The sequence below is a fragment of the Malania oleifera genome, chromosome 1, assembly GCF_029873635.1.
Source record: "Malania oleifera isolate guangnan ecotype guangnan chromosome 1, ASM2987363v1, whole genome shotgun sequence".
Classification (NCBI taxonomy): Eukaryota; Viridiplantae; Streptophyta; class Magnoliopsida; order Santalales; family Ximeniaceae; genus Malania; species Malania oleifera.
The window spans coordinates 118678803-118750891 of record NC_080417.1 but is presented as its reverse complement, the minus strand read 5'-3'; the positions used below and the strand labels follow the sequence as shown (position 1 = coordinate 118750891).

General features: G+C 36.5%; 1 protein-coding gene across 8 annotated transcripts; it reads left to right on the top strand.

Annotated features, from left to right (window-relative positions):
* The first annotated feature begins 30728 nt into the window (after nucleotides 1-30728).
* On the top strand, nucleotides 30729-60146 carry LOC131161101 (probable CCR4-associated factor 1 homolog 11). Of its 8 annotated transcripts, XR_009138310.1 has the most exons (4): nucleotides 30730-31763; nucleotides 57696-57985; nucleotides 58095-58164; nucleotides 59148-59639. XR_009138310.1 is itself a non-coding variant. In XM_058116891.1 (2 exons), exons 1-2 carry the CDS (start codon nucleotides 30921-30923, stop codon nucleotides 33446-33448), a joined length of 963 nt encoding a protein of 320 aa, XP_057972874.1. In that variant the 5' UTR covers nucleotides 30729-30920; the 3' UTR covers nucleotides 33449-33711. The 8 variants fall into 8 exon arrangements, 6 of the variants coding, with proteins under 6 accessions (XP_057972874.1, XP_057972876.1, XP_057972877.1 ...); XR_009138304.1 differs by having other exon boundaries at nucleotides 57696-58164; nucleotides 59148-60146; XM_058116891.1 differs by lacking the exons at nucleotides 57696-57985; nucleotides 58095-58164; nucleotides 59148-59639 and adding an exon at nucleotides 33329-33711 and having other exon boundaries at nucleotides 30729-31763.
* The last annotated feature ends 11943 nt before the right edge of the window (nucleotides 60147-72089 follow it).

The window sequence follows — 72089 nt, the reverse complement described above, 5'->3', positions numbered from 1 at the left end:
TGGCCCCAGCCAGGGTTTTTGCTTTGACGTTGGGTGATGCTGAGACAGCCGGCGACATGGCGACAAGTACAGTTAATATATTTTCATTTAAAGTTATTGCACCTTTAAACTTAAGGGCCACACATTCGTTTGTATCTGTGGGGTGTATTAAATTATGTGGTGCTGAAACACAAACACTAGATGTTGAATTATTAGTAGCTACATCAACCGGGTCAGCAGTGAGATGTAGTAGGATGTTTCGTGGTTTTTCAATTAATGTTCAGGGGAGGATTCTATTTGCTGATTTGGTAGTGCTAGACATGCATGGGTTTGATATTATTTTCGGCATGGATTGGCTAGCAGCTAATTTTACTAGTATAGACTGTCATGCAAGAGAAGTAATTTTTAAACCACTAGGAAGACCAGAATTCAGATTTACAGGGTCACGAGTGCAATCTCTACCTCAGATGGTTTCAGCTGTTTAGGCGAGGAGATTGCTCTTGAGTGGTTGTCAGGGATTTGTGGCCTTCGTGAAGGAAACAATAGGGAATGAAGTGAAGCTCTACAGTACGCCAGTAGTAATGGAATTTACTGATGTGTTTCCAAATATATTGTCGAGTTTGCCACCTGATCGTGAGATAGATTTTCCCATTGATCTACTTCCAAGTACAGCGTCGATCTCTAAAGCATCGTACCGAATGGCACCAGTAGAGTTGGCAAAACTAAAAGATCAATTGCAAGATTTGCTTGATAAGGGTTTCATACGACCTAGTGTGTCTCCGTGGGGAGCTCCAGTGCTATTTGTGAAGAAGAAAGACAGGTCTATGAGGATGTGCATAGATTATAGAGAGATTAATAAAGTGACCATCAAGAACAAGTATCCTCTACCCCGTATAGACGACTTATTTGACCAGCTCCAGGGTACACGAGTATATTCTAAGATCGACCTCAAGTCAGGCTACCATCAGGTAAAGGTGAAAGCAGAAGATGTATCGAAGACGACTTTCAGGACCAGATATGGCATTATGAGTTCCTTGTTATGTCATTTGGTCTGACGAATGCTCTTGCGATATTTATGAATTTGATGAATAGGATTTTTCATCCATATTTAGATCAGTTTGTGGTTGTTTTTATTGATGATGTACTAGTCTATTCGAGGAGCTATGAGGAGCACGAGATACATTTGAGGTAGGTTTTGCAGATGCTCAGGGAAAAGAAGCTGCATGCTAAGTTCAATAAATGTTACTGATGGCTCGAGAAAGTTGTGTTTTTGGGGCACGTTATTTTAGGAGACGGAATTTCTGTGGATCCCAGTAAAATTGAGGCAGTAGTAAATTGTTCTAGACCGAGGAACGTCCAGGAGATCAGGAGTTTCTTGGGGTTAGCTAGTTATTACCATCATTTTGTTGAGAGATTCTCAGCTTTATCAAGGCCTATGACACGACTGACTAGGAAGAATGTCAGATTTGAGTGGGATGACAGTTGTGAGTAGAGTTTTCAGGAATTGAAGTAGAGGCTAGTCACAGTACCGGTACTGATCATCCCGTCAGGGGGTGAGGGTTATACTATCTACAGTGATGCGTCCTTGAAAGGACTTGGCTGTGTATTGATGCAGTATGGCAAAGTAGTGGCGTATGCTTCCTGACAGTTGAAAGAGTTTGAGAAGAACTACCCTACCCACGACCTTGAATTGGCTGTAGTGGTACCCATATTGAAATTTTGGAGGCATTATTTGTACGACGAGCAGTGTGAGATTTTCTCTAACCACAAGAGTTTGAAGTATTTCTTCACCCAAAAAGAATTGAATATGAGGTAGAGAAGGTGGTTGGAGTTGATTAAGGATTGTGATTGTACTATCAATTACCACACAGGAAAAGCAAATGTGGTAACTGATGCACTGAGCAGGAAGTTTGGGGAATCAGTGAATGCGGCTATGGAAATCCAGCATCCGATCATGATGGATCTAGAGAGACTCGGCATTGAATTGATCGAGAGTAATCCTCCAGTATGTATCGCCAGCCTAGTGGTACAGCCTACTCTACAGGAAAGAATTAAAGCTGCTCAAAAGGAAAACCCTGAATTAGCAGAGGTGACAAATAGAGTGCAGACAGGTCAGGGAGAGGAATTTTGCATTTCAGATGATGGAACTTTACGGTTCCATTCCAGACTGTGTGTTCCTGCTAATGCTGACATTAGGAAGACTATTTTGGAGGAGGCTCATAGATCTTTGTATACGGTTCATCCCGGCAACATGAAAATGTACAGAGATCTGCAAGAGTTTTACTAGTGGAGTGGTATGAAGAGAGAAATTGCCGAGTATGTCACTCAGTGTCTGACGTGCTAGCAAGTAAAAGCTAAGCACCAAAGACCAGTGGGTCAGTTGTAGCAGCCGCTATTTATCGCAGAGTGGACATGGGATCATATATTTATAGATTTTGTCTCAGGGCTGCCATTGGCATCGCATGGCCAGAATGTGATTTAGGTGATAGTAGACCGGTTGACTAAGACCACCCATTTCCTCCCTATCAAGATCAGCTATTCCCTCAACCGTTTAGCGGAGATTTACGTTCAGGAGATAGTTCGTGCTCATGGAGTGCCCATATCTATTGTGTCAGATCGAGACCCGCGTTTTATGTCACGGTTCTGGAGAAGCTTGCAGGAAGCTCTAGGGTCTCAAGTATCATTTAGCACGACATTCCATCCTCATTCAGATGGGTAGACTAAGAGGATGATACAGATACTAGAAGATATGCTTCAAGCATGTGTTTTAGATTTTGGGGGTAGTTGGACTCAGTTCATGCCACTGGTGAAATTCGCGTATAATAACAGTTTTCAGGCCAACATTGGTATGACATCGTTTGAGGCACTGTATGGTAGGAGATCTCAATCTCCTTTGTATTGGGATGAGATGGGTGAGCGGCGAGTTGTGGGGCCAGAGTTGGTACAGCAAACGTACGATAAAGTTCGGCTCATCAGGGATAGAATCAGTGCAGCTCAAAGTTGACAGAAGAGTTATGCCGACAATCGCTGCAGGAATTTGGAGTTCGATGTGGGTGATCATGTATTTTTGAAGATAGTTCCATTAAAAGGGGTTATAAGGTTTGGTAAGAAGGGTAAACTTAGCCCTAGGTTTATTGGTCCATTTGAGATTTTAAAGAAAGTGGGGCCGATCACCTATAGGCTAGCTTTGCCACCTACACTATCCAGGATGCACAACGTATTCCACGTATCCATGTTAAGGAAATACGTCCCAAATCCTTCTCATATTATCAGTTATGGTGAGTTAGAGTTCAGTGATTCGCTAGTCTATGAGGAGGTACCAGTGCAAATTCTAGACAGAAAGGAACAGGAACTGCATAATAAGAAGATTCCTCTGGTAATGGTTCTATGGAGGAATCACGCAGTAGAAAAGGCTTCTTGGGAGCTTGAGGAACAGATCAGACAGAAATACCCGCAATTATACCAAGAAATCCATATATGATTAAGAAATATGAGTAAATATGTAATGTTTCTTTTGCAGGTACATAGTAAGTGGTATTTTAGTTTTGGGGAAAATTTTTTTTTGGTATATGTAATCTCCCGGGACTTAGAATGTAACCACGGTATTCTTCCGCCATAAGTGAGGGTAAGCAATAAAATAAGTAGACCATTTTCCCTTAAGAGATGATGAATTATATGAATAGTAAATTTCGAGGACGAAATTTTATAAGGAGGGGAGAATGTAATGACCCGAATAATAATGCTATTTAAATAATAAAGAAAGAGGGAAATGGAAACAGTAACAGAAGGAGATAGTAGACGACATTGCACTTTGGGAATAATAACCGAGGAATTTTGATCAAGGACTCGTCGACGAATACAGAGGATTCGTCGACGAGGATAACATAGGGTCTTGTCGACAAGGGTGAATTTTGTCGACGAGAGGATACCGAGAGGGGTTTTTGGGCAACTCTAAATTTCGTTGACGAAGGGGAGAGCTCATTGACGAGGAGCCTTCTAGACCTCGTCGACGAAGTGACGTGGCTCATCAACGAAAGCTAATGTATAAATAGCCTGAACTTCATTTTTAAGCATAATTTTCGGCACAGAACCCTCTCTCTCTCCTCCCTTAGGTTCTTCATCCTTCTCTCTTCAATTTCGGGCCGAATTTCTACCAGTTTGAGGATCTGAAGTCACCACGACGCTCCTGAAGAAGTTCTCTGCATATCTACTGGAGCAGATCGTCGGTAGAACCCCGTTGAAATTCATCCCTGAGTTGAACTAAGGTTTTTTATGCCAAATTTGATCTTTTTGCAGTTATAGGAAATGATACTTACGTGAAAATATTGAAGTTTAGTTTTGTGAGTTGTTGGTTTCAGGGTGTTGCTCGGGGAACCCTATGGGTGCAGAACGATTAGGTTTTTAGGGATTTTTCTTTTCAGTACCAGGTAAGGGAATAAACTAAAGTAATTATTTTTTCATGTAAATTATTATTATTTATCAGTAAATTAATTTTTAGGAAAGCATGTATTATATCAGTATATTATGAAGGAAATGCATATTTGGGAAAAATACTGCTATTATACTGAAATGTATATATATGTATGAGATGCCAGAAATTATAATTTTGGAATATAAAGTATGGTTTTATACAGTAAATGTGTGGCATGAATATTACTTTATGTGAGAAGTATTATGATATGATTATGTTATGAACGAAGCATGTTTTCAGGAATATGAAATATTACAGTACAAAATGATGCGAAAATACATGATAATTGATTTATTATTCAGAATAATATGTATGAGATATTCAGCGCAAAGCCGTAATTGATAGCCGACGCGAGGCCATATTTTAAGTATGATTTCAGCGCGAGACCATATTTATGAAATGATCGGTGTGAGGCCGTATTTATAAAATGTTTGGCGCAAGGCCGTATTTATGAAATTATAGAAAATGCTATCAATCCATTAATGTTAAATGTTATATTATCATGTATTATATATTATCAAAACCCAGATGTTAGTTTAGTTCAGTTTAGGAACACGGTACTGTAACTTATAGATCAGATATCTATGATCAGATTGGTGCTAACCACCCCACAAGGGGGTGGGAGATGGATAGTCGATGTGATTTTCAGTGTAGATAGTAGACGTCCACCTGGTAGTCCGGACCAGGGTGTGGCGGGCCCATCATACTTACAGACATTTTTCACTTGGCAGTGGTCGGTCAGCCATTGTTGGGTCTCGCCTTCAAGTTGCACAACCCGTCATGGGGGGTAATACATGATATTAGTTAGCTATTCATCTTGGGTATGTTTTTCAGTATTATCAGCTATAATAGACATTTCATGATCAGTATGAATTATTAGAAAATATGATAGTATACGATTATTCACTATGTTATGATGTATGTTTTTAGATATATGAAATGTACTGAATATGTATAACTGCATTAAATATTCATGTTGCCACACAACTGTATTTAGTTTATTTTCCCTTATTGAGAAATTTCTCATCCCCGAACATTAAATGATTTTCAGGGAACCTAGAAAGACCAACAGATCGAGGCCGCCGTTGAGGTAGAGTGGTACTACCCCGTTAGGAGGGTAAGTTCTAATCTAGGGGCAAGAAATTCATATTGTTGGCCTCTAGACATGAGTGTATTTTTGAAAATTTTTGGAGATTATATATAAATACTGTGCTTTGGGATTACAGTTAACTCTAGTATTTTGTATTTTGTGTTAATGAGGTTGATAATTTACATTTACTGCTGCCTAAGTTCCGCTGTGTATGACAGGTGTCCCCGCTACCAACGAGTTCGGGTTGACTGTTTTATTTATTTTTCTTATATTATACGAGTATATAAGTAGGTCGTTACACTTTAAGTCCAAGCACAAGTCATTGGAAGCCCCGATTTTTGTTTTCAATAGAGTCCTTTTCAAAATTAGAGTCCCGTTTTGAAGTTCAAGTTATAGAGTCCTCCTATTGCGAGTTTGAGTCCTTTTAGTCTAGGAAAATGTTGAGTCCTTTTAATTTCTATTTTAAAATGAGTTTTTTTTTTTTTTTCTAACTTTAGTTGATGTCCCGTTATTTCAAAGTCAATCTCTTTTAGGATAGGTTTTGCGAAGTAAAATCCTATGTTTTCAAAATTGAGTCCTTTTAATTTTAATTTTAATTTTAGTTATTCTTACTGAGGGTTGAATTTCAATATGTAGTACTAAATTGAGTTTTAAATTTTTAATTTGGGTCTTGGATTTTTAAATTAAGTATTTTATTTTTTAATTAAGTTTTTAAAGTGAGTTTTAAAACTGGGCAAACTTAAGATCTGATTTTATTTACCAGGTTTTCTTTGGGCAGGACTAGTCAATCTTGACATCAGGTTGATCCAAATTGAAATACACAAGGTCACGTTTTATTCACTGGGAAAGGCACGTTTCCCAATGCGGAGACTACATACAAAAAGTAACATAAAAAATACAAGGAAATAAAAAGGAAATGTTACAGGGTTGCAAAGAAAAGTCACAGGAAATGGGAGTACATCCTTTACACATAAATTACAAAAAAAAAAAGGGAAAATGCAAAATAACAAAAATACAAGCCCTCCAATCTGTGATTGCCAGTTAGAAGCATCTTCCAAAATCCTACGCGCAAAAGAAGCAACAAAAGAGGGGTGGTTAGTTGGAAATCAAGAAATAAAAATAAAATGCAAAATGCCAATTCACATGGGCAGAATGAAATCGGTTAAAAGAAATATTCCCTGCCAACGCGGGGAATAAAGAGGGGAATTCAGTTAGAGGGAACCAATTTTGGCACCAATTAGGGAGGCTCACACTGCAAAAAAGGGGGACGATGAGAGCATTAGGAAATTTCTGTAAAAATTAAGAGACCCATTCAAAGCGCATAGAAAATTTTTGAAGAAGTTGAGAGAAGTAGAAAGTAAAAGAAAATCCCGCGAGCATTAGGGAAACTCTGCCAAATTGCAGAGAGCAGAGAAGCAGAAGTAGAAGCAGAGAAGTAGAGAACCTGCAGCAGAGGTTCGGAACCTCTCATTCAGAGCCCAGGAAGCAGGACAGAGGAGCTGATTCAGACCAACTAGACACCAGACAAATACAGAGGAGAAGGAGAAAAGATCAGAGAAGGGAAAGAGAAGGGTAACTATCTGAAACCATACTTTTTAAAATTGATTTAATTCGTGAGATTATTGTAAATATGTAAGTGAATGCAGGTACCTTCTCTCAGGTTTAGGTTCGTGTTTAAACGTGAATTCTGAACTCAGACTTGGAAACCCCTCAAACTCATACACGAACCCAAATTTGGGTTCAAAGCTCCATATTTGAATCACCCCCATACCCAAACCAGATTCGAATCACCCCCCAGATCCGAACCCTGTTTGGACCTAAAACCCAGACTCATTGTCTCTAATTAACCCAACCTAACCACTTGACTAGAACTTAAGTTCGGGTTCAAATTCTTCTGGCCTGTTTCCTGATTTCACTCAAAATAACCAAAGCCCATTATTCAAAATTTTTAATCCAGCCCATTTAAAAATAACCGAAGCCCTTTGTTTTAAAATTTAACCTAGCCCATTTAGACATAACTGAAGCCCATTGCGTTTAGAGAAATCCAACCAACCCAGCTTTTCTTAAAACCAAAGCCCATACCTGCTTTTGAAAATTCCCAAACCCATTTGTTTTAAAAGAAAACCATCCCATCTATTTTTTTCTTCAAAACCCCCGCCCCATATGTTTTAAAAATGTTAAACCCCAAGCCCATCTTAAACAACTTACCCCCATACCCATTTTTGAAAGTTAAACCCAAGGCCCAAACTATTAAGTCCTAGGCCCACTTTCCAAAAAAACCCAAACCCAAAAACCTACACATTTCTAGCCCCCCGTGCCAGACCCCACTTGGGATTACTCAAGTTGGAACTCACTCTCTGGTTTGAGACACGAGTCAACCTAAGCCCTACTCACCTGGTCAGAGATGATTCAATTCGTCTTCGCCCCTAACTTGAAGCCCTAATGCAACCAGAAATCCAACAATGGTTCACCAAAACCTAAAGCAACCAAGAACCCAACCATGGATCACCAAACACGAAATCCAGTTTTCTTAAGATGGCAAGAACTAGAGTAACATCACACTTAGTCCACACACACATGTCAGACTCAAATCATAAGCCGGTCACACAAACAAAATTGCAAATAAAAAGGGGGAATATTTCTCTTGCTGACTGTAAGAGCTAAGAATGTCTTTATATCTAGGAGTTCATATTTTTCGAGATCAGAAAGACCATGGGTTTCAAGGTTCATCTTGTGCCTAGCAGAGAGACTAAAATCCGCTTGGGATCGTGGGAAGTGATGGTCAGGGACTTTGGCTTCATGTCACAGTGAAGTGAGAGGGTGAGAGGTCTCGGTTTTCTTTAGGGTTTCAGAAAGGTGAGAGCCCTCAGGGAAGAACAGAAATAGGGAGAGGAGATAAAACCAAAGTTTAGGGTTTCGAACCTTAGAAAAGAGCTCAGAGAGAGAGAGAGAAAAAGTGATTACAAAGAGGGGGAGAGAAGAAGAAAGAAAGCTCTAGAGAGGGGGTCTGCAAGTTGAAGAAGTCAAAGAGATTAGGTTTTCACAGGGAACTCAATAAGAGACAGAGGAGGAAGAGGAAAAGAGAGTAGAGCAAGAGTATTCGGGGAAGAGGGAGATGCAAAATGGGAAAAAACAAAAATTTTCAGCTTAAGTATCGTAAGTCTCACCGCCGTAGGATTTAGCCATGTGGCACGTTCATGCTCGTCCAATCAAGAAGCCACGTGGGCATCTTCTTTGCCGTGTATTTGGTGCTTCCTGGTAACGATTCAAATCACCCCCCACGTAAGTGATCAGTGTGCTACTTGTCACCCATTGTCTGATCTGGATCTCTCTAGACGGTCAAGATCGCCCCGTGTCAAAAATCAATAAAGGGTCTGCTCCTCCATTCACGCATTCCCTTTCTTCATACATTAGCCACCACGTGGGCGCCCTATCCCCCCAGCAATTAATGCGTGAAACGACTCCTTCTCAGCTGTCAGATTCCCTTTTGTATTAGCGGTCGTGATGAGGCCACATGGTTAATCTGAGCATCTCCCCAAGCTCCTCTCATAGTGTGACATGTGGCGCAATGGCCCTGACGTGGCCTTAAATTGGTTCTCTCCCAAATTGGTCAAAGTTTGATCGGTCCTCCCCTCCTTTTGAATCGATTTCACATCGATTCTTCTTATTTTATTTATTTCCTTTGTTTTAATAATTTAAATAATTCAAATAACCTCAACAAAAATCATTAAAATACAAAAAAAAAAATTAGAACAAAATTATAGAAAAATTTTTAAAAATATTTCAAGGTTAGAAAATCATTTTGGCACTTGAAAAATCCTAAAAATTCGAAAAAACTACCAAAAATTCAAAATTTTCTCTAAGTTAGAAAATAACTTTTTGTACTTAGAAAAATAAAAAAAAAATCACAAAAATTCTAAAAAATCATAAAAATTTTAGAAAACTCAAGAAAAAAATTCTAAAAATATTTTTGGGGCTTGATTTTCACTATTTTTGCTTTAATTGTCTTTTTGTTATTTCAAAGTTTAAGAAAATATGAAACAAAACTATACAAAATTTGGAAAAGTATTTTAAGACTTGAAAATCATTTTTGGCACTCTTTTCTATCCCAAATAAATTCCAAAACCTCTCAAAATATTATTTTCATACTTAGAAAAATCCTACGAAATTTCAAAATGTTGAGAGTTTATTTTGTACCCTATTTTCTCGATTTTCCTTGTCAATGATTTTAAAGGGAAACATGAGCTCTTCGAAGTACGATATGCTCTGATTCTGAGGGAATACTTATACTGTATTTATTTTGTGTATCTTCTCTGATTTTTTTGAAAGGGAGTAATTTCAAAGGCTTATTAAATTTAATTTGTGGGATAATTTTCAAATTAATTAAGTACTATTCGTAAGAACGGGCGTGTAAAGGGTGTTGTTACCTTCCCCTCATCTAACAAAACTCTCGAACCCGATTCTGTTAATGCAGACCGATTCTACCTTTAAGAGGGTAGTAATCAAGTGTTCTAACCACACTAAAAGGTTAGTGGCGACTCCATCACACCATGTTTTCCATTAAATATTTTCAAAACCACCTTTTACCCCACTCTCATCCAGTTCGCGTCCGGGAACGTCGTAACTGACCTTAAACAGCATATCACTTTTGAGGTGGTAACCTTGACGAATGGTCTAGAATAGCATGTCACCTCCAAAGGTGATAACCATAACAAATAGTTTTGAAGAGTAGGTCAAATAGGCTCACATGAAGAAACTTAGCAAAATGACTATGTGCAAAGCCAAATAGACCATTTGACAAATAACATTAAAGAGTAAGCCATCTACTGAGGTGGTTCCCCCAAAGTAGCGGTCAACTGATGTGGGACATGGGAATCAAGGGTGAATGGTGAAGGGTGAAGGTTGAGATTGGGCAATGGCTGGGCTTGGGGGTGAGGGGGGGGGGTCTATGAGAAGACACTCTTAAGACACATTCTAGGACTCTTAAGGTACTCTTTAAAAGAACTATGATTATATTTTCTTTCAAATTTTGACCTAACCTAAAATTAGAAAGGCCCTGTAGGTCACTCGAGTTGTTGACCTTATAGGTCACTCCCGATTTTGAAAATGACAAATACTCATTGTATTTAATGCATGTTTGAGGTTATGTGCAGGTATTCAAATTCGAAAATCATTATGATAGCACAAAGAGAGAGTAAAGTTGAAGACCCAATATTTAGGTGTTGTATTTTATTTCACTTTCATTCAAAGGGTCTGTAATAGTAAATAGGATTTGGTCTGTAATAATCATACGCACCACTTGCATGATACAATAAGTAAGCTCAAACTAAAAAGGATAAGCTCAAAATGAAAATGACCTTAGAAATACCTTAGGGATTCGGTCAACCGACACCGAATTTTTTCGATGTCTACAAAAAGACCTAAAAATGACCCTAGGACACTCACTCATGCATACATATGTTTGATTATTTGAAATAGGGTGATTGTTGGATAAAACAGGATCGAAATGCACAAAATGTGCACCTTTGGTCGACTGGCACATCATGTGTATTTTACCCCCGGTCAACCGAACTTGGTCCCGGTCAACAAGTTGACCACAACCCAATCGACCAAATTATGTAGTTCATTTGGCCCCAGTCGACCGAACCTCCTAGGATGTCAACATTTTGACCTCTTGGTCGACCAAAAGAAAATTGTATACCACCAACCTGGTCAACCGAGTTCCCACGTGTGGGAACCCAGTGGTCTGGTCGACCGACTAGTTTAGTTCAAAATAACCCTGGTTGATCGAACCTTGCAAATTTGGAAAAATCGCTTCGGACATACTTGTCCTGTCGACCGAACCAATAGTTCATTTTTGGCCCGGTCGACCGAACCATATGAACTTGGGTCGACCGAAAGTGTTTTGGTCAACCGGTGCTCTCGGGTTGCCTTACATTTTTACCGCAGTTAACTATTTTTTAACAGGGTTAAAATAGCTAAATATCATTAAAATCTTTCTAATAATCCCAACCTTGTCCTTAACAGTTATAATTTCAGGAGAGTCTATATATATCCCTTCATTTGGGAAAATTAGGAAGTAGATTAGCAAACCCAATTAAAAATTCTTTCTTAAGCCAAAAATTTTCTACTCCTCATTTTCTTACTCCAATCACTCATACTTACCCTCTTTGATTGCTCAAATCCTCTGTAAGTTGATTGAGTGTTTGTTTTATTAGGTTTGCTTTCCCATTCTTGTTTGGTTGATTCGGTTTTAACAAGAGCTAAGCTTAAGTGTTCTTTGGGGACTTTGCTAATAAGTCTCTCCTAAGAAGACTTGTATTAAGCTTCTGAGTATTGCATTTGTGTTGTAATATCTTAGAAAACTTGTATTTGTTTTTGGGTTGCAAAGACTTTTTCCAAAACATTCTCAAAAATCTTGAGTGATCTATTTTGACACATTTTTGAAAAGATATTTGTGTTTGTGAATAAATCTTTGTTGCAATATTCATAAATTTATATATCACTTGCTGAATACAAAGATTAAACTCGTTTTGCAAACCAACACACACACATTACTTAAGCTTTATATGACTGAGAAAATCTACTAGTAGAAATATATGAAGTTAGACTGATATCTTTGTTTGAGCATTTAGATTGAACATCTTGTGATACAAAGATCATACATATTTGCACTCTCACGCACTGATTACATTGATAGCAAATTTTTAGTTAAAAGCATATACTAAACCACATTGAGCTTACATATTAAATCATTTTGTGGTGTATGTGATTAGCATAACTGGGTACACATCTGTTTTACATGAAAGCATAATCACTGTACCATTTCGCTGATTATGAACATACTGTTGTATTTCTAGGCACGAGCCTAAAGAAGGAGACTAGCCCTTTGAAGTAGTCCCGGATTGACTTAGACCTGGTTAGGAAAGTTAGGTACACCATCCTGGTAAGGTGTAGGTTGAGGTCAGCCCTGCTAATTTACTTGGTTGTAAAGGTAGATGTCAGTCCTGTGCTAATTGACCTGATTGTAATCGATGCCACTCCACCCGTTAAGTGAGTCATTAGTGGAATCCCCAGATTTGCGAGCTAGAGGCGGGGACGTAGGCACAATTAGCTGAACCCCGATAATATATCGTGTGCCTTGTTTATATTTCTACACTTTACATTTACCGCACATGTATGTTATGGTGTGAATGATGCGCTTGATTTAAATTTCTGCATATTATATTATTAGCGTATTTGGAATTGTATAGAAAGATCCTAGGTTGTATCATACAGGTATTTCGTTTAACCTAGGAGATAAATTTTAAATTTTCAACTCACCCCCCCCCCCCTATTGGGAATACACCAATTCTAACACGAGTCTCCCAAACTATTTTATTTTTTATTACAAGTGATATTAAAGGTTTGTAAATGTGATGATAGAGAACAAGTTTTGATGTCAATAATAATAATAATAATAATAATAATAATAATAATAATAATAATAATAATAATAATAATAATAATAAAAGTGTATGATACTAATTGCAAAAATCAAGAATGAGACATATGTTATAAATGGATGATTATCATCATGTGCCTATCCCTATCTCATCCATCTTATCTCCATCTTCTCTCCATCTTCTCTTTTATCTCTTATTAAATGAAACCTTATCTGCTCCTCCACATGCCTATAAAAGGAGGAGCAGGGTGTGAGAATAAGTAACTTTGTATGTGGAAAAGAAAAGTTGAGTAGATAAAGAAAAAGAAGAAGAGAGAAAGATAGAAGTAGAAAGAAAAACGAGAGATAAAAAAGAAAATGGGAGAGATATCTTGTACAAGGCTAATTCCATATCACTTTGTAATTCCTCTCGAAATAGTGAAGTTTTGATCCAATCTGTCAGTGGAGTAGGTGTATTTAAAATTCGGTCTCGTCTCCATTTATTTTTTAGTTCATATTTTTTTATTATTATTAACTTTTGCATTATTTTATAACACGTTATCAGCACGAGGCTTCTATATATATATATCTCCAGAAGAGATAGTATGATAGTCCTTCTGAAGAGACTATACATATTTAAATCTCCAGAAGAGATAGTCCTCCTAAAGAGGCAATATATTTAAATTTCTTAACTACATATTCAATTTCCTGAAAAGATAGACCTCCTGAAGAGGCTATGTATCCAATCTCCATAAGAGATGATAGATATTTACCTCACAAAGTGGGTATATTTTTAACCTCCCGAAGAGATGTTTAAATCGACCTCCTGAAAAAGTAAAACATCATACTCATGAAGAGTATAAATTGAGAAAATAAAATAATGTTCCTGAAGAAACATATTTAAGTACCCCAAAATGATGGAAATAATATTATATTATTATCTTAATTTTATTTCAATTTTTACATTATGTTTTCTAAATTGCCTTATTATTGTTAATTTATTCAGATGTCGAACCTAAACAAAGTTGAATTTGTTCCCCTTGATATCAAAGGTAACAATTATTTATCATGGATTCTTGATGTTGATATCTATCTAAATGCAATGAACTTGGGAAACACTATTTTAGATGGAAATACCGCATCCCTGTAGGATCGCGTCAAAGTTATGATCTTCCTCCGTCATCATTTAGATGAAAAATTAAAAACTGAATACTTCACTGTTAAAGACCCACTTATCCTATAGAAAAATTTAAAAGACAGTCGGTGAATATAACTCAGCCTTGCATAAGATTAGCTCTAAGCTAAAATTATGTGGTGAAAATAATACTGATGTAGACATGTTAGAAAAAGCTTTTACTACTTTCCATCCCACTAATGTGCTCCTACAGCAATAATATAGGGAAAAGAAATTTACTAAATTTTCTGAACTAATATCATGTCTTCTTGTTATTAAGCAAAATAACGAGCTTTTGATGAAAAATCACCAAACTCGTCTAACTGGTTCGAACCCATTTTCTGAAGTGAATATGAACACGTTTCATGGTCGAGGATGAGGTCTCTTGTATGGTTATGGGCATAATTATAGCTGTGATTGAAATAATCACTAGCATTGAGACGTGACGTTATGATCCCCTAGAAGAGGTGTAGTGACCCGAAGAATAATAGCGTTTTTAATAATAAAAGGGAGAGAAAATAGAAACAGAAACAGAAGGAGGACGTAAACTTCATCGACGAACGCGGGGCGTTTTTCGACGACATTGTAATTTGGAGAAAATATTAAATAATCATAATTTTAGAATTTTTCTAGGCTTCTTCGACGAACACAGGGTCTCATCGACGAAGGTCTTCAGAATTTCGTCGACGAATACAGGGCTTCGTCGACGAGAAAATACCGAGAGATGATTCGGGGTGCTCTGAATTTCGTCAACGAACACAGGGTCTCGTCGATGAATTTTGTGAAGGGCTCGTCGACGAAGTGACATGGCTCGTCGACGAGCCTGGCCCTATAAAAGGCGGGAAACCAAGATATTTTTCATTTTCTCTCGCCGCTCTCTCTCCCTCTCTCTCTCTCTCTCTCTCTCTCTCTCTCTCTCTCTCTCTCTCCTACAACTCTCTCTCCCTTCTCTCTTCATTTTCGGCCCCACCAGTCGCCGGATCGACGATCCGAAACTACCACGACCCTCCTGACGGAGTTCTCTATGCTTCTACTGGAGCTGATCATCGGGAAATCAGAGTTGGAAATCATCCCAAATTCAAGGTAAGCTCTTTTAGCCACTTTTTGGCCTCATGGCAGTTATAGGAAATAATGTAGGTAGGAAAATACTGATGTTTAGTTCTGGTAAATATTGCTTTCAGGGTGTTTTGTAGGAGGCCCTGCAAGTATCGGGCTAGAGTACAGTAGGGGCTTTTCGAAGTTAAGGTAAGGAAAAATATGCTATCTTAGGAAATTTCTAAATATTATACAGTTTATTTATTTATGAAAAATTACGTATTTTAGTATCGTGTGGCTTGTGATTATGTATATGGTACGGGGATATGTTTTACGAATTTAGTTTCCTGATTTTATGAATTTTAGTATTATGGTTATACGAACTTCAGTATCATGATCTTATAGATTTCAGTACCATGATTTTACGATATTTCAGTACCATGATTTTATGAATCTCAATACCATGATTATACAAATTCCAGTATTACAAATATACAGTTCCATGTTATGATTATTCAGATTTCAGTACGTTATGCAGCATCATGGTTATTTCAGTATTTCAGAATCATGGTAAATCAGTTAGTTATGTATAGAAATATATTATATGATATCAGACCCTGTTGGACTTGCAGCTACAGAGCACGGTACCGTTACTACAGATACTATGTTACTTTATGAGTGCAACCACCTATTCAGATAATACGTGGTATGGTCGACCACCTAGGCCCTTGAAGAGGTTAGGCTCCCCATCCAGATATGGGTTGAGGTGGGCAGGTCGACTGACGAAGTTCAGTGATTTATTCCTGGTTGGCTAGCTAGGGTAAATCCAACCTACAGGCCGCACAACCTTGTCATAAGGGGCATGTCATGACACAAATAGCCACAGGGAACAATTTCAGTTATTATTACATATGTACAAACTTACAAAAACAGGGACTTTACTTGTGTACACTAGAAGTATTTTGAATTATAATCATAATATTGTATGTTAAGCAATAAGGAAAAAGGGGTGGTGTATTTTATTATTGGTACTGTACTTTGTATTCAGCTATTTATGTTTATATGGAAACAGATTTGATGATATATAGTAGCTCATTTGCCACACACTAGTAATAGCATATTTCTTCTTATTGAGCGTTGGCTCATCCCAGTGTGGAAATATTTTTTTCAGGTGATCCAAGTAGGCGAGCAGATCAGGCTCGCAAATAGAGGGGCGTTTGTAGTGCCCAGTCAGAGAGTGAGTATCATTTTTAGGAGCATTTTTGTGTATATCCCAGTACAGTTGAGGGAATTTTTGAAAAACAGTTATATGTGTATATTTTGGGAAACACAGTAGTACTCTGGTATTGGTTTTGTATTATATATAATGGTTATGGATATGTTTACATGATTCTGCTTCTCGCTGCTTAGGTTAACACGATGGTATCAGAGTATGTTACTTGCTATTATGGGAAAAAAAATCAATTAATTAAGCAAGTCGTTACAGTTTGGTATCAGAGCCTAGGTTTGCTAGGTTCTGTAGACTTTAGAGTGTAGTAGAAACAATACCAGAGTATAGGAAAAAGGAATTGAGGTTTGTTCAGTGTCTGGGTACAGGATTTCCGTAGTGGTTTCTGTGCTTTTCCTGGGGTGACGATTTCAGGAAAACCATAGCAAATTATTGTCGGATCATGTGTCTAGAGGGCAGAACTGGATATTGGGTAAGGTCAATAAAGGTAGTTAATTTTGAGTTGATACAGGATAGGTCTGTATAGAAGATAAAGTATTTAAGTGTGTTTCTTGTTTTCAGGATGGACCCAGGAAGTAGCGGCACGAATGCTAGGGAGGACAGACCAGGACCTTCCAGCATAGGTGGAGGAGATACTGATGCTGTGCTGTGCAGTGTCACTTAGCAAGTGATGGCTAAGATGGCCAGGAGTTCTGGGGAGCGTGGCTGTTCGATTAAGCAGTTTACGCGTATGAAGCCCCCATCCTTTGTTGGAGGAGATGACCCGACTGTAGCTGAGAATTGGGTCTAGGATATCGAGGAGATGTTGGCGGTGCTTCCATGTACGGATAAGCAGAAGGTAGCATTTGCCACTTTTAAACTGACAGGAGAGGCGAAGCATTGGTGGAGAGTAGCGCGTCTGATAGAGGAGCAGAGTCCGGTCCCAGTTCCAGTGACATGGGATAGATTCAAGGATATGTTCTTCGAGTGGTACTTCCCTGCTATCGTTCGGAGTGCAAAGGCAACAGAGTTCCTACATCTGGTACAGGGGCAGATGACTGTATCTCAGTACGTGACTCAGTTTGTCGAGTTGTCACGTTTTGCTCCACATCTAGCACTTGATGAAGAGAAGAAGGCTAGGAAGTTTGAAGAAGGGTTGAGCGGAATCTGTTTGAGCAGGTAATTGGTTTCAGGGCTCAGACATTTAAAGAGGTTGTAGACAGAGCTGCGATTATTAAGAATGGCATTCAGAGGGGTGTAGCAGCTCAGAGTCAGAGGAAGAGGCCTGCACCTCAGGGTTTTCAGGCTGGCTCTAGTAGGGGTCCATGGAGAGGTGGTCGCGATAGGGGTGACCAGAGGCAGATGGCAGGACCTTGTGGGAACCAGGGTGCACAGACTTTCCCGGTGTGTCAGACATACAGGAGACATCATTTGGGTGAGTGCCGGGCAGGCAAGGGTGTATGTTATCGTTGTGGGAGACCAGGTCACGTGATACGTGATTGCCCAAGTCAGCGAGACCAAGTCCCAGCACCCAGGCCTTATCAAGGAAGACATCAGGCAGCTCGGGGAGGATACCAGGCGCCTCGGGGTGGCCAGCAGAGGAACGTAGCTCCAGCGTGAGTTTATGCCCTGACCCCAGGTGATGCAGAGGCTGCTACGGATGTGGTGACAAGTACATTTATTGTTTTATCACACCCGGTTATTGTTCTTTTTTACTCAGGTACTACTCATTCTTTTATTTCTGCATCTTATGTTAAATTATTTGAGAGTGAGACCCAGTCATTAGATATAGCACTGTCAGTAGCTACACCATCAGGGTCAGTGATCATATGTTAGAGGATACTCAGAGGCTATCCGATAGAGATTCAGGGAAAATTACTACCAGTAGATCTTATTGTGTTTGACATGTGTGGGTTCGATATAATACTGGGTATGGACTAGTTGGCTGCCAATCACGCTAGCATTGATTGTTTCCAAAAAGAAGTAATTTTCAGACCTCCTAGGGAGCAGGAATTCAGATTTGTTGGTTCACGGGTAAGTGCTCCAACACAGCTAGTGTCAGCTGTGCAGGCGAGCAGATTACTTCAGGACGGAGGTCAGGGGTTTATAGAATTTGTGAAAAAAGCATCTGAAAATGAACTGAAGATTGATAGCACTCCAGTGGTACAAGAATTTCTGGATGTTTTTCTAGAGGAGTTACCAGGGTTACCTCCTGTGCGCGAGGTAGATTTTCCTATAGATTTACCTCCAGGTACGACGCCGATCTCTAAGGTCCCGTATCGTATGGCTCCAACTGAATTGGTAGAATTGAAAAAGCAGTTGCAGGATTTGTTGAACAAAGGGTTTATACGACCCAGTGTATCACCATGGGGAGCTCCAGTGTTGTTCGTAAAAAAGAAATACGAGTCTATGAGAATGTGCATTGATTACAGGGAGATAAACAAAGTTACTATCAAGAATAAATATCCTCTACCCCATATAGATGATTTGTTTGATCAGCTCCAGGGTACACGGGTATATTCCAAGATCGACCTTAGATTTGGGTATCATCAGGTGAAAGTAAAAGCAGAGGACGTCACGAAGACGGCCTTCAGGACCAGGTATGGACACTACGAGTTCCTCGTTATGCCGTTTGGGCTGACGAATGTCCCAGCCGTGTTCATGGACTTGATGAACAGAGTTTTTCACCAGTATCTAGATCGATTTGTAGTAGTCTTCATTGATGATATACTGATGTACTCGAGGAGTTTTGAGGAGCATGAGTTGCATTCGAGGCAGGTGTTGCAGACTCTCAGGGGAGAGGAGCTTTATGCTAAGTTTAGAAAATGTGAATTCTGGCTAGAAAAGGTGGCATTTTTAGGCCACGTGATCTCAGGGGACGGTATTGCAGTGGATCCCAGCAAGATTGACACAGTGGTAAATTGGGTTAGGCCGAGAAATGTGCATTAAATCAGGAGTTTCTTAAGACTAGCAGGTTATTACCGTCGCTTTGTTGAGAGGTTTTCAGCCTTGTCAGGTCCTCTTACACGGTTGACTAGGAAAAATGCCAGGTTTGTGTGGGATGAAGAGTGCGAGCAAAACTTTCAGGAATTAAAGTAGTGGCTTGTCACTGCACCAGTTCTTACGATTCCATCTGGTGGAGATAGTTATGTTATTTACAGTGACGCGTCCTTGAAAGGGCTCGGTTGTGTGCTGATGCAGCACGGTAGGATGGTGGCATATGCATCCAAACAAGTGAAAGAATATGAGAAGAACTACCCTACTCACAATTTAGAATTGGCTGCAGTGGTGCATGCATTGAAGATCTGGAGGCATTATCTTTATGGTGAGAGGTATGAAATATTTTCTGATTATAAAAGCCTAAAATATATCTTTACGCAGAAAGAGCTGAACATGCGACAGAGGAGGTGGTTGGAACTCATCAAGGATTACGACTGCACCATCAGTTACCACCTAGGTAAAGCAAATGTGGTAGCTGATGCACTGAGCCGTAAATCAGGAGACACGGCACAATTAGTAGCAGTAGTTCAGCATCAGATTCAGATGGACTTGGAAAGACTCAGTTTGGAGCTAGTGGAGGATGATCATCAGGCACTTATGGCCAGTTTGGTTATACAGCCCACGTTGTATGAGAAGATTAAAGCTGCTTAGAGAGATGATCCAGAGTTAGTGGAGATGATAGCCAGAGTTTAGGATGGTCAGGGGGAGGAGTTCAGTATTTCTGATGATAGAGCTCTGAGATTCCGCACCAAATTATGTGTGCCTGCAGATGACAGTATCAGGAGGACGATTTTAGAGGAGGCACACAAGTCCCTATACACTGTTCATCCTAGCAGTACGAAAATGTATAGGGATTTGCGAGATTCTTTCTGGTGGAGTGGTATGAAGAGGGAGATAGTAGAGTTTGTGCAGCAATATTTGACGTGCCAGCAGGTTAAGGCTGAGCACCAAAGGCCAGCTGGTCAGTTGTAGCCACTTTACATTCCCGAGTGGAAGTGGGACCATATATCTATGGATTTTGTTACTGGGCTACCGTCGGCGTTGCATGGTCAAAATACCATCTGGGTGATAGTTGATAGATTGACGAAGACAGCGCACTTTCTACCTATTAAGATCAACTACCCTATGAATAGGTTAGCCAAGATTTACATACAGGAGATTGTTCGATCCCATGGAGTGCCAGTATCCATAGTCTCGGATCGTGATCCACGTTTTACGTCATGGTTCAGGAGGAGTTTGCAGGAGGCACTAGGGACTCAGTTAGCATTCAGCACAGCTTTCCACCCTCAAACCAATGGTTAGACAGAGAGAACCATTTAGGTATTGGAGGATATGCTTCGTGCTTGCGTACTAGACTTTGGTGGTAGCTGGATTCAGTTTTTGTCATTAGTTGAATTTGTTTATAATAACAGTTATCAGGCAAGCATCGACATGGAACCCTATGAGGCATTATATGGTAGGAGATGTAGATCTCCTCTTTTTTGGGATGAAGTTGGTGAAAGGCGAGTTCTAGGTCCCGAGGTAGTTCAGCAGGTGTGTGATAAAGTCCGACTTATTCAAAATAGAATCAGTGCAGCACAGAGTCGGCAGAAAAGTTATACAGATACTCGCCGCCGGGAATTGGAATTCGGAGTAGGTGATCATGTCTTTCTAAAGATAGCACCACTGAAGGGAATTTTGAGATTTGGGAAGAAGGGTAAGTTGAGCCATAGGTTTATTGGCCTTTTTGAGATACTTAAGAAGATTAGGTCAGTAGTCTATCGGCTGGCTTTACCGCCATCCTTATTCCGAGTTCATGACGTATTTCATGTTTCTATGTTGAGGAAATACATCCCAGATCCTTCCCATATCATCAGCCATGCAGAACTGGAAGTCAGTGAGGCTTTAACGTATGAAGAAGTACTAGTTCAGATTTTGGACAGAAAGGTTCAGACTTTACGCACTAAAGAAATACAGTTAGTTAAAGTTTTGTGGAGAAATCACGCCATATAGGAAGCTTCTTGGGAACTTGAGGAGCAGATTAGACAGAGGTACCCACAGTTGTTCCCATAGGTATAGAGATACTCAGGTAAAGTTAATGGTTAGATAAGTTTTCTTTTGCAGGTACATGTATTGATTATGGTTAGTAGATAGTATTTTGTTCTGGGAGAAATTTTCTTTCGATGTATGTAATCTCCCAGAACCATCCATGTAACCACGGTATTCCTCCGCCATAAGTGAGGGTAGGTAATAAAATAAGTAGACCCCTTTCTTTACGGAATGATGGAAGTATAGATAAAGATTCAGATAGTAAATTTTGAGGACAAAATTTTATAAGGAGGGGAGAATGTAGTGACTCGAAGAATAATAGCATTTTTAATAATAAGAGGGAGATAAAATAGAAACAGAAACAGAAGGAGGCCGTAAACTTCATCGACAAATGCAAAGCGTTCGTCGATGACATTGTAATTTGGAGAAAATATTAAATAATCATAATTTCATAATTTTGCTAGGCTTCGTCGACGAAGGTCTTCAGAATTTCGTTGACGAACATAGGGCTTCGTCGACGAGAAAATACTGAGAGACGGTTCGGGATGCTCTGAATTTCGTCGACGAAAACAGGGTCTCGTCAACGAATTTTGTGAAGGGCTCGTCGATGAAGTAACGTGACTCGTCGACGAACCTAGCCCTATAAAAGCGAGAAACCGAGATATTTCTCATTTTCTCTCGCCGCTCTCTCTCTCCTCTCTCTCTCTCTCTCTCCTACGACTCTCTCTCCCTTCTCTCTTCATTTTTGGCCCCACAAGTCGCCGGATCGACGATCTGAAGCTACCACGATGCTCCTGGCGGAGTTCTCTACGCTTCTACCGGAGCGGCTTGTCGGGAAATCAGAGTTTATATGAAGGCAATGCTGCATGTATACCTCAACTAAGAGAAGGATACATAAAGGGTGACAGAACAAAACATATCTCTCCAAAATTCTTCTATACATATGAATTTTAGAAGAATTGTGATATAGATGTTTAACAGTTCCAATCAAGAGATAATCTAGTAGATTTGTTCACCAAAGATTTGTCTGGTACTACATTCAAGAAATTAGTTCATCATATCGGAATGAGGCATCTTAAAGATCTTAGTGATATATGAGTGACAACCAAGAGAGAGTGTTATAAATGGATGATTATCATCATGTGGTTGTCCCTATCTCATCCATCTTATCTTCATCTTCTCTCTTATCTCTTATTAAATGAAACTTTATCTGCTCCTCCATATGCCTATAAAAGGAGGAGCAGGGTGTGAGAATGAGTAACTTTATATGTGGAAAGGAAAAGTGGATTAGATAAAGAAAAATAAGAAGAGAGAAAGATAGAAGTAGAAAGAAAAATGAGAGATATAAAAGAAAGTGGAAGGGATATCTTGTACAAGAGTAGTTCCATATCACTTTGTAATTCCTCGCGAAATAGTGAACCTTTTATCAAATCCGCCCGTAGAGTAGGTATATCCGAACCACGTAAAATTCGGTCTTGTCTCTATTTATTTTCTGCTCATCTTTATTTGTTTATTATTATTATTAATTTCTGCATCATTTTATAACAATACAAAAATTATAGCAAACTAGTTAATAAATTAACCCATGCTTCATGAACCATGACACGACACCTACTAATTTAAGAGAATAAAAAACATGTATACACCATACTAATATTGAATGAAAAATTTTAGTGTAAAATTTGAGAAAAAAAAAATTTATTCTACACTTTCATTGTAAGATTTTAAAACCAATATAATATTTGAATAGCATATATTATAATAAAATCTATATGCAATTGAAGACTATTTGTGTTTGTTATATTATTTTTCAACAATTAAATAAATTTTCTGGCTAGTAAAAACTATTTGTATTTGTTTGATATTTTTGTAATTTATATTTACTAAAATATGCTAATAATAGTTTAGTTATTTGTTTTCATATATTATTAATAATAGTATGTGAATAACAATATCAATCAGGATGTTTTAATAAATCAAATATATCAGTCTATTATAATCTCTTTTTATAAATTAGGTAAAAATAACTTTAATATTCAGTATTCAAGAATACTATTTTTAAAATTTTAATATATAAATAATAGTTTAGTTAATTGTATTTATATATATTACTAATGATATTTTTAATATGAACAATTTAATAAATTAAATATGTCATTTTTATTATAATATAATATGTCTTCTCGTAAATTAGGTAAATATTTTTAATATTTGATATTCAGGTCTACTATTTTAAAATTTTAATATATAATTATTAGATAATAAACAACGTACTTTATTACTATATTTTATATTAATAATAACATATTTAAGTAAGAGAGAGAGAGAGAGGTGGAACAAAAAGAGGAGAGCAGCCAGCAAGGCCTCTGGCATGCTGACGTGCTAACCAAAAATACATTAAAAAAACATGAAGAAAAAGAAATGCTGAAATAAGCCAAAAAAATCCCTTTTCCCCAAAACGCCCTCATCCCCCTCCATAATAACAAATTTCACGTACCAATTAATCCCTTACTCTTCCATGTTTCTAACATGATGGACAAATGTTTTGTTTGTAAAATACATTAAAAAAACATGAAGAAAAAGAAATGCTGAAATAAGCCAAAAAAATCCCTTTTCCCCAAAACGCCCTCATCCCCCTCCATAATAACAAATTTCACGTACCAATTAATCCCTTACTCTTCCATGTTTCTAACATGATGGACAAATGTTTTGTTTGTAATCTCTTCGGGAGTTAATCCAACACCTTACGACACGAGCTGACGATAGCCATGCACCTATTATATCCGCATTCTTGAAGGCACCCCTCTCTTTGAAGAGGATTCAAGACATATCAAACCCTAAGGTTATTCACTCTACATCGAGTTAAACCACATGCTCCACCACTTGTGTGAGGCCCTATCAATTCCTCTGAAATCCATTCTTGCGAACGTACTCCTCAAATAGGATACTTAACGCGTCAGCTACAGCACTGCCCAGGTCGATACTCACAGTGCTTAGTATCCGTCGTTTACGATTAGGACTACTGAAATATCTAATCCCATTTGCTTCCCATGTCATTATGTTGACCAAGCTACAAAATTTGACACAAAGGATTTTTGTCTTTCTCCTTTTGACTCATTATTTTGTTATGACTTTTCAAGTTCTCTTTTATGAATGAATGGTTCATTTGAAAAAAACACAAAAACAAAACACGAGACACCAAAACAGTACTATAATTTTAATACTAATCTCATTGATTGGAGGAGCAAGATATACATTTGCTAAAATAATCTCTTACTCTATGTTTGAAATAAGATTATGATTTAATATGTATCAATTTAGATAAAATATAATATAAAATTATATTAAATTTGATTCAAACCTATTTAAATCTAAAATTTATATTTTCAAATACGAATTTATTAAAAAATTGCTTTTAGGTGAAGTGGGTGTGATTAGGGTTAGGGCATAATGTAGTCTTGTGAGGATAGGGATGGATTTGATTGTGGGGAAGAGCATGTGGGGATTGGGTCATTAGGCATTTCCCATATTTGGAAAAGGGTGTAGGGCATTAATGAATCCAAATATGGCAGCATTTGTTTTTTAGACGTCATTTTTTTTTGTACTTACTTTAAAATTAGATTTTGATGTGATAATAATCTTAATTTTTTGTAAACAAAAAAAATTTAAAAATGATGAAATTTTCATTCATTTTATTTATTAGTAATTAATTTCATAAGATTTTCATTCATATAGTCTAATATTAATTTGTAGGATTAAATTTCCCCTGTTAATTTGATTGGTCGGACTTTAATGCTCTTATAATATTGTTTGATCACACGTCATGGTTATATTTTATAATAATATTTATCCCAATAATTTAATTATAATTTGATAAAATTAAGAATAAAATTTTCATAAATTGATTTACACTATAGTGGTAATATGTTTGAACTGCATTTAAAGATTTTTGTGCCGAATCAAATACTGACATCACATCTTCTACAAACTTTTAAAAATCTTCCAACGCGGGTCAAACAAAATATTTTTGAAGGTCCTTCAAATGAATAAAACAATTAAAATATTATTTTATATTTTGATTTTGGAATATATATATATATATATATATATATATATATATATATATATACGCCACCTAAGAGTATAAATAAAAAAATTGGATAAAAGTTGTAAGCTTGTTAATTTGGTGTTCCCAATTGATGTTTCGAAATAATAAAAATGCAAATTTGTACATCACAAATTTACGCTTGAAAATTTGGAACTGTCTACAACATTAATTGCAACTTGCTTTCGTTTTTGGTAGGAAATTTAAATGCTTAGCTGGTACTTAACTCTTCATTTTCACTCATGGTTGTGTACAAACTTCCAAACAGGGTCTTAATATGAATTAGCTAGTTGCTGACTATATATAAGGATGAGCATAATTCAGTTAAAATCATATTAATCGAGTAAATTCGATCGGTTCAATTCAATTAAAAATTTATTTGGTTCGGTTTGGTTTTCATTTTCATTAAATTTTGGTTTTTGGTTCGATTTTTTGGTTCGGTTAATTCGGTAAACCCAATTAGTCGAATAGTATAAATTAATAATAAATAATTATATATATTATATGTTAAAGTATTTTATATATTATACATATACTAAAATTTTAATTATATATATATATTATATTTTATATATATTAAAAATCTATATTTTATGTATATTAAAATATTAAATCTGTTAAAATCGATTAATCGATTTAACTGAAATTCGGTTTGGTTGGTTTTGAGTTTGGTTAAATATGGAATTTTTGTCGATTCAGTTAATGAGATTATTTAACTGAATTTTTTTAGTTAATTCGTTTAATTAGCCGAATTAATTGAACCAACCGAATGCTCGCCCCTATCTATATGTAGTAAAAATGAAAATACATGAAATAAAAGGAAAATTTAATCAACCAAAATATGTTTAGTTGGTTCGTAATTTAGTTCATAATATAAATAAGTGTGAATGAAATATAAAAAGAACACATATAAGTTAGACTTTTATACGATAGAAAAAATTCCAAAAAACATTATGAAGGAAGGGCATATACTGAGACATGTGGTTTCACTAGGATGCACTAAACTCTATTGAGGAACTTAAGATTGACATCTACATCATAATTTTTTTTTAATAAAAAAATGAGGAAAAAAAGGTTAAAACATTTTTTTGAAAAATAAAAAAAAAAAAACATGTGGCAAGCCGGAATGCACCATAATTTTTTAATAAATTTTTTTTTTTTTTTAAATGAGAAGCTATTAGATGAAAAGAATGGACATGTGACAAGCTCTGAAATCCAAAATGCATCGATCTTACTTTTAATTACATCATAATTTTTTTATTAAAAATAAAAAAAAAATCATCAAAAGAGTATGTCATACCAGACTCCACGAGACTCAATTTTAGATATAGGCATTATATTAAATTTGGATTGTTGTTTATGGTGTGAGTCTTATATTTTGAGAGTTTATAAACAAATGAAAAAACATATGAATGTGGTTTTGGTGCAGGGCAGCAGCAAAAACTCGTCCACTAGGGGATACTGAGAGTCAGTAAATCTCTGAGTTCAAAGACTCGTCGATGAGTGGACAGAATCGTCGACGAGTGGCCTACTCTGGCTTGTCGGTGAGTGCTTTGTTCTCATTCACGAGTGGTCTTTGGACTGTGAGAAAAAATTTAAATTTTGAATTTGAACGTTAGAGTGGTTGGGTATTCAGAAGAAAACCTCTGAGGAGTCGACATATATGTCATTCTGGGCATATTTCAACACGTAAGAAAGTAAGAGATGATGAGTGAAAGAATGAAAATCATTGTATTGTGAGACTTTGATTTTTATAGTGAATCTCTTGCCGATTGCTCATGTAGATGCAGGTTTTGCCGAACCACGTAATTCTTGGTGTTGTTATCTTTATTATTTCTCTTTTTATATTGCTGTGGTTGTGGAATGCTTTCTGTTTATCACCATTTTGTTTGTTACAAGTATGTGTGTGTAATCTTTTATACAATGTTCATTTCGTTGTACATTATTAGGAGATGTTGTCCTTATTTTTCACAACATGGATTTTAATTGATGCAGGTTTAAATAAAAATTATATTAAGTTTCTACTCAAATTTGTACAAATCCAAATTTAAAGTCAAAAGTTAAGCTTCCAAACACAATCTTAATATTTTTACTGAACCTTGATCTCGTCATGAGACAATTTTATAGTTAAAATTTGGGCCTATTGCATTAAAAGTATTGGATCAAATCTCAAAAATGAGAAGAAAAATAAATTATCTCTTATTGAGTAGTCAATTTCAATATATATGTCTAATATGATCCAATAAATAAACAAATAAAAACACTGGACTTCATTGTGATTGTTTGAAAATTGAAAATTAGTTTTTGATAAGAAATACCATAGCAAGTTCTTTTTGGTTTAAGTGTATTCCCATTAATGTCAATTGACTTTTATCTGTTCAAAACTATATTTGGGATTTAATGTTAATTGAATTTTATCCATTCAATACTATATTTTAAGGAATTTCTAATTGCAAATTGGTAGAGAAATAATAAAAATCTCTTCAGAAGAGATTTTGAAAAGTGACAGGTTCATTGAAGCTTTGTTTTTAGTAAAAAACACAATAATATGTTATTTTACAAGTTGTAATTTGCTTGTTGATTAATGAACTTTCCCTTTGGAAGAGGTAAATTTATGACATTATGGCTATGAATAAAGAATTTATCATACTTAAAACCTTGCTAATTATTTAAATAAATAAATATTTAACAAAGACTTAATTAAAAAGTTCGTATGCAAGCACCTTGAAAAAAATAAATTTATTCAGTGTTTATGCTGAATTAGGTTACACGACTGAAGACAATTTATTTCTTATCTTATAATTGAATGTTCAATGTCAATAAATATAAAACTTCAAATATAAGTCTTAAAGTTTAATGGTTGAAATCTTTTGTAAACAACTAAACAATGATAGAATTTGAAAATTAACATTTAAGCATGAATTTTTTTTTGTTTTAATAAATAATTATATTGTTATTTTTATTATAATATATCACTTTGTGAACAAATTAGATGGAAAGTTACTGTAGAAAAACTTTTTTTTTAATTAATGATGAGGCATTTGATAAAATTTAACACTAAATATTAAATGCTCAACGTAGTTTTCGATTATAAATAAGGTTTTAAGTGTAATTAAATGGGGTTATTTGTGGGTCGAGTTAGATCGTGTTGAGTTCAAATTTTTAATCATTGATTTGAGAAAAGGCTCCAACTAAAATCGAAATGTATTTGATAAATTTTGCATGAGTTTGATGCTCAGTTGAATTGGATTAGTTAGTGATTTTTTTTTAAAAGAAACATAATAACATGGAAAACGCCCTTGGAGTTGCTCACGTGGTAAGGTAAGGGTCTTGTCTACCACATAGTCGAGGGTTTGAGTCCGCTACCCCTAAGATCAGATTCAAGAATTTACCGAGATGTTGGTGGTGAGGTCTGCTAAATATTCCTCGAATTTGGTGCTGCACCATGAGGTCCAATGTGGCTTGATGGTAGTTTAGACTTTTCGAGTCATCAAAGAAGAAAAAAAAAACACGGAAAATGTATAAACAAAATTGAATTTACTAAACTGGAGAGAGCTTTTTTAAGGAACATCGACCATAAAACAACAACTATTCAATATTTGAATTTCTCTCCCATTATTTTAATTTTTTAAAACCTGTTTTATAATTGTATTGATAAAATGTTGGGTTGAGTTTTTTGCACGATGAACCTATCTGATCCACGTGTTTGGTTTATATGGAATTACAGTTCACAACCTAATAGAAAAACTATTGAAATCATTCTTTATAGGGGATTTAGATTGGATTAATCATATTGAGCTGTTTCACAGCCACTCTAATGCTGTGCTTGAGAGTATAAAATTTGGATTTTAAATTTGAATTTGAGTGAATTTTAACAAATTTTAATACAATTCTATATTATTTCTTATTCATATACAGTACAAATCTAAATCTAAGGTATCTCTAAACATATGTTGCATTTGGGAGTATGAAATTTGAACTTTGAATTTGAATTTGAATTTAGATGAATTTGGGTAAATTTCAACGCAATTTATAATACATATTATTTGAATTCAATATAAATTCAAATTTAAGGCCTATCTAAATATAGATATAGGGTAATTGAATTTGTCTTTGAATTGAAATATTAATTTTTCATTTGTTTGTTTGGTAATTGACCTGATTTGAACCTTAGATAAGATTTGGGAGATAATGAGAAGCATGTTAGGAGTATTGTAGAATTTACATTTTTATAGAAAACAAAAAAATATTCGGCATACCTTTGAATAGGGTTTGTTACAACAATAATTGAAAGACCTTTAGTTAATCTTGACTCGTATGAAATTTTATGCTGCTTAAGAACTTCATCAAGTTTAATAAATTTTAAACCGAACCTTAGCTTTATTAAAGAAGCATAAATTAAACCTATTACTTATTTGAAAAACCTAAAAAAATTTATATTGAGTAATAAATTTTAACTCTCTTGTAATAATAAATAAAAAGAAAAAATACATTAATCTATCTCGATGTTTGAAAAAAGAATGCGAAACTACATTTGAAATTTAAAAAAAATTTTAAAATTTTTCCGAAAGTTTGTTAAAAATAAATGATCCACTCAAAATTTTATTAATCGACCATAAATTTAATTTTTAAAACACCTATACTTCTTTTTTTTGTACTTATTTTTTTATAAGTATAAGTAGATATTTTTGTTTTCTTAATAAATTTCAAGACTATTAAAGAAAATTTATAATTTTTTAAATTAAATTGCAAACAAGATTTATAGTAATTTTAAAATTTTAGTGCAAGTTCGTATTTTTTTTTTTTTTTTATCAAATTCCAAAAAATCTTAAAACATATCTAGTAGGGTTTTGTATCTTAAAAAAAATAAAATAATGAGTTGTTAAAAAAATAATTTTATGAATGAAAAGGGGTGTGGGTGGGCCCACATCGAGACCTCCACATTCGTGCCAAGATGAAGGCGCCTGTTTTATTTCCTTAATGAATGCCACCCCCGCCGTCCCGTCGCTTTCCATGTTAAGAACTTTCGCATATTTACCTTTTCACCCCTCAACTTTTTATTTATTTATTTATATATAATTTATTAATAGTTTTTTCGCGCAGTTTTTTTTTTTGGTTTTTTTGGCCAGCTCTATTAATATAAAACGTCCACGTTTCCACGACGACACCGACTCCCGCCTTAGGTAACTCTCCCCTATTTATACCCCCACGCCCCCGTGTTTTTCCTCTCTCTCTCATCGGGCCCTGGAACGCATGAAAACCCTAGCCCTCGATCCCAGAGGATTCCCTTTCTCCCTTTCCCAATCGCTCAAATGCCCTAATCATTACCTGGTTCGCCCTCAAATCTTCCCTCATTTTCTCTCAATCGTACCGGAGTACGAGATCAACATTCCTTCAGAAGAATCCGAATGGGGGATCTGAACACGGCCACGCCCTCCGACCGGCCTTCCATCACTGTGCGCTCCGTTTGGTCGCACAATCTTGACTCTGAGTTCGCTATAATCCGATCCATAATCGATCAGTACCCCCTCGTTTCAATGGATACCGAGTTTCCCGGCGTCGTAGTTCGTCCCGACTCCGACGCCGCCCCGTACTTTCGCCACCGTCACCCGTCCACGCACTACCAGCTCCTTAAAGCTAACGTCGATATCTTGAATTTGATCCAAATAGGGCTTTCTCTCTCGGATGCTGCCGGCAATCTCCCCGACCTTGGCTCCGACCAGCGTCACCAGTACATCTGGGAGTTCAACTTTTCGGATTTTGATATTTCGCGCGACTCTCACGATCCGGACTCCATCGTGTTGCTGAGTCAGCAGGGCATCGATTTTGAGAAGAACAGAGTGCATGGCATCGACTCGATCCGATTCGCTGAGTTGATGATGGCGTCCGGTCTCGTGTGCACCGACTCGGTGAGTTGGGTCAGTTTCCATGGTGCTTACGATTTTGGGTACTTGGTGAAGATTCTCACGCGCCGTTTCTTACCTAGCGAGTTAGATGGGTTTCTGACTCTTGTGAGGGTGTTCTTTGGCGCCCTGGTTTATGATGTGAAACATCTGATGAGGTTCTGTGCACACTTGTACGGTGGGTTAGACCGGGTGGGGAAAGACCTGGGCTTGGACAGGTTGGTGGGGAAGTGTCATCAGGCCGGCTCAGATAGCTTGTTAACGTTGCGTGTGTTCCAGAAGATTAGAGAGCTTTACTTCTGTGGACCTGGGGTCGAGAAGTACGCTGGCGTTCTGTATGGCTTAGAGGTTTCTTGAGTTCCATAGCATGTCTAGTTGCTTTTGTTAATTCTTTTCAGTAGCTCTTGTACAATCATTGGTTGATCAGTAATTCAATATTAGTTCCTTTTAATTTAATTTTCTGGAATATATGAGTTGCAATTACTACCGAATTGCTAGTCTAAATTTTAATTTTTCTATCATAAAAAAAACCAATTTGTTGACTATAAAACTAAATTTATTAGGTATTGTTAGTGGTAAAATTGGACCATAATATAAAGATATTAGCACGCCTCTTCTGTAATCGCCAGGATGAGAAATGACATTGTTCAAAATGTTGGTTTGAGGAGTCTATCGAAGCTGGGTTCGGGCCTGCATGCGATCCTCACTTGGTTTGCCCTGCTTAAGTGACTTAGTCAAAAATGTTCTTTCCAGTTTCTTCAATTTGAGTAATACCTGGTTCTATTTTTTCAAAAGCTTGACTGTTGATTTAATTTGCAGGATACCCTTCAGTATTTACATTTTTAAAAAATATTGATTCCTGGAATGTAGATGCAGGGGATGTTAAGGTACCTATTTTTTTCAAGTTAAGAATGTTGCTAGCTTCCTGATTCGGAGATTCTATGAACTATTGTCATTATTTTCGAGGAGTAGGAATTCTATCAGAATTATCTTCCTTAATATTGTGTCTGCTTCTTTAGTTTTCTACCTATTCTCATAAAAAACATTGGCTGAATAAGAAAACCAATAGAAATATAACAAAACATTACATATCCCACAACTAATCCATAACTACTTAGAACTTATCACATAGCTGACTAGTACCTGTTTATAACCATTTGCTTTGTTTTTTTTTTTTTTTTGGATATCCCAATTCAAAATTTAAATTTGAACAAAAAAATTTACTCTTACTTTACCTTATATTTTTTCTTAGCAACTTAGAATATGATTGTGGGTTTGAGAGTAAGCAGTAAACATTTGTAAAAAATTTGAGTTAGTAAAAAATAAAAATAAAATATAAAAAATTAAAAATAAAATAAAAATGTATTACAAATGCATGGCATGTGTCAAATGACATGTTTATAATAAAGCACATCCCATAACATAGTCATATAATGTGGAAAACCATGCTCCAAAGTTGGCGGTTTGATTCCCCAATAAATCACGTTTTTGTGGGAATCTAAACTCATGAAACTGCATTTCCATTAAAAATGTAATCAACTGTGGGCAGTTCTAGGGAAATGGGATACCTTGAATGAAGCACCACATAAGGGTTCTTTAAGCCAAGAAGAGTTTGAATGAGGTGCAGTTGCAACTTCAAAGTGAGCCTTCAAATAAATTTGCTGAAAGGAGGAGAATATGTATAAGAAATTATTCAAAAGTTCTTTTTGACATAACAGTTAAAGTAACTTGATCCAGTTTGGCAATTCCAACATAAACTTCTTCCATAGTGCAGTAAAAGAAAAGGAAAAAAAATCAAGTCTATTTGGAAAAATGGGGAAAAGTTTGATGATATTGATAGAATAAAGTCTGCTGTGGTTAATTACTTGAGATAGTATGTTGAACATTTTATAACAAAAAATGAAGTTTTTAAGTTATTGAACAGGGGAAAATGGTTAGAAATGAAGATACGAGGTTGCTCTCTGACTGCATGGATCTTCAAGAGATTTAGCAAGCCTTGTAGAGTATGGGTCCAACAAAGATCTTGGCATTGATGGATGCAATCCCCATTTCTCCAAGAAGCCTAGTAGATTCAGGAGGTGATATTGCTGCTGCTGTGAAGAGTTTTTTTTTTGGTTGAGAGTGACAGGATACTCGAGGATATTAATTCAATCTTGCTGCTACAATAAGGAGTTACTTGAGAAAATTGATTCCATTTATCTTTCTTTATTTCCAGAATGCGATGCTTCACTACTATGGCTCATTTTAGATAATTACTTCCTGCACGATTGTTGAAAAATATAATTCTAAGGTTTTAACAAAGAGATTGAAACCGCTTTTGATTTATGTGGTTGACAGCATATACAGCAGGTGATATTGGTAAAAAAATGCTTTCACTACAGGGAGTAGGATAGCAGCGTGGAATTTAGAAAATTTTATTCTGGCTGTGATGAACAATGATTTGAAGATTAATGAATTGGGAAAGGCGGTTTCCGTTGATTTTCTATTTTGTTCAAATTTCAACTATTGGGTGATGGTTTCCTTAGGAACTACTAAGTTCTCTGTTTGTGTAAATGGTTCTCTTGAGGAGGAAGTTCTTCAAGTCCATCAGATTTCTGAATTTCGTCTTGCCCGTGACAAAATCTCTAGTTAGTAACCTTTTTGATAGCAAAATCTCTAGTTAGTAATCACCTCGAAGTTTCATCTAATGGGATTTCCTGGCACATTCCCTTGGTGGAGAATGCCTATGATTGGGAGATCGATCACCTTGTGGATTTCTTTGGCAGGTGGACCCTTGACAAAAATGGCAGCTTTACAGTCATGCTCCTACAACAGGAATATCACTTATCATGCAGGCAGCAACAGTCAGTAACTGTTTCCCTTAAAAGTCTACCTAAGGAACTGCTGCCCTCACAAAGGTAGACTTGTTTTTATTTTTTTTGCATTAGAGGCAAGGGGAGGATTTTCTCAATAGACAACTTGCAGAAAAGTCGATTGTGTCTTGTCAATAAATGTTTTTTGGTGCATGGAAAGTGAAGACAATTGAGCAATCCTCTTGCAATATGTTATTGGCAGAATAGTGGAGGGAGAAGTAGGGGCTTGGAAAGACATTTTCTCAAGTAAGGAAAGAAGGAAAGCTTTGACTGATGTTCTCCTTACCATTTTCTGGATTGCATGGAGGGAAAGAAATAGAAAAGCTTTCAATGAATCACCTACGCCCCTTACATATAACCAAGCCCGATGAACTTCCATTTTAATTATCTCAAGTAAGGAAAGAAGGAAAGCTTTGACTGATGTTCTCCTTACCATTTTCTGGATTGCATGGAGGGAAAGAAATAGAAAAGCTTTCAATGAATCACCTACGCCCCTTACATATTATCCAAGCCCGATGAACTTCCATTTTAATTTGTTGAAATAATGGTTTATTCAAGAGAAGCACACTTACAATTCTTGATTCTTTTGGGACGTGGCTTAGAGATGGGTGGTCAAGGAATTAGTAGTAAACCCAGTCTTGATATTTTGTTTCTTAAAAGAGACTAAGTTAAGGGAAGTAGATAGTTTCCTTCTTAGAAATATTTGGAACTTGAGGAACAAAGGTTGGGTGGCTTAACCTTCCTCAGGTGTGTTTTGGGGTTAAATTCTAGCTTAGGACATGAGGGTTGTCCTTGTGCATTTAGTCGCTTCACATGGTTGGCGTTAGGAGATAGACATGCTTCCTCTCATATCGAGAGGGTGGGGAGGAGATTAATGGTTGGAAGATGGCGTATTTGTCTCTTGGGGGTCGCACCAGAATCATTATTGCTTTAATTTCCCGACATTCTTTATATTTACTTTCTCTTTCTAGAGCGCTCTTGATTGTTGCCAGGGTTCTAAAGAGATTGATGTGCGTTTTCCATCTGGGTTTGGGGAGGGTAAGAGAGGCGTTATCTGTGAGGTTGTTTGAAAACCCAAATTGGAATGGGCTGGGACTTGGGCTGGGGCTTGGCAATTTGGTATCTAGAAACATCTCCCTAAGTCGTAAATAGTTGTCGAGGTTCCCCACAAGGTGATCAAAAGTGTATATGAGCTTCATTGAATTTGGTTGGAGGCTAGAGGAAGTGTTATTATTCATTATGCGTGCCCTTGGAAGTTCGTGTCTTAGGTTGCTTCTTAGTTTTTTCCTTGTTCATTTCAAAGTGGGTAAAAGATCTATTTTGGGAGGGTGATTGGGAAAGTGAGGATTCTTTGGAGTTCAAGGTTCCTTGGCTGTTCAAGCTTTCCTCTTATGTGCTTGCCACCTCATTTTGCTCCTTCCTAGGAGGATGAGATAGTTTGGGATGGGGATTCTTCGTGGTTGTTCTCCTCAAAATCTTTTCTTCTCACATATTTTAAAAGCCCCTTCCCCAAATTTGTCCCTTGGAGCCATTTTTGGAGGGCTAAGGGCCCTTTGAAGATTTAGACCTTTGTTTGGATTGTTTCTTTGAATAGGGTTAATACATGTGATATGTTACACATAAGAATGCCTTACATTTTTCTTAGTCTTGACATGTGCATGATGTGTGGAGAGTCCAACAGAATGAACATTCACCTTTTTCTACGCTGCAAGGTGGCATCTTACCTTTGGAATGCTCTTGCTTACTGTCTTACCTTGAAGAAGCTGGATGGCGCCTCAGAATGTGAGAGATCTCTTTCTCATGTGTTATTAGGGTTTTGGCTCAAGGGCTGCGTTTTATAGAATGGTACAGATCGTGCTATCTATGGACTCTTTGCTTTGAATGGAATGCGAAAATTTTGAATGGGTGCACAATTTGTCCTTGTTAATTAGGGGATGGAATAATGATGTTCTTGGCCTCGTCCCTTTGTGGGCCTTTTATTTTGTTATTTTTATTTTTATTCCTTTGTTTGGGGGGTGGGGTTGTTATTACTGTATGATCTTCAAAGGGATTGGGGGGCCAGCCCTATTGTAATCTTTTTGGCTGCCAGACATTGTTCTTTGAGGACACCAAGTTCTCATCCTATTGTAAATTGGTTTTATAATTAATGAATTTTTTTTTTTATCTAAAAGAAGTCTTGATTTTTTTTATGCCCTTTATTTCGAGGTGTGGGGTAATTGTGCATGGCTGGCACCCCCCTGGTGCTGTTCAATGAGTTCTATTGATGCCTATTTTCTAATTGAAAAAGAAAGTGTAAATGGTTCACTTGATACCTATTTTAAGGGTGTCAACTGTTGTTGACACAAGGCAATCCATTGCTCCTTTTTATTCATTTGTTTTGAGCTATGAAATGTCTAATTGGCTAATTGGAAGATTTAAATTGCTTCTCTAGGATCTTGCCTTTGTTCTTCATCCAAAATGCAAGAAGCTTAGTGGTGCACCGTGCAGCACCAACGTCCAACCAACTTAAATAGGGGCTGTTTTATAATTAATTTATTTTTTTGATCAGTAAAGAAAAACTCATGCTGGCTGCAGGGTGTCCCAAAGTTGTCATTCAAAACCAAATCGCTGTGCCAACTACTAACAGTAGGAATCCAATGGTTCCAACATGTTCTGTATGTGTGTTGGGGGGGGGATTGTAACCACTCCTTTGAAAGCTCTCCTATTCCTTTCTCTGCACGCAGCCCTAAAGATGGCAAGGGGAATGAGGGACAAAGCTTTCCCCCTTTCCTTGCTTGAGTGAACTCCTTTCCAGGCCCATAACCCACCTTCCACTATTTCGGCAAAAACTCGCTGCTGCCTGATTAGATAACTGGCCAGGTTCCTGAAGTTTTGGTGAGTGCAAGAGGATGTGCTTGACTGACTCAGCATTATTCAGACAGGTAGCACCTGTTGACAAGAGGAGGCCTTTTTTGCAGGTTGTCAATGGTAAGAATCCTCCGAGGAGTTGCGTCCCCACAAAGAAAGCTACCTTTGTGGGGCTGCTGTTTCCCGTGCAGGCTTCCATGGAAAATTACTGTTGGTAGCTGTCATAAGAGTGAGAATTTTGTGCTAGGATCTGACTATAAAACAAACATTTAATCCAGGATCGACTTGGGGGCATTAGAAGTGTTCTGATATTGGGTTTTGTACAGTCAGCTGCAAAATTCCGCGAGATAGTCCATTGCCCAATCAAAGGCATTTCTAACCAAGGCCATGAAACACTCCACGGAAGCCACTCAAGGTGATTGCTAATTAGGGCTGCTTTGTTGCAGGCCAGACTGAAAGTGAGAGGGAATTTAGAGCTGCAAGGTGCTGCACCAAATATCATACCAAAAGAAAATATTATCCCCCTTTCCAACTTGGAAACTGATATATAGGAGAAAAATTTATCCCATTACTCCTAATGAATTTCCAAACTTCAATATAAGTGGCCCAACTGTTATTGTAAAGACCATATTAGGAGGCGGTGATTTCCCTCCAATACTAATCCTCCTCCTCCATAAATCTCCAGAGCCATTACATGTGCCTTGTTGAAAGTTAAAGAGAGGTTTAAACCTAAGGCGTTTAACTGCCTGCCATTAAATGAGATGATATTTGAATTCTTCTCCCATGCTATCCCATAGGAATCTCCTTTGAATTCCTTCCAAGCTTTTGGCAATTGAGCAAAGGATAGGGAAGAGGGACATAAAATAGACTGGGAGATTAGAATGGGTGCTCACTCTTGATGAGGGTGAGCCTCTTGGGCCATTTTTATAGGCATACAAATAAACTAAATACTAATGTCTTAAATAATTGTACTCTAAATCTTGAACCCATGATTCTGATAAAAATACCATAAAAAGTTGAATTAAAATTTAAAATCTTCCCATGTTTGCTGGATCACTCAATCTTTTAGTCTTGTGTTTGCTGATGACCTGCTCATCTCATGCCGATGGGATACGCATTTCGTGATTGCAGTCAAAAGGTGGAGTATTTCTTTTGATCCTTCCGGTCTAAATGCTGGCCCAAGCAAGACAGCTGGTCTGAATGCCAACCAAAATGAGGAATTCTGATCCCAGGGGAACTTTCTAAATGGAATCTGCTGGTAAAATAACTGGGAACTTTATTTCTTGCTTCTAAAATAATCATGCAAGAATTAAAGTGCCTAAACAGTGAAATTTCCCTGGAGTGGCATTTGGTTCATGGAATTCTGTGCCCATGTTTGTTTCGGGCTTGGGAAGTTACTTGGCGGTAATATTACATTCTTGTATGAATAATAGGTTTTCGCAGAATATGGGGATTCCATTCCCATGCCCTACATTCTGTATACATTTTTATGAATCCTAAAATGCAAGTCAAAATATTCCCCATACAGTTGAGCGCATTCTCATGCATTGCTCCTAGACTAGACATTTTTGGAATCTTGCCACTTCTCTAATCAGGCAGTGGGTTGCTGCCAGAACAGTGGAAGGTGAGTTATGGGCTTGGAAAGGAATCCGCTCAAAAGCAAGGGAAGGAGGAAGGTTTTGTCCCTCATTGCCCGTGCCATATTTTGGGCAGCATGGAGGGAAAGGAATAGGAGTGTTCGAAGGAATCTCTACCCCTCTTCGCGTAAACACCAGTGGATTGCTACTTTTACTAGTTTGGTTGTGATTGACGCTCATGTAATGGTCAACTTCTTTGTCATCCAGCAGTGCGATGCGAGTGATATTCTTTCTCTTGTTTGTATTTGGGCAGTAGCCCCTTTATGCCATTTAACAAAATCTTCTCTTATTAAAAAAAGATCCCCTAATATAGGGATTTCATCCTCTAGAATGTCATTCCAGGGGAACATCTTAGATCCTGTAAACCAAACAGCAACTGAATTAAATTAAGTTACTAATTTCATAAGCCTACACCTAAAATAATTGACTAAATGTGCTGTATTGGCAGCCCAAGAAGACCTCCATCAGTGGGTTGGTATTGAAATAAATAAAGTTTTTAAATTTAAAAGCCTAGTGAGGGCCTAACATTCTAAAGTTTAGTTTGGTCAGTGTGTGGTTGATTGAAAGAAGCTTCTAAAAAGGAGCTAATTTGGTTTGCTACAGAAATTGTTTAGCCCCCGACAAAAAAAGGAATTGTTGAAAAGAAGAAGCTGACCCTGAGGGTTCGCAGGATCTTTCAAGTTTCCTGCAAAACATCACATTCACATGCTCCTTTTAGGGGGAATCTCATTTCTACCCTCACCCAATGGTATCTTATATGTCCATGGGGATCTTATTTTTTGATTAAATTACCCCTGCTATTTAGTTGGTCAGACATAAATATTCCTGTATTATAGTATTACCACTTTCTATTATGATATTTATAATAATAAATTTTTGTAAAATTGAATCTAGAATGTAAGAAAAAATGGAAATAATATCATTTATGTTATAATAATTTAATATTAAAGTATAATATAGTCTAATATATTATATTATTAACCATATACTTTTTGTTTTTAAATTCATAAAATGATTTAAAAATGTATTTAGTCTGAAAGAAATATTATTGTCATCACTCACTACCATGATATCGGATCAAATATTATATTATAATACAAAAATATAAATTAATATCATATTATATAATGTTGATGTTATAATAATGTAACATTATTATATTATATTAAAATATGATAACATTATTGGTTACAATATCATATTTATAATATTATACTATTAGAAGCAAGTACCTTGGCATATTATAAAAATATGCATGTTCTTCATATATTATTACAAGTCACACGGGTCAGGGGTATTTTTGTAATTTTATTGAAGTGGGTATCAGGTTTCTAGTGTTGAAATATTCTTATGAGACGAGCATCCATTCTTGAGAATATGATTTTGGGGAATGTCATTCTAGGGGCATCTTGAATCCCGCAAATGCCCAAGCCCACTTCAAATGAATTTGGGTGGCCATGTTTTTGTTTGGACAAATCAGTTAATGCTGCCTCATTGATACCTGTTTAAATAACAATTTGTTATAGCATGATATTGATTTGTATACACCTGATTCTGGTTCAAGGTCCATGTAACTAGCTCCTTAAATTTTAAAATTTTGTAAGCATGTGCATTTTCGGTTTCATCAACTCAACTTGCCCATAAGAACAGTTCTGTTTTGAATCCCTTTTGAAGTATGTAAATGTTGGCTTAATCTTTAAAGGAAAGCATTTTTGGGAAATTGGTAGTCATCAGCATTGGGCATGATCTTATTGCCTGTTGGACGGGAATAGCTGGCTGATGTCATTGGTTGCTGGCTTTCTTGATTGTGGAATGTTCTTTTATAAAATAATAAATTAATCAAGGTAAATTGAATTTCTTTTCTGCCTATATTCTATTAAAAAACTGTGAATTTATTTTTCTGCAAGTACTGTATCACTTATGCATTTTCTTTTTGGGTATATTCTCTTCTTTAGTAAATCTTCGTCTTTTTTTTTCCATCAATTTTTTAAAATCATGATTGCTCTTTAATTGCTCATTGAATTATATTTCAATTTGGTATCTGTGGCTTCTATAATTTCAGTTTTCTCTTAAATATCATATTGCTTATCAGTTACGGAATGTGCTGCTAACTCAGCTATCAAATTAATCCATTAGGTTGGGGTGTTCTTTGCCCCCATCTCTTCCTCTCCCAGGGGTTTAATGGTTGTAAGAGCCAACTTAATTTTCTCTGGTTCTTTTTCTGATGGAATTTTTTGTCATTTTCTAGCTGCATGCTGCTTATTTGTTCTTCTTCTGCACCTTTTTCTTTGGAATCAATAAAATTTCAGGTTATGCATCTTATGATGTATGAATGTGCGCGAAGAAGAGCATTTCAGTTGGATATTTCCTTCAGCATTACTTTTTTAACTTTACTACATTTCTGGTGGAGAAATGGAGAGAGATGTTTTTCCATCTATATTATATGACTGGCGTTTTTGTTTGCAATTATCATCAATCCACTTGGTATGCAAGAGAGCTAGGTTGTGTTTCATTGTTTTTAGGTGCTAATGCTCAATATGATGGCTAGGTAGTTATGAAGCTTTACCTTATTATGGATTTGTGTAGTTAAACCCAAATAAGCAACTAAGCAAGTAGTAAATAATGTTTGTGGTTGGAAAGGTGCATTATTTTCTCTTTGGGGTCGCATCACTCTTGTTTGGGTTTGTCTTGCTAGTATCCCTTTGTATGATTTGTCTATTTTTTAGGATTCCCATTGGGATAGCTAGGTGCTTGAGAAATTATGAGAGATTTGCTTTGGTTTGGGGTTGGGGGCAAGAGGGATCATTTAGTTGGTTGGGACGTGTGTAGGTAAAAAATGGAGGGTCGTTTGGGTCTTGGAAATTTGGTGTCTAAAAATAGTGCTCTCTTGGCTAAATGGCTTTAGCTGTTCCACTTAGATGATTCATCCCTTTGGCACAGTCATTAAAACTTAAAAGTAAGTTTGAATTGAATATGAATGGTTGGGATGCTAACTTGGGATCTAGGTGTTTGAAAGTCTACAGAGATCAATCTCTCCAATTTATTCCCTCTTCATTTCCGATACTAAGTGTGTGTTGGATGAAGGGCTCTTGTATCTGTTTTTGGAAAGATACCTGGTAGGGGAATGTTGCTTTGTCCACTTCTTTTCCTCCTCCTTACCCATTGAGTTCAGGGCATAATGGTGCTATTTCTTCTTTGTTGTTGTTGTTGTTTAGTGAACTGTTAAAGCAATGAACACATACATTTGGAGAAAGTTCCTTCAAAGGTCTCGTACTCTGCATCAAGTTGGTGGCATTGACTCTACAAAGTGCAACCAACCAAATAAAAGCCTTAACTTTTGGGGAACTTTTGCCTTCCACATTTTTTTATTGAGCGGAAAGAAAAATTAGAACAGGCCAAAAAATAAAAAAAAGGGTTTATTTTTGCTCTATGTTTTCGCCTGGAAAGTGAATAATCTATTCGATTTATTGGGAGAGGGTTGGGGTTTGCCCAAATACAGTGGGAAAATTTTTGGCAATTTCCTTTTTGGTTTTGGTAGGAAAAAAGATTTGTTAGCATTATGGTGATGTGCTTATTTTGCTGTGCTGTGGGGTTATGGTTGGAACCTAACATGCAGATATATTTTTTTGAAGAAGCTGAATATCTTCTTGTTATGGGAAAAGATTTGCTAATGGTTATTTAGCCATTTAACATTATTATTATTATGTGTTGTTATGTTGTTAGTGTGAGTTATTAAGGGTATTATGGTCATTGTTATTGTACTTGACATATGTTATAAATAGAGGGAGAGATCTAACGTTCAGGTTTGGTCTTCCATTTTACCCAATTCTTCATCATGGTATTAGAGCATGATTTTGAGACCTAAACACTAATTTTTATAACCACCATCAAAACCGAAGCCTAAAACCCTAAATCCACTGCATGTCTACCATCATAGAAGAATTTCCAGCAACACTACAGCTCTAGAAAACAGCCAGCAGCTGCCAGAAGTCAACCAGTCGCTGGAAATTTCCTGGGCAACACTGCCAGTTCAGGAACACAAAATCTGCTATAGATTTTGCAGGAACAAGACCATAGTCACGGACACTGCCGACCTGCCTCCCACTTAAATCCCATCTCCAGAGAGTGCCCCATGCGCCGAAAGCTGTCATGGCTGACCCCGCACGCTAGTGCGTGAAGCCACTTTCAGGCATGTTTTTGGCCTGACTTCATCCAGCAGTGTTCGAATCCCTCTATAAACATATTAATGAAGTTTTTTATGATGTTTTTTGTCCAAAGATCTCACCTTTTTTAATTGCTCATGTGTGGCACCCGAGGAATGGTTGTTTGATGCTTCCTGAAGCTGTTTGTCAATGGTTATTGAGTTTATTGGGTCTGAAGCAGAGGTATTTGCTGTGTTTTGATTTGATGTTCTACTTCCTTCCGGTAGACTATAATATCAAGCTGCTGGATATGTGTGTTGCTCAAAGATTGAATCTTTTCGACCATGCACTCGTGGTAATCTGTTAGTTGTTGTCCGGTGTTAGTAAAGGCCATTGGTGAGTCCCTTGGAGCAGTGGCAGTGTTCATAAGCTGATTTTGTGAGGCTGTGGCAGTGTTTATATAAGTTTGTTGGTGACTTGTCCGTGGTAGTTTTGGTGGTTCACCTTGTTTGTTGTTGCTCCAATTGTTCTAAGTGTTATGTGTTGGTTTCTTGGGGCTGTGTCCAAGTTCCTTGGTGCTGTGGCAGCCTTGTTTTGATTCATCTATGACTCAATTCATCTTGGGTCCCCTTATTCATGGTTTGTTCTGATTGTTCCAACAAGTAATCTTGTTATTAGTGGTCTAAGCTTGTGAGTCTTGGGATGGAGTTTGCAATTCACGAAAGTATGGTTCCCTTGATAGTCACTTGTTTGAGTGAACAGTGTACTGTGACTATATCAGAAAAGGAGTATTCAAGGTTTCTACAGTATCTCAATCGTTTCAACAAGCATCTTATCACATTACATCTTTCATGCAGTAAGGTAATTCTACAATTTGTATGTCATTTGGTATCTTTCTTAGTAGTCCTTGGGTTATCAATTTTGCTGCCACTAACCATATAACAAGTGCAACCAACTTCTTTTTTATCATGAATTCTTACAAAAATCACCTAGCTCAAGGGAAAGGACCGGGTCAGTATAAAAGGTAGAGGGTTAATAAGTTATTGCAAGAAGCTAAGACAAGATTAGCAACTTGGAATATAGGGACTTTTACTAGAAAAAGTATGGAAATAGTGGAAATAATGTTTAGAAGGAAAATTAATTTAGTCTGCCTTAAAGAGACAAAATGGGTAAGAGAGAAAGCTAGGGAAATTGTAAAATCAAGATTTAAACTTTGGTACACTAACCAAGAGGAACATAAAAATGGGGCGGGTATGATTGTAGATAGAGACCTAAAAGATAATGTAGTAGATGTTAAAAAAATAGGGGATAGGACCATTACAATCAAGTTAGTTTTAGGCCTAGAGATAGTGAACGTCATTAGTGCATATGCTCCCCAACTAGGCTTAGCAGAAAATCTGAAAAGACAATTTTGGGAAGATATGGTAGTATTTTACAAGGGATTCCGATGTCTAAAAAGACATTCATAGGAGCTGATTTGAATGGTCACATTGAGAAGGATAATATAGGGTATGAGAGGATACATGAAGGCCATGGATATGGAGATAAAAATGAGTACGGTGATACAATCTTAGATTTTGCCATGTCTTACGATTTGGTTATATTGAATACTTGCTTTATAAAAAGAGAATAACACTCAATAACTTTCAAGAGTGGGTACAATAAAGGCCAAATAGATCTCTTTTTGATTAAGAACAGGGACCATCTATCTTGTAAGGATTGTAAAGTTACCCCAGGTGGAAGTTTGGCTACACAACATAAAGTCTTAGTATTAGATATACATATTAAAGAATGGAAGGGAAGGGGTAGCATAAATCAACACAAGAGGACTAGATGGTGGAACTTAAAGGGAGATAATATAGTAAAATTCAAAGACAAAATGAATAGAGTGTGATTGAACAATAGGGTATAAGGTTGATGCAAATGCTGTTTGGAATAAAATGGCGAATTCTATTGTAAGGATAGCAAAAGAGGTTTTAGGTGAGTCCAAAGGAAAGATACTTTGGTAGTAAAGAAAGTTGGTGGTGGGATCAAATAGTCCAAAAAGCCGGTAAGACAAAAAGAAATTCGTATAAGATATGACAAAATTGTAGAAATATAGAAAATCTTGAAAAATATAAAAAAGCGATAAAAAATGCCAAAAAGACTATCAAAGAAGCTAAATATAGGGCTTATGATAGATATACTAAGCTAGATACAAAAGGAGGAGAAAAAAACATTTGTAGACTTTCAAGAGCTAGAGAAAGAAAATGCAAAGATTTAGGTTTTGTAAAATGTATGAAGGACGAGAATCATTATGTATTAATTAAAGAAGAAGACATAAAAGAAAGGTGGCGGAGATATTTTGATAAGTTGTTCAATGAAAACCAAAATGAAAGATTGAGCTTGGAAGTGACAAATGAAGAGAAGGTTACAAATAGAAGATTTATTCGTTAAATTAGAGTCCTTGAAGTTAAGATGACATTAAAAAAGATGAAAAGTGGGAAATGTTTAAGGGATAAAGGAATTATTTGGTTATCTAATTTATTCAATAATATTACAAAAATCAAGAAAATTCGAGAAAATGGAGGAAAACTACGTTAGTACCTCAGTATACAAACAAAGGTGACATTCAAAACTGTAATAACTATCGTGGAATTAAGATTATGAGCCATATGATAAAATTATAGGAAAGGGTAGTTGAGCACAAAATAATATTAAAAACTAAGATTTTAGAAAATCAATTTGGTTTTATGTCTGGGAGATCAACAATAGGAGCTATTTATCGTTTAAGAAGTTTAATGGAGAAGTTTAGGGAAAAGGAGTAGGACTTGCATATGTTTTTTATTGGTCTAGAGAAAGCTTATGATAGTACATAGGGAAGTCTTTTGGTGGGTATTAGAAAAGAAGGGAGTTTGCAGTAGATATATGGAGGTCATTAAGGATATGTATGATAGAGTAGTGACTAGCGTCCAGATCGTAGGAGGAGAGTCTAGAGAGTTCCATTCTCAATAGGTGTTCATCAAGGTTCTACTTTGAGTCATTAACTTTTTACTTTAGTAATTGATGAAATTACTAGGAATATCCAAGATGAGATCTTTTGGCGTATGTTGTTTGCTGATGATATCATGTTGATTGATGATAGTAGGAGTGGAGTAGAATCTAAGTTAGAACTTTGGAGAGCCACATTAGAGTCTTAGGTTTAGGATAAGTAGGAATAAGACTGAATATATGAAATATAATTTCAGTAATGTAAGGAGTAGTAACAGAGAGATGATTAAATTGGATAATCAAGAGATTAATAGAATAGATAGATTTAGATATATTGGATCTTATGTAAGGTGGAGGGGAAATTGAAGAAGATGTAGTACATAGAATTAAGATAGGTTGGCTAAAATAGAGGAGTGCGTTAGGTGTGTTGTGTGATCGTAGAATACCCCTAAAATTAAAAGGAAAGTTTTATAAGACGGCTATAAGGCCAACTATGCTTTATGGTTCAGAATATTGGGCAACTAAGATACAACATAGATAAAGAATGAAAGTTGCTGAGATGCGTATGCTAAGGTGGATGAGTGGTTTAAAATTAAAAGATAAGGTAAGAAATGAACATATGCACAAAAAATTAGGCATAGCACTAGTTGAAAACAAGATAAGTGAGGGGCGACTTGGATGGTTTTGGCATTTAAAACACAGGCCTAGTAGAGCTTTTGTGAGGAGGAGTGAGTTATGGTTTTTGACTTGAAAAAGGGTAGGGCTAGGCCAAAAAATTACTTGGAATGAGGTAGTGAGGAAGGATTTAATAACCCTTAATCTAATAGAGGAAAATGCTCTGGATTGGGTGAATTGGCGGAAAATGATTCATGTGGCTGACTTGACGGAAAATGGTTCATGTGGCTGACCCCACCTAATGGGACTTGAGGCTTGCTGTTGTTTTTGTTGTTTCAGTATCCTAAAAATCTACCTCAAGTTACCCTTGCTGCTTGGTCCACTATTGCAATTAAGGGGATAGGAATAGTAAATTCTACTCCTTTCATCTCGTTTTCTTTTGTTTTATACATGCCTAAATCTCCTTTCAATTTCATGTTAGTTAGTAAGCTTACAAAATCCCTAAATTGTTGTATCATGTTCTTTCTTGATTTTGTGATTATTTAGGATCTGAAGCTGAGGAAAACATTGGCATAGGATGTGAGGCTCGTGAGCTATACTACTTTGAGTCGCTTTCTCCTCCTATCGACTACACCATTGTCACTACACCACTTTCGTTGTTGCCTTGGTCATCTGTCCTTGGACAAGTTGAAACAATTAGTTCCTTCATGGAGTTCTGTGTCTAATGTTGAGTGTGTGTCTTGTCAATTGAGAAAACGTCATCGTGTTCCCTTTGCTTCCTGGGTTGACAAACTAGTGGTTCGTCCTTTTATGTTAGTCCATTATGATGTTTAGGGTCCTAGTTGTGTCACGTCGAAGTTGGGGTTTTGGTACTCTGTTACATTTATTGATGACTATTACATGATGACTTGGTTGTATTTAATGAAATATCGTTTTGAGTTGTTTAATACCTTTTGTGTTTTCTGTTATCAAATAAAGACTCAATTTGATATGCTAGTCACGATACTTCATAGGGATAATGCTAGGGAGTACTTTAGTACCCAATTCACTACCTCTATGACTAATTTTTGTATGATCCATTAGTCCTCTTGTGCCCACACTTCACAATAAAATGGAGTCGCAGAGCATAAAAACAACATATTCTTGAAATCACTCGTATCCTATTGTATCAAATGAATGTCTCCAAAGGTTTTTGGAGTGATGCTGTGCTCACAACTTGCTCCCTCATCAATAAAATGCTATCCTCTGTCCTTGGTGGTAAAATCCCATATTCAATTATCTTCCCTAAGACTCAGTTGGATCCTCGTGCTATCAAATGTATTTTTCTAGGCTATTCCTATACTCAAAAGGGATATCAATGTTATAACCTACTTTACATTGATTCTTTGTCTCTGCTGATGTTACCTGTTTTTGAGTCTACACCATACTACTCTAATTCCTTGAGTTTTGTTGATCTTGACGAGTCCCTTCCTCTGCCTTGCCTTATAGATCTTGACCTATTATTTGTGCCCAATCCTCCTACATCTTCTTCCAATTTGAGTCCTCACCTCTTGGATCATCCCAATTTGTAGGTTTACACATGGCAACTAAAGGAAGGAGAGCCTCCTCCAATTTCTATTACTGCGCCTCTAGTTCCCTCATCAAATGATCTTATTCCCATGAGGTTGACCCTCCTATAGCTGTATGGAAAGGTAAAGTCACTTGTACTTTACATCCAATCTCGAATTTTGTTTGTTATGATTTGTTGTCACCCTCACATTACTGTTTGCTTAGTACTTTGTCTTCCGTTGCTCTTCCAAAATCTATTTTTGAAGCCTATTCCATTTTGGGTGGAGGATTGCAATGGCTGAAGAGATGTGTGTGCTACATGGTAATGATACCTGGTATTTGGTACCTTTTCCTTCTAATAACATTGGGTGTACAATAAGAAAGTCAATTTTGATGGTTCTGTGGCTCATTTGAAGGACAACCTTGCTGCTACGGGATTTACTTAGGTGTGTATGTTCATCTTTTTTAGCCACTACTTCTCATTGGCTTACATCAATTAGATGTGAAGAATGCTTTCCTATATGGTGATCTTTAGGAAGAGGTCTATATGGAGCAACCACCTAGGTTAGTTGCTTAGGTGAACTTAGACTCCGTGCGTTGGCTTAAGAAATCATTATATGGGTTAAAACAATCTCCTAGAGCATGGTTTGGATGATTTAGTGCTGTAGTACTTAGAGTTTGGCCTTCAACGGTGTGCAATAGATCAACTCTATATTTTATAACCATACTCCATCTGACATGGATTTGCTTATTGTTTATGTAGATGACATTGTGACCAGTGACGATGATCAAGGCATCCATGACCTAAAGCTTTTCCTACAAAGCAAGTTTTAGACCAAGGACTTGGGACTATTGAAGACTTGAAGTACTTTTTTGGGTATAGAAGTATTGAGATCTCATACATGATTTTTCTTATCATAGAGAAAGTATGTTCTTGATCTTTTATATGAGATTGGACTATTATGATCCAAACTTGTTGATGCACCCATGGATCCCAATAGTAAGTTAGTGTTTGATATGAGTGATTTGTTGCCTAACCCACGATGATATCGGAGACTCATTGGAAAGTTGAATTATTTCACAATCACTCGACCATATATATCCTTTGTAACAAGTGTTGTGAATCGGTTTCTCGATTCTCTTGAGAACAAGTCATTGGGATGCAATAACCCGCATTTTGAGATATCTCAAAGATGCACTAGGGATAGGTCTCTTATATCAAGATCGGGGTCACACTCATATTTAGGGATATACAGATGCAAGTTGGGTCGTCGGGTTGCCTTCTTATTGAAGATCCACATTTGGATGGTGAGTCAAATAGTTATGGTGCACAATGTGAACTAGGACGAACTAGGTTTTCCACATTCTCAACCTATGGAGTTGATGTGTGATAATCAAGTTGCTATTCATATTGCCTCCAACTTGGTCTTTCATGCGTAGACAAAGCATATTGATGTTGATTGCCACTTTATTCGAGAGAAACTTGTACTGAAGCTCATTGCAGCCACTTAAGTGAAGTCTGAATTTTAGCTTGCTGATTTGTTCACTAAAGCCGTGGGAGGTGCTCATGTGAAATTCATTTGTAACAAGCTAGGAGCATATGATACATATGCTCCAACTTGAGTGGGAGTGTTATTGGTTATTTAGTCATTTAGTATTAATATCATGTGTTAAGAGTTATGTTAGTAAGTGTTAGTAAGGGTATCATGGTCATTGGTATTGTACGTGACATATATTATAAAGAGAGGGAGATATCAATTGTATTGAATCCCTTCTTTGCGAGGATTCTTCTCATTATATAGCAACGTTTGAGCTAATTACATGGCAGTTATATGGCTGCAGCTAATTACATGGCAGTTACATGGCTGCAGCTTAATTACAAGGCAGTTACATGGCTGCAGCTAATTACATGGCAGCAGCTAATTACATGGCAGTTACAGCTATAATACAAGAATCATGCCATAAATAGTTAGGCTAATTATAGGCTAATTATGGCTTGATATAATCTGACTGACATCCCCCCTCAAATTGATGCGGGTCGATCAAGAAGCATCAATTTGACCACGAGAAACTGATGGCGCTGGCGAGTCATGGCTTTCCTAAAGATGTCAGCAATCTAATGCCCTAGCTCTGCATTTTCCTCTGCCCTAATTTTCGTTCGTGACCGCTCGCAGACAACGTTGCTGGACGTCGACTCGTCGTAGGCAAACCTCCAAACGGCGAATCTCCAGACGACTCGTTGTCTTTTGGTGCTCTTTGACCCCCTGTCCAACGAGCAAAGGGTATTCAATGATATGAATCTCGGTGATGCTCGCGGCTCCTCCCCCTCCTCCTCCTCATCATAGAAGAAAGAAGAAGTCTGATGCTACCGGTAACATGTTAGAGAGAGAAGCTCTCTTTCCTCTCCGAGGGATGCATGGTACTAGGGTTAGTTAGTCTTCTTGCTTCGGATTTTCCTTTGATTTCTTTGTTCTTGGCTGTTGGATTTGCACTTCTGAAGGTGGACGAAGGTTTCTCCCTAACCTCTAGGGGCTTTCAAGTGCTGTTTCAAATTTTTTCCTGGTTCTAGCCCACCAACAGATCTGAAAATTGAATTTTTGGGTGTGCTCATGGGTCACAACGTTGTGAATAGGGCACTAGGAAAATCTGAGAAGGAAGATGATTTGAAGAAAGAAGTGGAAGATGCATTAAAGTTCATTGAGATTAAAGGGGGGAAAGAAAGGATTGTGGAGTAAAAATAAAAATCATGAAATACTTGCTGAGTTTGCTTGACTTTCTGGAGAGGTGTTACAGAAAACTCAAGGGGATTCGAGGGACATGCAAACTCCTTTGGACCTTCTTGATAAACTTCAGAAACATATGGGAATAGTTGTGAGCCCTTACATCTGCAAACAGAAGGATATGGTAATGAAGAATGTCCTTATGATGTTGAATGAAAAAATACTTGAAGAAATGGGGTTAACTGAGGATTGTTGCTCGCAGATGGAAGGGGTTAACAGTGATAAGGGGGATGGAAAGAGAAGGTCGTGGGATGATGATGAGCCCTCTGTATCAGAAACATTGTGTATGAAGGATACGAGTAATGCTATGGATGATACAGAGGGGAATGCTACTGTTTGTGACAGGGTTCAGGAGCCAATCTCAAAGAAGCAAAATCCTGTTGAGAGTAAACAATCTCAACAGGAAACCCAAGAAGGGAGGACAGTTATGAGGAATAACAAAAGGGTTGCTTGGGTTGAGTTGTTTGCAAACAATAGGAACCCTTCAAATTGTGGTGCTATTCTAGCTTTTACAGCAAATGGTGATGGTGCTCGTATACCAGCTTCAGAGCTGATTGATTCAGTGGGGATTTCAAGCATACACCTGGTGGGCTATTTCACTGATAAGCACCTAGGTAAGTCATCTTTTAACTCTCTAGTTAGGTCATGGAAAGTGCGATTAGACTCTTGAAAACAGAATGGAATTTCTGTATTTCTTGAATAATTTTGTACGGACTAATGTACAATATTTATAATACAATCGGAAGATCTAAATATGGAAATAATCTCCTAAACAAATCTCTCTCAATAATATACAATATATACTTCTCTAAATTACTCCAAGATATTTGAAGGTACTTGGGATTTCTACACTCCCTCTCAAGTTGGATAAAGCTGCTTGGTTAGGGAGAGCTTTGAAGGAAGTGGCGATTAAGATCTTGGTTTTTGAGATGGATAATGGGTTGGATGATTCACCATGGCATTTTTTCAGGACTGTTGGGAGTGTGTGAAGAGAGACCTTCAATTTTTTTCTTAATTTTTTGACAATGGAGAGGTACGAAGGAGTATAAATTCTATTTTTATTGCCTTGGGGCCCAAAAAGATTTTGCGATTCTAGTGAAGGATTTTAGACCAGAGGTTGTCTGCAGTTCTGGAGGACGCTACCTGCCTTAGTCACTCTGTTTTTGATAACAAATGAGGTGACTGAAGATGCTGTTGGAAGGAATAACAGGAGTCTTATGTTGAAATTGGACTATGAGAAAGCTTATGGTAGGGTGAATTGGAGCTTTCTGGGCAAGGTTATGGCTAACAAAGGGCTTGGCCTGAGGTGGAGGAAATGGATTAGAGGGTGTTTATCTTCTGTGATTTTTTTGGTCTTAGTGAACAGCCAGGCTAAGTCTTGGGTTTTGAGTGTAAGAGTCTAAAATAGGTAGATCCTCTTTCTCCTTTTCTTTTTACTACTATGGTTGATGCTTTGAATATGATGATTGAGAGAGAGAGGAGTTGATAGAGGTTTGGAGGGGATTTAGTTAGGCATGGGGATTGTATCACATTGCACCTTCAGTTTGCAGATGGTATCACTCTCTTCCTTTTAGAAAATGTGGGCTGCTTCTCTAATTTGTCGACCATCTTACAAGTGTTTGGGAAAGCTTCTGGGCTGAAATTAATTTCTATAAGAGTAGTTTGGTGGGCCTTGATATTAATGTAGGCCCTTTTGTTAGGCTCACTGGTTGTGCCATTTTGACTTGGCCTATTACCTGTTTAGGTGTCGCCTTAATTGGTAATCCCAATGCTGACTCTTTTTGGGACCCGGGTTTTGAGAGAGTGGCTAGGAGACTTTATGGGTTGAAAGGAGTATTCTTCACTTTAGGTGGTGGTATTACTTTTATCCTTGCTTCTGTCATCTATCTCTTTGCATTGTGTTTCTCTTTTTAGAATTCTTGTGAGATTGGCATGGAGGCTTGAGAAACTAATGAGGGATCTCTTGTGGTTGAGTGGGGGAGGGTTGTAGAGATCGTCTTGTAAGGTTGGGAGACTTGGTTAGGTCTAAAAGGGAGGGAGGCTTGGGTTTGTTTATTTAGTGTCCGAAAATGTTTCTTTGGTGGGGAAATGGTTATGTTACTTTCCTTAAGAACCTAATTCTCTTTGGAATAAAGGAATTTGGTCTACTACAAAATCAGTGGGATGTTAAAGTAGGGGTTAATATTAACTATTCGAGTTCTTGGAAGTTTGTATCTTAGATTTATGATTATTTCCTTCCTAAAGTCAAGTATATGGTGGGTAATGGGGAGCAAATTTGTTTTTGGGAGGGCAATTGGGTGGGAAATGTGCCTTTGGCTATTGCATTTCCTCATATCTTTGAGTTATCTAATCTTCATGATACCCCAATTTCTACTCTTCTTCTTTTGCACTCTTGGAATTTCCATTTGGGAGAAATCTTAATGAGAGAGATTAATGAGTTGGCTCTTTTGACTAGTTTTCTTGACTCTCTTCATGTTCTTTTGCGGAGTGATATAAGGGTTTGCAGCTTAGATCCTTTTGGTGAATTTTCTTGTAAATCCTTTTTTTTCCTGTTTGACTCTTGACTCACAGACCCTTTTTCATTATATTCTTTGATCTGGAAAGCTAAAGCTCCCTAAAAAATAAAAGCTTTTATTTGGACTCTGATAACTGAAAGAATCAACACCAATGATTTAAAAGAGAAAGGCCTAATAAGGCCTTGCCACCTGATGTTGTGTCCTTTGAGGAATGGAGAAACTTGCTCACATCTGTTTCTTGACTGCCCTGTCACTTTGGCTGTTTAGAATAAAATTATTTGGTACATTTGGTGAAAACTGGGTTTTCCCCTCCGCATGGAATGCCTTTGTATTATTACATTTAGGGGTTTTGGCAAGGGAAAGGATAGGAAAGCTTTGTCGTGGTGCACTATTATGGCTATTATTTGGTACGTTTCGTTGGAGAAGAATGCTAGAGTTCTCGAAGGTGTGGCTGCTACTAACAATTTTCTTTGGAGTAGAGTGATTTATCTCGCGTCGTTGTGGGTGTCGGCAAATGGCTTTGTTCACCATGTTTCTTTGGAAGATTTGCAGTGGGATTGGTTGGCTCTGCTTTATGAGGTGCTTTCTGTTTTGCTGTGATCTTTGTAGCAGTTTTTATTGATGTGAAGGGAGGATTTTTTATTCTCCTTGTTTTTTATTTTTTTTTCTTCCTTTTTCTGATGTACTTTCTTCTTTCTTGTACAATTCTTTGTTCATCCGGGGAAAAAAAAAAAAACAAGTAATTGGGACTTTGTGCTGCTATTGTTGAGTTCATTTATAATAACTTGGTGAATAGGCAAACGGATAAGAGCTTGTTTGTGCGTATTCAATTACAAATCCCTGAACCTATTGGCCTTGACTCTTTACGCAAGATGCCATCTTTTTGAGCATATACAGTCTTTTGTCTCATCATGAGTTGAATGTTGAGGTTGTGCGTAAACTTCTCATGTGGAATATGGATTATAAACTTGCTGCTAATCTGCATCATAGGGCTAGAGAATTTGATATGGTTCATGATGTCATTTGCATTAGGTTTAAATGCTATTCTGCAAATTTCTTCAATGAATTCGTTGCCCATGCCATTCACATATTCTCCACCATCATAAACTTGGACCTGATGCAGGTGCATCAGCATACTTTCAATGTGGATGACTTGGCACCTTACTAAGACCCTTTGAGCCTTCCTCCATGTGTTCTAGTGCATGTGTAGGTCCTACAGTTCCTCCGGCGCCAACCATTCTCAGCCACTGGATAGGTGTAGAATTTTTTTCCTAGGATGTTGGGATATGGTCGAAGGAAATTTGTTGAAGGCTTTCAGGAATTTTTCTTTGATCATCATTGGCAGTCTTAAAGTGAAAGATTTTAGGCTTATTAGTTTAGTTATTAACATTCACAAGATTATTGCAAATGCTCTTCTCGTTACCTTAAATGTTATTTGGGTGATGTTATTTTTAGCATTCAGAGTGCTTTTTCTGGGATGTTATTTTTAGCATTCAGAGTGCCTTTGCTGGGATTTGTATATTAGGTTAAATGTTATTTGGGTGATGTTAGTTTTAGTATTCAGAGTGCTTTTGCTGGGAATTATATTTGATTAGGAATTGGTTTTTTCCTGGCTAGGTGCTGGTGTTGATTGGCTTTTATAACTTATTTAGGATTTCCTTTGGGTAGTAATTATTGGTCGAGTGTTTTCTGAGATCATGTGATTGCCAAGGTTGCAATGTGGTTGGATAATTGGAAGGCTGCTTTTCTCTTTGGCTGGTTGCATTACTTTAATTCATGCATCTTTGGCTTTTCATTCCTATTTATTTCTGGGTTGGAGAAGGTGATAGAGTGATTTCTTTTAGTTTGGACTTTGGGAGATAAGGGATCATTTGGTTGGTTAAATTTGTAAGCTAAGTCTGATGAGGGGTCTTGATAATTTGGTGGCTAGGAATATCTCTTGTGGGAAAATGATCATGGCATTTTTTCCCTTAGAAATTAATTTTCTCCTTTGCACAAATTTATGAGGAGAACATTTGGTCTTCAAGAGAACTATTGTGATGTTAAGTTAGGTGGTAATGTTGTCTATAAAAACCTTAGAAATTCAATGCTTGTATTTCTACTCCATTTTCTCCTTAGCTCAAATATAAAGTGGGAATTGAGTTCTGGGCTCATTTTTGGAAAGATCTTTAGAGAAGTAATGTTCCTTTTAACTTTTTCTGTCTTTCTCTTCTCCAGTTTTTATTACAATGCTCTAATTGTTACCATTTTTCTCTTCTCAATCTTTTACCCCTTGGTGCCTGGGGTTTAGGAGGGATTTTAATGAATTAGAGAGGCAAATGAGCTGACTTTGCTTCTCACAGTGTACCATCTCCCTTATAGAGGTGTTAGTGGGATATTAGGGTTTGGACTTTGGATGGCATTGGACCATTTTTTAAATCTTTCTTTCTTATATTATTCATTTCCTGCTTTTTTTTATGAATCATGTTCAGAAAGCTAAAGTTCATCTAAAATGAGGCCTTTTATTTGGTTGGCAGTCAAACTGAGTAAACACAATGTATGTGCCTTTAAATAAAAAAGGAATTAATGAGGCATTGTCTCCTGATATTTTTTTGATGTGTTGTAATATTGGTGAATTTCTTTTAGGAGGTTTTGGGAGGGATTGGGATGCTAGAATTTTGTGGAGTTGTGCAAGGTTTGTAGTGGTTTGGTCCATTTGGCTGGAGAGTAATAATTGGATCGTCAAGGATTTTGCTTGTGTCTATTCTGGTATAAGATAGTTTTTCTTGCATCTGTCGACTTCTGCTTTTAGGCCCTTAAAGGAATGCATGTAACTTGATACTCGGTGGGATGAAAAGCTGTATTTTTGTATTTTTTTTTAATAACTTTTTTCCTTAGTTTATTTTTGGGTGGATGGGAGAATGTGCGTTTACTTTTTTATTACTTTTTTCCTCAGTTTATTTTTGGGTGGTTGGGAGAATGTGCATTTATATTTTATAACTTTTTTCCTTAGTCTATTTTTGGGTAGTTGGGAGAATGACTTGTGCACAATGACTAATGCACATTTTCTTGTATTGTTTTGTTTTTGTCTCACGTCCCGTCAGTAAACTTCTTTTATAAAAAAGAAGACAGTTCTTTTGTATATTCAACATGTTATTAGTGAGAAAGGATGAAACACTGCATTAATCGGGCCTTTATTAATTAATAATGTGGTTAATAATATCCAATAGGTTGTGTCTGGATTTGGGGGAGGCCCCGGGGGGGGGGGGGGGTTGGTGTTCGAATAATTTCTCATATAACTTCTCATAAGTGACTTCTCTAATGTTCCCCATCATTCTCCCCTGGTTGGGAAAAATTTGACCTTGAATTCGAAACATTTAAAGAATGAACCAATGAATCCCACAAAATTTACAAATGCAAGTGGACGAAGTCATTGAACACGAACTTGTTAGGAATGAAAAATTCCATATACGCAATCTGTCTTCAGCCTTGAACTTAATGGACTTACCCCCATATATGGCTTAATCTCTGCAATTTCCACCTCCTTAAGGTCCACCTCGGATTCTTTGTGCTCAAATGTCAATTTTGGAACGTCTTTTATGCCCTCAGATTGTGTTGCTAACACAATGAGTTGCAGTTTTGGTTTTGACGCAGGCTTACTAAGCACCTTCCATACCTCTGTTCTTCTTCAACAAAGCTATTCCATTCCACGAATCAAACCTGAATTCCTCAGAACCTGCATACGCAGGAGATGTGAGGGCTGCCTTTTTTCTTTTTTCTTTTTTAAAGTAATAAAGCATGAATGGTATTCCTTGAAGCTAAGACCTGTATGCTGGTTCGTGTCCCTTTGAATGCATGTGAAATCAATCCTGAGCATAAGCTGTGGTTGCAGGGCCTTTCTTTCTAGTTTCTTGGTTGAGAAGGTGATCCTATAAATATTTAGACTGGCCATTGGCCTTTTTCCTACCCATTTTTAAAGCACAGAAAATTCCTAGAACACTTGGTTTTCCTAGCTAGGTCTCATCATAAGTGACTTCTCTAATACTCCCCATCATTCTCCCCTGGTTGGGAAAAATTTGACCTTGAATTTGAAACATTTGAAGAATGAACCAATGAATCACACAAAATTTACAAATGCAAGTGGACGAAGTCATTTAATGTTCTTATTGCATTAACCATGCCATAGAGAAAAAAATTCTGTTAAGCAAACTGGAGTTCTACTCTCTGCCTCTAAGAAAGCCAGGGTGTGGATTCACAGTAGGAATGGGGATTTTTCAATTGGATTAGCTTGGTTGATCATGAAACTTGATTTTCTTGTCAAGGCTTGGCCAACAATATTTGGAAGAAAATTTGGAGCCACTGAACTCATGAAATTCTAAAATGATCTTCTGCAGAGATTCTGTTTGTGTGCTTATAATGAGGGGGATAATAATGGGCGGAAAGTACTAAATTGTTAAAATGATCTGGTTTGCTGTTTGGGTCCTTCGTGGAGGAGTTTGGTTTCAATTCTTTCAAGCAGTGGGTCTTTCCTTTGAGTTAATTTTTCTGACTTGGTGGAGTGCTGCTTGCCCATCTTCAGTCTTCACTGCTCTGTGTGATAAAGTGGAGAGCTTGAAAAAACCACTACGTTTATGCGTATTCTCCTCAACTAGTACAGTTATGCATACTCTGATACGGCTGGGATGTAAGATTCATCATGATATCAACAACTCCATTTATGCATATTCTCCTCAAGAAGTTATATTGTTGTTTTAAACTAGACTTGAATCTGCATTTGTCTTTGGACTTTACAGCATGTTTTCGTGCTTTTTCTGCATCAACTCAGAGAAGCAGGTGTTTAAAGACTCGAGAGATGGGATAGAGGTGAGTAATTGTAATATTTTCAAGGATTCCTACATGGCATTATAAACTCACACTTAATGGGGCGTCTATACTGTATTCCTGTCTTCAAATTTTTCTTGAAATAATAATATTATACTATTGTCTGTAGTGTTTATTGGTCACTTGAAAACAAATATATTTGCGTGTGTTAAAAAGTTGTGCAGCAACTATTACAAATACAATGAATATTTCTTTGACCGTATCCTTGTTTGGTAAAAACTGAGGGAAGAAATGTGATCTTGTAGAGTGACCTCATAACAAGCAAGAATCTTGGGTAGTAATGCCTTTAAATGTTTGAACTTCACATTTTTAATTGTTTAAGGTGTTTGACAATGAGCCAGTTCATGATTTCGTGATTGCAAAAAATGCATGTGCGCACGAAATGTTTAGGGTCTGTTCAATTGTTGAAAACAGTCTTCATTTTCTATTTTCAGTTTCCAATGGAATTGCCACCGTATTCCTGATTTTACAACATTTTTGCAGGGAAGTTCCTACACTAATGTTGGAAAATCAGAAAACAGGGTCGAATTTTTTTTTTCTTTAGAAAACTAAAATTGAAAATTAGAACTAATTTCACAAGTTAATAGGCCCTTGGTTTTTTCCTCCCTCTTCTCATTATTTTATTATTTTTGGTATTTTTATTTTTTATTGAGGGGTGGGGTGTGGGAATTTGTCAGACGACTCTGACCTGCTTGGTGTAAAGTATGAGAGCTTTTAATGATATTTATGTTCCTGGTCTTCACTCTTTAACCCTTGGATATTAGTTATCCTTGCCTCCTTGATATTTTTGCTTTTAGCCTTTCTTCCCATGTCTGTAACATGACATGAATGAATCCTCAATCCATGCATTTTTATTATTTGGGAAATTTATTTTATTTGGGTAACAGGAACTGTGAATGAAGATGGCTGCTTTCATCGAGGCGTTAACAAGTTTCATTTTTCTGCCTCTCTGTTGCCTCTATTAGGTGACACTTTCCAGCTTTGATGGAGTTGCTATGCCGTTCAAGTGGTGGAGGGCTCCATGCTGCTTCGAATATTTCGTTTGGCAGTCCAAACCAGCCAGCCAGATAAGTGTGGTCCCTCCCTGCAGTTCCCACTGTCTTCTTATCAATATGGGACAGTGGCTAAACAATTTGGGGTGAAGGAATTTATGTTTGGCAAGTGGCTAGCCCTTCCAAGCAGAGGTCAGTTTTGAGGCCCCATTATCACTCCACTCTCATATGCCTGCCTTTGCAAATGATTTGCATTTCAAGGGGATGCACCGCACCTTACATGAGATGAATTGACATTGGCCTCGGCAATCATGAATACAAGTGTCCTAGTTGTGCCACTAATATTTATTGGAGAGGATGTTGATTCTCATTTTTAATTACAGTTGAAGCCAAGACTAGTCTCTACTGCATTTTAGTCTGAATATAACCCTTAAACCAATACAGGATGAAAATCTGTCTTTTGGATCTCGTTGGTTCCAGAGAATGTTGCTTCCTGTTCATCCCAAATGAAAACCTCTCCCTTGTCTTGACAGTCTTTTAGGTGCTAGTTTTTGGGTTCACCATTAGAAGCTTACTAGCTGCTGCAGTTGTTTCTATTTTCCTCCTTCATGGTATCTTTTTGTGTTCTAATTGTGGTAAATTGTTACTGGTTATTAAGATGCACTCTTCTTGTAAGACCAGTCGGGTTGAGTGCTGCTGTCCCAATTTTGGAGGTAATTTTTTTTGGGGAAATGAAGAATAAAGGAATTTCAACAAAAGATTTGGGAGTTTAGAAGGCTACCACATATGAAGGGCATCACGTGCTGCCGGGTCCGCATTTTGTTGTATTATTAACACCTTCAAAAAATAGCAAAAAGGATAAGGTGGCAACTCTTTCTTTGCCCCGCTCCCAGCTGTGCGTGTTGTAAATTTGACTTTATCTAGATTTAGATAAAAATTCATTATAATTTCATCTCATATTATGTTCAAATTGTACTTCAAATCCAAGAAATCTCTCCAATAAGATAAGTGTTAGGACTAGAGGAGTCCATAGGTGTGCTTGATACACATAGGTGAGCACCAACTTGATTCAAAAGTTTAAGTCTATTAGGTCTTGAGCCCAACCATGTATATAAGTATCCATCTTCCACTTAAGTTTTCTAATGTAGCACAAACTTATAAGTGGAATTCTCAACAATCTTATCTTCACTTGTGAGTTCCAACTGCTCACCCTTTGAATGGAAATCGTTTCCTTTATGGGAGTAACCTCAATTCTCTAAAGGTTGCTCAAGTGGGTCTTACCACTGGCGTCTTACGTGTTTTGAATTGCATTTCACATGCTTCCGAACCAATTCTACCTTTCATGTCTTGATCTTATCTAGATCCATCCTCGACTTAGATGATCATTATTGGCTTCGGTCACATACTTGATCTTCCAATTGTTAGCACGTTAGGAGAATTAACTTTACATCTCGACTTTATACTCTCGTTCACCTCGAATTACGAACCATCGATTCATACCACTTGTTAGGACTGAAGGAGTCCACAAAGTGTACTTGATATATATGGGTAAGCACCAACTTGATCCAAAAGTTTAAGTTTATTAGGTTTTGGGCCCAATTATGTATATAAGCACCCATCATCCACTCAAATATTCTAGTGCGACATAAACTTACAAGTGAAATTCTCAACAGTAAGGATTTTCTTGAAATCTAAAAATTTTTTTGTATATTTCTTCTGATTTGTTGAAAGAACATATATTTTGTTTTTCCTATTTGACCCAAAAAATAAAAAATGTTTGAGGTGTACAAGTGTGTCAAGACATAAAAATGTTAGGGATGATTGGAAAATTTTAAAAACCTTATAAAAGGTTCGTAGGATTTTTGAGATTTTAGGTGGCGGACTGAGTTCTTGTCACAAATATCAAGTGATTATTAATTTGTTCATGTAATCTTCTTCTTACCCCCTCTCTTTTTCTTCTTTTTTGAAATTACAGTCTTGTGAAGAATCCTAATTTCTTTTTTGAAATTTAATTTTTAGTTGTTGCAATTTAAGATCTAAACTACTATTAGTGTTGTAATATGGGAAATTCAAGTAACGGGATGCTTAATTTGTTATGAACTTTTTGCATTTGAAAATGCACATAATTTAGTGAGACATCAATTATGCATAAAAGAAATAAGCAAGTCAAGGGTGAATAAAATTTTTAATATTCCATTCTTCAGTATTCTCAGAGTGTGGAATTTTAATTCGGGTTTGTCATTTGAATTTTTCATTCGTGGCGCTTTCAACTATTGGTATATGAATTCTTATCAAAATATCATAAAAATATTCGCAATCTAAAATATGCTACCGTGATCATCATCCTTATTACTAATTATAAATGAGAATGGAAGGGTAGAACCGTTACTCACAAGTACTTCTCAACTGGATAATTGATATTGACCAAGTTGAATCTTCCATTGGAGCACCGTATATTTCTTAACTGAATAATTGTCATTATACAACTTGCCGAGAGAGAGAGAGAGAGAGAGAGAGAGAGAGAAGTGGTGTGGGGGAAAGTAAGTCGATGAGCAAATTCAGGACCACAGCTTCAGGATCAATAGACAAACATGCATACAGAGCATAAATGGTCCTGTGATTTTGATACTTAGCATTATGTTATATGGAAAGGGAGAAAGATATTTGTGTTTTGGATGGACGAAATGTCCCACATCCTTACTTAAGACTCCCCACGCATATGATGCACGCATGAATAGGCCACCAACCCGTGAAATGAAACTAGATAAAGGAATCAAATTTTGGAAATCGATTGTTCGTGTGATTCCTGAAGTTTTAGAGCATGTCCGTGTTCAAATTAAAGAAGGGTCGGCTTCTTTCTAGTTTGATCGTTGGTTAGCCTCCGGTCCTCTTTGTGCTAAGGCTCTGGAAATCAGTAACCATAAGCTACAAACTTGAAATTGTTGGGATAGAGATGGGTGAAATGTTGATTTATTAGTGGATCTGTTGGGTGAAGATCAGGTTGAGGAGGTAATGAACTCTACTATTTCTTGCAAGGAGGGTCCAGATACAGTAATTTGGGAACCTTCAATAGATGGGAAATTCACCACAGCAAGTGCTTGAGAAATTATAAAGGAGCATAAAGAGGAATTCTCAGTTGCAAAATGGATCTAGCATCCTATGTTGCAAAAAAGGGTGTTAATTTGTATGTGGAAGTCTTGGTTCGCTTGTTTTCCGGTTGATACTTGTATTAAAGAAGTAGGTGTTCAGATGACGTCTCGATGTGATTATTGTTCAAATGTCAAAATTGAATCTCTAGACCATGTGTTTTGCATCGGATCTTTTGCTCAAGAGGTATGGAAAAAAGCAGCAGTGGCGTTGGGTGTTAGTTGTATGGCAACGAGTACTTGGAAAGGCAGAGTTAATGTCTGATTTAGTTGTGCAAGACGGGCCTCACAGTTAGGCATTTTGGTAGGTCTAATACCTAGTCTCATCATTTGGAGACTCTGGACTCATCGATGTAGAGCCATGATGGAATCAATTCATGATTCGGTGAGAACTGTGTGACTTGATATTAAATATTGGCTAAGATCCATTTCAGACAAGTTAAATAAATGTGCAACTGCTTCTTACACAGATATTGTAATCCTTCGTGTTTTGGATATTCAAGTAAAAAATGTGGGGGTTCGTCTTCCTCGTGTAGTCAGATGGTGTAAATCTGGGATAGGTTGGATTAAGTTGAATGTGAATGGGAGCTGTAGAGGTAACCTAGGTAATTGTGGTGGTGGAGGTGTGATAAGAGATGAAAAATGTTTATTTAAAGCAGCTTTTTCCTCATTATTGGGTTATGGAACAAATAACATGGTTGAATTGAAGACAATTATTTTAGGGATTAATCTGTGCAAAGATCTCAAATTTGATCAAGTGGAGATTGCATGTGACTCTGCTTTATTGGTTCAATGGATAAATTCTGGGAAGTGCTCGGTTTGGAACTTATGGGAATTGTGGGAAGAGCTTATGCTAGCATTAAGAGGCATACAGTTCAAAGTGGAACATGTTTACAGGGAGGCGAATAAAAGTGTAGATTTCTTTGCCAAACATGGTGAATCTGGTATTTCTCGATCATATAGTTGTTAGGATGATCTTTCTCAACAAGTTAGGGAAATGATTCGATTGGATTTGTTGGGTTTTCCTTCTTTGCGCTCATGATGTTTTGTGTTATCTTCTGGAGTTTTGTTTGTTTTCCACTTTTAGTGGTTTAGTTCTTAGTTTTTTTGTTTGGTTGCTGGTCTTTGTTTTTTTGGTTTGATTTATGTTGGTTAAGTTAGTTTTAGGGTCTTGGAGTTTGCTTTTGTTGTCCCAAAATCTCAAGATTGGAACCACGGTATTCCTTTACCATAAGTGAGAGGTTTTCTAATAAAGTTAGGAGGTGCCACCCTCTTTTACCAAATATATATATATAAGCTACTGCCCATTTCCCTTTGAATCCATGTGCACGTTTATTTTAATTGAAAGTCTTTAGGAGCTTAGGTTTTGAATTTGAGTGGATTTGGATAAATTTTAATATAATTTTATACTACATTTTATCTAAATTTGATATAACTTCAAATTCAAGATCTCTCCAAATATCGGGTTACACTTAGTTTGGGAGCATAGATTTCAAACTTTGGATTTAGATTTAGAGTGAGTTTGAATAAATTTTAATATAATATTGTTGCAACGTCCTGGAGAAGGGGTTCATAATGGTAAGAAATAATAATATTAAAGGTTTAGTGGAGTCGCCATTAACCTGTTATTTACTTATGTGCGGTTAGTTCATCTAATTACTAATTGTTGATTGGTCTTTAGACTAATCCTAGGGTCAAGGAACCAGTAGTCTCTGTCTGCATTTACTAGAATTAGGATCAAGAGTTTAGTTATGTGAGGGGAAGGTACTAGCACTCCCTACACACCCGTTTTATGAATGATACCTAATTAATTATGAATTATCTTTAAATTGAATCTAATGGTCTTTGAGTAAATCCTTCAAAAAATAAATAAATATTAAATATTAAAATAAAATGTAAAATAAGGTACAATTTAGGAATTTCTAATAAGTCATCTAAAGGACGGGATCTTATTAAATAAACCCACCCTCATAATTAATATAAGGTTTGAAATACCTCTTTATCTTTTGTTTAATCATTGAGATGTACACACACCAAAATAGAATTTATACAGATAAGAATCAAATGAATTCATCAAATTTAAGAAAAAGAAGTCTTTAAAACATTCATAGGTTCTTTTTTTTTTTCGAAAATTTTAATAATTTTCTAAAAATTTTTCAACATTTTTTTTTGCAATTCTCTGGAATTTTTAAAGATTATTATTTTATTTATTTATTTATTTATTTTTGGTACTTTTATTTTTCCATTTTTTTGTTATCTAGGTCAAAATAACTCAAATAAATTTTATTTATTTATTTTTTCTAATTTTTAAAATAATTTTTATATTTTTTGATTTTTTAAAATTATTTTCCCCAAATTTTAAAAATTAAAAATCAATTTTAAATAAAAAAAATGAACCGACGGTCCGGGATGGGTTAGACTGGTTCAACAGGTCAACTTAGGTTGACCTTGGTCAAGCCGAATTAACTCAGTTGGAGGAAAGGCTACCAAGTGTCAGCTAGTGATGGCGACACATGGCGTTGATATATATATATATATATATATATATATATATATATATATATATATAATTTTCATTTCTTCTCTATTTGTTTTCTTTTCCTCTCTGATCTCTCTTTCCCTTTCTCACTTTGTTTCTAATTTTCTTTTGTAGGCTTTGATTTAGAAACAAGAATAGAGAACAACGAATCCAAGTCAATAACGATAAGTATTTTTATTTTCTTCTTGTTATATGACTTTTACGAATATCCTTGAATTTTCCTGCATTTTCCTAAGAATAGGGATTGGGGGTTGATTGACTTGGGTTCTAACCTAGATTAGAGTTTGGTGAAAGTTAGGGTTTGGTTGGTTAGGCTTAAGTGAGTTGGGTTTGGGGTAATTGGAATTAGGTTTGGGCTCAGATTATTCTAATTGTGCCATGAGCATATGGAGTCTGGAATTTGGGCTAGGCTATTAGCTAGAGGGGTTTTGGGCTTATTGGGCACTAATTGAATCGTGCTTAAGACTACATTAATATTGGGCTAGTCTAGCTAGTTGGGCCATGGGTTGAGTTTATTAGGTTAAGTTGGATGGGTTTAACTAATTGGGTTAGGGTCAAAGGTCAATGGACCCATGTCAGAATTGTACCTGGGTCTTAGGTCCTCGGGTTAGCTGAATAAGATCTGTGTCAAGTTGACTTGGATCCGGGTCGGATCTTGGGTAATCATATTCGAGTTATTGGATCCAGATATTATTTTATTGGATATATATTTCGATGAAAGAAACTATTTTCTATTCCATTAAAACACTAACTACAAAAATTGAAACTCAGCATCTGCTAATTTTTTTTTAAAAAAAATAGTACAAAATTAACTACTTAACCTGTTTCGAATTATTCACTCAACAATTATTATCCTAGCCTTCTTGAACTCTTCCATTGCTGCTTCTACCCTCTGAATAAGCTTTCCTTTAACCTTTCTACTTCTCTCCTTTGAACCTCAAGCTCACTAGATCTTCTTTCTGATTCTCACAATTTCTTCTCAAAATTCTCAACAAAAAATTCATTTTCTTTACTCTCTCTAGATCTGTTTCTATGTGTCTATCTGTCCCTCTTACCCTCAGAAGCCCACTATATAGGCTTGGGGGATCAATTCAATCAATTAGCACCTAATTTTATCAATCAAAATTAAATTGAATTGATTAATTTATGCTTGTATTAAACCATAATTTCACCCACATGTTTCTTATGTAAATTCCCATATGTTAGATTTCATTTTCCTTTTATGCTTGTAAGTTTGAAGTTGTTCAGCCCACTGAATTTTTTGTTACATTTTATTTTTTCTGTATTTTTCTCGTTCATGGAAATTTGCCCAACTTGTGTTATATAACTCTCAGACAAAATGGGGTGTTTACAAAGTGTTTTTTTTAAATTTATAGCGACTGTAGCTATGTGTAACCGTGATTAGTATTATTGGAGGTTGTTTTGAAGTCTTAGACTTTAATGAAACATAACAATTTATGCAACGTAATAATTAGTACAAAATAAGGAAAGTTGCACGTTATTTATTTATTCACTGTAATAATTAATGCAAATATATTAAAATATTGAGGGTTTGACTTTGGACTATGGATATTGAGAAAAAAGAAAGAATTTTTAAATTTTAAAAAAATACTAAAAAACACGATATGTAATAATATGGACTCACATACTTATCACATGAATCCATATTATCACGAGCTCACATTATATAACACTACTTATTTGAAAAAGAAGAATAAGGGCTTTATTTATCTTTGTGCAGTTTGATCCGTGGGGCAAAAAAATTGAAGGAAAAAGATAAACTCATATCACAGGAATGGTACCAGCCTACAACCACATCTTCCCCCAACTACTTCCCTTTAATTACATCTTTTTGAATAGTTGGACTGAAAATATTTTTAATAAAAACTAAAAAATATATAATTTTTTTTAATCTTTTCTATATTTTGGGGGAAAGCATAATATTTAATGGGATTTTTAATGCTTAAAATGGAAGAAATTAGGTTGTTTTGAGCATGTTATTTATTTATTTATTTTTTAAAATATTCACTCAATTATAAAATCATAATTAATGTAAAGAAAAGAAATTGGTGTTCTAACTTTTATGCTACCACTATTATATAATTTCACGATCTTAGCTGAATTCTTGATTTGTTGTGTCACGAGGTCCTCCTGCATGGAGTAGAAAATACAAGTGTGTTGTCCAGGGGTACGGGAACTGGAAAAGGTGGATTTTGAAAATAATATTTGCGTGGAAAATGTAGTGTATGGAATTGCCACTAACATTTTAGTGTTGTTACAATACTTTATTATTACCCAATTAAGGGTAGAATCGGTTTGTGATACTAGAGTCGAGCTCAAGAGTTTGGTTATGCGAGGGAAAGGTATTAGCACCCTCTATGCGCCCGTTCCTTCGAACGGTACCTGATTAATCGAAAATTAACCCAAAATAAATTTAATAAGCCTTACAAAATTACTTCCTATAAAAAATTGTAGAGAAATGCACAAAAAAAAAAAAAAAAAAAACTATATAGATATTCCTTCAGAACCGGGGCATAGGAAGCTTGAAAAGCTCACACCCTTTTTGTTGCAATCATCGGGATGAAAAATCGAGAAAATAGAGTACAAAATAAACTCCCGGTATGTAATAACCCAAGAAAAAAAAATGAATAATAATAATAATAGTTAGTATTAAAAAAGAAAGTGTTTCTCTGTTATGATCCTTAATTCCATGTTTGATGCCTAAGAAAGACCTTGTCTAAGCGAGTGCTCAGAGACCATTGCAGCTCAGTCGCTCCCTGGAGGTCGGCTTGGTCAAAATGGAATTTCATAGGATAAACAGGGTAGACACTGTTTATATACGCAAATAAGTACATAAAATAATGTTTTGACTGACATAATTTGTAAAAATATATGATAAAATAATAATAATGTAAGTATCATATACGGGGCCCATAAGACTGTGTGGGGCCCACATGAGTCCCAAAGACGTATGGAGGTTTACACGAGTCTCAAAGCTATTTAGGATGCATAAAATCGTATAAAAATTATTCGAGTTACATAGGATCTATTCGGGTCTCGAAGTTGTGTGGGGCCCATAAGACCGTGTGGGGCCCACATGAGTTTTCAAAATTTAAATTTAATTCTTGTTTAAAAATAAATAATAAAATAAATAAATACTAAAAATAGTTTAAAAGTAATAACAATGATAATAATAATGATAATAATGATTAAGAAAAATAATAAAATAATAAATTAACTAATTGATTAATTAATTAGGTAAATAGTTAATTAAGAATTTATTTAATGGGAATGGTGGCAATCACTCCCACATGGCCTCCATCCTCATCCCATACTCAACCCATACCTTGCCCATCCCTTGCCCATTCTTTAATTTTTAAAAAATTATAATTTCACCAATCTCCCCATACTTTTATAAATTCTATTTCTTCCCCAAAATTTTCCTATAAATAGGGAGCTCTCAACCTTCATTTTTCACAACAATTTTCCAAAGAAGAGAAGGATTAGTGAGTGAAAGAATTTGTGGTGGAGAGAGAATTTTTGAATAAATTCTCAATCACCCACTTTTTCCGATCTCATTTCTTAAAGATAATTATTGTGTTCGTAGCACACGGTAAAAGAAGAAGGTAAGTAAATTTTGATTATGTTAGTTTCTTTTTATTTTAAATTCATACCCGAATTTATTTTGTACGTAAATTTTAATTATGTTAATTAGTTCCACAAAATTTCCATGAGTTTATTTTTACGCATATTTAATTATACCAGTTCTATCTTTAATATACTTACATCTATTTTTGGGTTAAGAAATGTTCCAATCCCCTCAGATAAATTTTCAGTATTTCTTTCTATTCAAAAATAAAATTATATATATTTTTAACACAAAAATTGTGTGGCATGAGTTTATTTCTACGTTGCATTTTTTATGAAAATATGAGTAAAGATGAGATTTTTACGATATTATTTTAAATTGCATAAATTATAATAAGATGATTTTTAAAACCCCTTATGGCAACGAAAGTTCAAAGTTACAGATGCTCGGTACCGCAGCTTAAAGTTTATACGGATCAGAGTGCACCCACACTGTTTACAGAGTGGTTATTTATGTTAGTGGATTTCTCCTGAGTGCACACCTGGTTCCGGACCAGGACTTAATAAGGAAAATCTCACTTAAAGTTTACGTACGTTGATTTAGTTTGGTCGGCCAGCCAGTTAAGTCCAGTCTTCGGACCGCACAACCCAGTCATTGGGGTAAACATGACTTACGGCAAACAGGCCTAAGGGTGGGTTTTTATAATATATGTTTATACATATTTAATTACGTATACAAAGTTATTGATGATTTGAAGGAAAAGTGTAAGTTTACGTGAAAAGGATCATTTTGGTGCTTAAATGATGATCTAAGGAAAACGTATAAGGAAAAGTATATGTATGTTTATCATTAAATATTTTTACAGTTTTAAAGTTAAAAGTTTAATTTAACAGTTATAGTATATGATTATAAAAATTTACTGTTGAAATTGATGACAAAAGTTTTATGCAGAAATTTTTAAACTTATGTTTATTCTAAAAGCACTCTTGAAGTTATAGTATTAAATATTATTTTACAAAATTCTTTAAAAGTTCATTTTGGCCACATACTAATAATAATCTTATTTACTTACTGAGCGTTGTCTCACCCCAATCATATTTTATTTCAGATAATTCTGAAGGACATGTCGGAAATCAGGCTTAGCAAGCATGCGGGTGGGGATTAGAAAAATAAAGATTGATTAGAAATATTAGTATGGTTTCAGATATTTATGTTTGTGTAATTTTTCTTCTTTTGAAATAAATGATTGTAATATGGATGATTAGCGCTCTGGTTTAATAAAAGTTGAGTTTATTTTGCTTTCGCTGTAAATTAGTAGTAAAAAGTTAATATCCCAGACCCCTCGGGGTCGGGGTGTTACACGGTATTTTGAAATTCATATAATTTTTTAAAGTAGGAAAATACTATTCCGGAAGGTTTTGGGAATTTATTCCGGATAGAAAAGAGTGCCAAAATAAATTTTCAAATCTCAAAATATTTTTCCTGATTTATCTCTATTTTTTGAATTTTTAAAATTCTACCGAATTTTGAAATAACAAAAAGACAATTAAAACAGAATGATAAAAATCAAGTCAACAATATTTTTTAGAATTTTCTCATGAGTTTTATGAATTTTTGTGATTTTTCTGAAATTTTTATGATTTTTATGGATTTTTGTAGATTTTTTAAATGATAAAAATAATTAAATACAAAAATTGAGACAGGAACCGGTGCAAGATCGGTTCTGGCGACCAAACCGGTTCAGGGGATGAACCGGTCAATAGGGGGCTGGCCAACCGAGTTAAGGCCTGGTCAGGGCCAATCAAGTCAACACACATAGCCTTCAAGGTGGGTAGTGTGTGTGTATTTAGGTGTGTGTACAGAAGCGTGTAAACAATGTGTGTGAGAGAGTGTTTCGGTGTGTGTTTTAAGGGCGTGTTTACTGTGTGTTTAAACTGTGAGTGCGGGAGAGTGTTTTAGTGTGTGTTTTCTATGCTGCAGGCAGCGTGTGAGTTAGTGTATGCATGGGGGGCATGGGTTAGTGTGTGTGCAGATGTGTGTGTGAGTGTAAAAGTGCATGTATCAGGGTGTGTGTTAAGTGAGAGCTTTTAGTGTTGCAGGCAGTGTGTGTGAATGTTTGTGCAGGTGAAGGGTGCGAGTTTCAGCATGTGTGCAGGTGTGTGTGTTAAGTGTGAGCTTTAGTGTTGCAGGCGGTGTATGTGAATGTGTGTAGAATGTGTGGGTCGGCAAGACATAGGAAAGATATAGGTTAGAGTTTACGATTTTAACTAGAAACTCTAATTTTCACCCACAAACTCCATGATTTTATCAATGATAGAATCTAACTTGCATGCCACAACCATGATTCTTCATAGCAAAAAACAAGAAGCATATTAGTGCGGAAACAACAAAATCAGCAAGAAAACCATAAGCACAACCATAAATCAAGTATAGAAAGTGTACTCTCTGTTGATTTCCACGTACCTCCAGGAAACAGAAAAAAATCAAACCTCGACGACACTGCTGCAAATCTCTGGTTCGGTTTATCGATGTTGGGACCTCGTTGAAGCTTGTGTGAGATGGTTGTAGGATGACAGAACGGCTGAAGAAAGCAGGGGCGGTGGTCGGAGTGCAGCTGGAGTTTGAGGGGTAAGCCGCCAGAGTTGATGGGCAGCGAATCAACGACGGCGATGATGACAGTGACCGTAAGTCTCTGCTGCGGTAATGAAGGAAAGATCGGGGCCGGTGTCACTGATGGTTTGGTGTGGTGGGCGCCGTGAGCAGAGAGCGTGGGTGAGCCGTCTTTGTGTGTGGATGAGATGAAACAGAGTATGGTAGCAGCTGAAGACTCGAGCGAGAAAAGAATTCTTTTCTTATTACGTACACTTACAAACTGAAACCTCTGTATGTATTGTCGGAGTGCTGCTGGAGTTTGAGGGGTAAGCCGCTGGAGTTGATGGGCAGCGAATCAACGATGGTGACAATGACAGTGACCGCAAGTCTCTGCTGCGGTAATGAAGGAAAGGCCGGGGCCGGTGTCGCTGATGGTTTGGTGTGGTGGGTCGGCAGCGGAGAGCAAGGGTGAGCCGTCTTTGTGTAAGAGATGAAAAGAGTATGGTAGCAGCTGAAGACTCGAGCGAGAAAGGATGAAAGAAAAAACAGAAAAACTAACAAACAAAAAATAGAAAAAAACAACTAACAAAACTAACTAAAACTAGCTGTTGTTGTTGTAATAGTCCCCTTCAAGATAATGTGTAGATATTATGCACATTCATCTTGGATAAAAGAACTTCAAAAACTTTAGAACCTAAAGGCTTGGTCATTAAATCTGCAAGCTGATGAGCAGAAGATACATGTAAAGTGGTAATAAGATCCTCTTGTAATTTCTCACGAACCAAATGGCAATTAATTTCAATATGTTTAGTATGTTCATGATAGATTGGATTGACTGTTATGTGAAGAGCTATTTGGTTATCACAAAATAAGAGAGTTGGTTGAGGATGGTGATAATGCAAATCAGCAAGTAAAGTTTTGATTGAGATAATTTCGCAGATCATGAAAGCCATGGATCTATATTCAGCTTTTGTTGAGGACCGTGATATGGTGTGTTGCTTCTTAGATTTTCATGATACAAGAGAATCCCCAATGAAAATGCATTAGCC

Excerpts from the sequence above, each read along its gene's own strand:
- LOC131161101 (XM_058116891.1), top strand. The coding sequence starts at position 30,921 with ATGGGGGATCTGAACACGGCCACGCCCTCCGACCGGCCTTCCATCACT. Across the intron at positions 31,764-33,328 it reads GCGTTCTGTATGGCTTAGAG|TTATTGAACAGGGGAAAATG; the intron begins GTTTCTTGAGTT and ends GAAGTTTTTAAG.